Below are 60,948 nucleotides of genomic sequence, written 5' to 3'. Positions count from 1 at the left end.
ACATGAGTCTGGGAAACCCCTAGTCAAGCAATGCACTGGAGTGCCTGAAGCTCATTTTTGCAAGGGCAGTTCTGTCTGAGAGTGCAGCTAAGCACTGGTTCAGTGCTGAACTGCTTATTTTCTGGGAATGCAGCATTAAGCATAGGATCCATCACTGGCCACAAGCACACCACACAGCACCATTTCAGAAGAGAAAGAACCTGAAAGACCAAGGAGCTGGGCAGCAACACACTCTGACTGCTGCATGATTCCCACATGGACATCAGCAGCACCACTAGCAGGAGCAGGGGCACAGCAGCCTGAGTGCTGAACATTGCCTCAGTTAAAGGTCTCGGTTCACCTTACCAGGGACCTGGAATTGCTGGGGAACTCCTGGAGAAAAGCTGGGTTCCAGCCACCACATAGCACCCTCAAAGTGCCAACATGGACCAAGTAATTCCACAGGACAATTCTCAGCTACTCCTCCCTGGATCCATACTAACAACTCCCATAAAAGCCAGTGCCCAGCTTCCCCTTCCCTCCCACAAGTACTGCATATCAATTTCATTTTCTTCTTTCTGCTTCCTTCCCATATTCTGCCCCAGCTTCCATATCTCCTAATTAGTAATTTCTACTGGTGGATAGTCCCGTTATCTATCAACACCAACCTTTTGAAAAGTAAAAGCTCCATACAGCTATATTACAAGCAACCAGAGATCCTACATTGCATCCATGCAAAACCTAGGGAGCAGTAACTGCTGCTCTCATGACACACATCCCAAGAGCTGATCCACAAACTGGAAACAGCTGCCTATCTGCATGTCAGCAGGCTTGGGGCTGCACTGCACTGACCTGTGCCTCTGCTCTGGCCAAATCACTCAGCTCAACAGATTATCCACAACAGCCACACAGCTGGCAAGTCTTACCAAGTGATGGCACAGCACCAGGGTGACAGGCTGCATGGGAGATGAAGCCAGGTAAATATGTAACAGCTGACACTGGGGATAACTTGGAAAGAAAGTCTACCTCAGCACCACAGTGATGAGAAGCTGCTGAAGCTCTAGAAAAAAAGTCCTTCTGACTTGCCTAAAACCCCCTAAATCTTCCTTCTCTGCTGAAGCCTAAAATAAAGAAGAACAGGAAAGTGGGTTCCTTATAGCAGAAAGCAAGAGACAAAATTCCCCTCAGAAGAAGTGCAGTATTTTCCACACTGGTGACTGTCTTATCATGGAAAGACATCTGAGACACTTCATTAGTCACTGCCTGCAGTGTGCCTCCTTAAACATGTTCCCAAAGCAGTAGAGACCAAAAATAAAATGAGAAAAGAGGAATCTCTATCTGCTCAAAAATGTGGAATTAACTGGAGTGGCAGTTGAGATACCATGCAAAACATTTTCTTTGTATATTTTACAAGATTTTCATCTGCAAATAACTCCTTTAGAACAGGAGCCAGGTCCAGAACTGCACTACTAAAAAGGCCCAGAAGTCGTTTTCTTCAAACAGGTGTCTTCACCAGTCCAAATCCTGAAAACAATTGAAAGCTGCCAGTTCTCATTGGAGCTTCTCTGACAAGTTTGGAGATGTGTTGGTAAAGAAGCACACATGCTGAAAGCTGTGTGCTGGATGTGAGTACTCAAGCTCCTACCAACTGTGCCCCTAAAGGGGACTGCAAGTCTTCACTGGCAGGGTCAACAGAGACCACTGGGAGGAGCCAGAAGAATGGAGAAAGGAGAGATGGAAGAAGGTACTGCAGTGCCTAAAATATTTCTTTGCAAATCTGACTTGTATTTAATTAAAATGTTAAGAACCAATAAGCTACAGGACAGGTATTGCCCTTTCAAATCTCTCCTAGACCCTAGTATGCACATACAGCATCAACCCCTACATGAGATAAACAAAAATGCAAAGTGAAGTATGGAAAAAGGCTCAGTATCTTTTCTGAGCTCTGACAAAGGGCCAAATCACTATGTGAGAGTCTTCTCACATGGCATTCTGGCATGTGGTTCTTATCATCAGCATTCTGCGGTTCTTATCTGTCACACTTCAAAATCAAGGAATAAAATTGGATCTGCCCTTCCAGCTCTGGCAAAAAATGCATGCGAGAACCAGAATTGTTCAGGCTGGAAAAGACCCTTAAGATCATCAAGTCCAACTATAAACCAAAGACTGCCAAGTCCACCACTAAACCATGTCTTTAAAAACCACATCTACATTCTTATAAATACCTCCAGGGATAGTGACTCTTAACATTTCCTAAGCAGCCTGTTCCAATGCTTGACAACCTTTTTGATGAAGAAATTTTCCTAATACCCAATGTAAATCTCCCATGATGTAACTTGAGGTTTGTTTCTTCTTGTCCTGTCACCTGTTACTTGGGAGAGGAGACTGACCCCCAGCTCACTATGATCTCCTTTCAGGTTGTTGTAGAGACCAAAAAGGTCTCCCTTGAGCCTCCTTTTCTCCAGGCTAAACAACCCCAGCTCCTTCCTGTGAGGTGCTCCTCACAGGACTTGTGCTCCAGACACTTCACCAGCTCCATTGCCCTTCTTTGGATACATTCGAGCACCTCAATGTCTTTCCTGTTGTGAGGGGTCCATATCCCACACAGGACTCAAGGTGTGGCCTCACCCCTGCAAAGCACAGGGAGACAATCCCTGCTCTGGTCCTGCTGGTCACACTATTTCTGACACAAGCCAGAACACCACTGATCTTCTTGCCCACCTGGGCACACGCTGGCTCACGTTCAGCACACCCAGGCTCTTTTCTGGGAGGCAGCTTTCCAGCCATTCTGCCCGCAGCCTGTAGCACTGCCTGGGGTTGTGGTGACCAAAATGAAGCACTTGGCACTTGACCTTGTCAAACCTCGCACCACTGCCCTCAGCCCATCAGTCCAGCCTGTTCAGATCCCCCTTGCAGCGCCTTCCTAACCTCCAGCAAATCAACACTCCCCCCAACCTGGCGTCACCTGCAAACAGAGGGAAGGGGTCTCCAAGCCAGTCAGGCCTAGCAGGGCAGCAACATCGTTTGGCAAGGGGAAAGCAAGGTTCATTCACCTGTCCTGGCAATGACCCACGGCCAGCTCTTGCTCGAACGTCCCTCCCTGTGACTGACGGAAGGAGACCTCGAGCCGAGCCAGCCTGCAGAGCACGCTGGCGGAGCTGAGGGGCAGCTGCCCGCCCGCCCCCTGCTTCCCCGTGCGGCAGCGCAGCGGCACGGTCTCTGTCCGTGCCCGCAGGCCGTGCCCGGCAGCTGCAGCTCCCGGGCCGCCCGCAGCAGCCCGGGCCGGGCCGGGCCAGGCCAGGCCAGCCGGGCCGTGCTCCCGGGCCTCCGCCTGCGCCCTCTGCCGGCCACGCTCGCAGGCGGCACCGGCCGCCCCCGCCGCCCGGTCCCGGGACGGCGCCGCTGCCTTTGGACACTGGGACGGGAGGGGGGCTGCCTCATTTCGGGCGCCACGAGTGTACCCACGCCCTGGACACGGCACAGCAGTGACCTGCTAACGCCACCGCCTCCAGCCAAGCTTCCCTGCCTCCTCTCACTTCTCCCAGGCCAGGAGCGCTCCGCCGGCAGACAAATTCCTTCTGCCCGGACTCCCCTTTCAAAAGGGCAGCAGCCTCGGTTGTATCAGAGCAAAGGGCTCTGTTCTCGCAGCTGCTGCAGGTTCCTGGCTTTTTCAAATCTCACTGTAGGTTCTCATCAAGCCCCAAACCAGTGTGATTTGCTAAACCGCAAGTGCTGGAGTTCACCTAAGAACAAACATTCTCCCATCGGACCAAGTGTGTTCACTTTTGTATGACAGCCTCCACCAGCACAAAGACTAAACCTCTGCTTAGGTACCTACAATGCCCTCAGTGCTCTGCAGCCTCAAAACAGGATCCAAGGGCAACAAACATTGCAAAGAGGGCAAGAGAAACAGTGATGAATCATTTTTGTGGTAAGCTGACACCCATTAATTGATCGGCTACAAATTTCTGGGTGGTGGGAACCTGTACAGGTGCACAGCACTCCCCACAGCTGGCAAGTCATGGTGTCTGCAGGACAGCAAGCTGTGAGACACATTATCAGCCTCAACACAAAAGGATTTGCCGTTTTCCTCACCACCCTTCTCCCACGGGGCAGCCTGTAATTCCCAGATGCAGCTAAGAGCAGTCAGTTAGCTGGAAATGACTAGTTGCGGTTTCAGGCTGTGAAAGATGGCTCTCACTGGTAACCCTTCCCTCCCTCTCTCTGTTAATAATCCTCCTCCCTCCAGTTACCAGAAAATACAGCAGTGCTGCCTTCTGCCTGCCCCTCTCTCCTCCCTCCAGGCTACTCCTTTGGAGAATTGGCTCCACAGCTGGATTGTAAAATAATCCAGCTGTTCCTATGACAACATGCTGGCAGTGGGCAGAGATGACGCCAGCACGCAGTGTTGGCCCATTCACTACCAACACCCAACTCTGTTTTGGTTTGGGAAGCATTTGTTTTTCTATGCGGGCAGCTCTGCCAAGTACATTTCTGAAGGCTGGAGGGGCAGGAGGAGCCACAATCCCAGAGATGCCAAGAAAGTTGCTGGCTCTGTGATTTACCCTTGTTTTGGTTTGGCTCTTTTTTTTTTTTTTTTTTTTTTTTTTTTGCCCCAGCTCCATCTGATGCGAGGATAAAAACCCCTCTAGCAATCTTGCAGCTGCACACAAGCTTTGCAAAACTTGATCCAGAGCCTGATTTTAAAAGCCCAGTGCAAGACTTTGCGTGCCAGGCTTGCACAGGAAAAAAAAAATAAAAGCCTTGGGTAGAATCAATAAGGGCCACACAGTCTTTATTTTAATATCTTGCCTGTCAGCAGAAGGTTTGCAGGGTAGAGGGAAGCAAAGGAAAAGCTTGCTCCATGTAAGGCATTATCCAAACACCTGGATGGACTCACCCAGGCTCTCCAGCTCTGACAGGAGCTAGCTCATGTACCAAGGGATTTGGGCAGAGGCCATTAGCAGGAGCAGAAGGACCTTCCTGTCAGGTTCAGCAAACAGAGGAGGCTCCTTAGGTACTGCAGCTCTTAAACCTGCTCAGCAAAGCCAGCTCCTTCAGAGTCACTGGGTAATTCTACATACATAGCTTGGCAACTCCAATGACAGGGATCCCAAAGGGAAGGTCAGGAATATGCCTGACATTCCTCAGGAGAGGAAGGCAATTTCTCAAGGACTATTAGCTTCACAAGGAAACTCAGCACAGCAAAATGCCCCTGCTCCCAGCATCAACAAAACAAGAGGCAGCATTTGTTACTGCCTGTACTTTTCACTATGCCTCCATTTTTATTCTGAAGGACTTGAGAACAGAGTAGAGTGCAAGATAGGTGAGACTCTGTAGCTGAATAAGTGCTCAGGTAATTACTCACCACTGCAAGTGTAACAGTGACAATTTCTATTGCAGGCCTGCGACCACTGCAATGGTTTGTCTGGCTGCAATGACCAGAGCTCACACTGCTCTGCCATCAACATGCAGAATGTCAGCAGATAGGAGTGAAGAAAGACGGTCCTCACAATAAAATAATTGAAGTGGTTCTGTTGTTTTTGAAGGGGGACCTCCATGGGCCTCTCTGGAGACAGGACACAAACAGCCAATCAACCCAAATAAGTGCAACAAAAGGATTGTATCTCAAACTACTCAGGGTTAGTTCTCTGATCTGGCACGGTGAGCAGCTGGACATAGCAGATTGCTAGCTACAAGGGAAGTCAAGAGATCAGATTAGCTTAAACCTATACATGTTTCCTAGATGAGAGCAAGAAAAGAAAAACAACTAGAAGCATAACTATTTCTGGAACTGCCTTCTAAATTGCAGGCACAACAGCCTCCTGTGAACCCTTCAGCCTCAGTGCCACCTGAGCACAGTAATTACAGCAAGACACCCCTTCCAGGATCTAGTCCCTGTCAGCTGTTCACTATTGGGCTTTCTCACTGGCCCAAGACAGGCTTAACCCATAATCTCTCTAAGTTCTTCCTGCAGAAGACAGCTTAAAGAGTCAAAACCCAGTAAAATAAACAAAAGCAAGGCTCTTCCCCTGACTAGCACAGCCTGTGCTGTCCAAGCCCCTTGTGTGGTGTGCTTTAGTCTTCAGCACTTCCCACAAATGCCAGATCCCACTTCACAGTCTCTCTGACTTTTTACTATTTCCTTGGGCAAAATCTGATAAGAGGTTGCCAGGCCCCTGGTCTGTATGGTGTTTACAGGAACAGACCACTCTATCCAAAGCTTCATTAGATAAACTAGACTCAATATCGGCACACGTACAGATTTGAGAGGATGAAGAACAAAATTTCATCAAAAGGTATTTCAATTATCAGACTGCACAGCAGATACACAGCAAGGCAAAGAACTCTGATGTTGTCATCTTACTTCAAAGGTTTTGTACCTTCTTGATGATTTCGCACGGGCAGCTCCTCCCAGCACTAACTCCTTCTTCTCTGTACAGCCAACACACTCAATCTAACTCCTTGACCAGCCAACCTACTCTTTTACAATACCCATCCTAATTGGATCTAGCTGTGGTCTATTAAGGGCAGGCCTGTTCCTAATTCTTGATAATTAGCACAGCTGTAACTCCTTAAGGGTGAGATTACCTTCATCACTATCTCTATTTTTCTACATTCCATGCATCCACACTCTGAGAGCAAGTCTGGTCATGTATCAACAACCTGTCCATTTCATGAAAAGTCTACCTGCGTACTTGGTCCTGCCCCAGGTCCCTTGTGAGGCTTGGTAGTCGTGGGAAAACAGATTGGTGAGAGGAAGGAGAGCAGCCTGAGAGCAGTGTCACTGCAGATGGGAGATGGGATCAGGTGAGTGACTAGGAAAAGGATTTTGTTGTGAGAACTAGAGGGTCCTGGCAAAGCAGACTGCTTCACTGGAGAGGGAGCATCAGCTCTTTGGTTCTCAGTGAGCCAATAAATGACTTCTGTTAAACTCACATTGCCACCTACCCCAACAACTAAGCTTAGAGACAAATTAATGAGGCACATATTTGCCTCATGAATGATGAGGTGGGTTGGAAGCTGTCTGGATCACAACACTCAAAATCAGTCAGCGGTACAAAGCCCAAGTGACAGCCAGTGGAGTCTAGTGGCATCTCTTAAGGGTCAGTATCTGTGATGTCCTTAGTAGCATCCTGAATGGTGTGACAAAGCTTATAAACAGCGAATTAGTGCACAACACCATATCAGGGGTAGTGTCTGACATGCTTAGGGAGCAGTGCTACCACTTGGAGGTGGCTGATAGCAATTTCATGAAAGAAATAATCAAATGCAACTCCCTCATCTGGGAGAGAATAACTCCATAAATAGTACTGGGTGCCACCTGGCTGAGGAGCCGCTTCACTGAAAGAGTGTTTGGCATTTGCAGAAAGTTTGGGAAACCAGCAAGGAAACACTAACTCTTCAATACATGTCCCCAAGGTCCTGACTATTTACCATAAGACTGATCAAACAGTAGATCAAGTCACCCAGAAATGTAGTAGAAACCCCATTCCCAGGGATATCCTAAATCCAACTGGACAACACAGTGAGCCACACACTCTCGTTGGACCTGCTTTCAGCCGGTGGCTGAAGAAGGGACCTCTGGGGTCAGAACATCCTGATTCAATGCTCCTCAACTGCGACTACTCTCCTCTGCTTTTCTCCCCCAGTGCTCATCTTCCCGGAGACCAGCAGGGAGCAGTGAAAGGCGAGGAATGAAGACTTACCCACCAGACCAGCAGCATTCCTGAGCGACTGCAGACGTATGCCGGGACCGCCCAGCTCTGAAGTTCTGAATGCCAGCCCAGGGAAGCGGGAAAGGGCCCCGGCCAGCCACCGGCCAAGAAGGGACATTGGGGGATGCGCCCCCCGGGCACGGGCACAGCGGGGAGCAGGGAGCGGGGACACCAGAGCCGAGGGAGCGCGGGTGGCGACTCTCTCGGGGACCTGGCCAAGGGAAGCAGAGTCCGGGGGTGTTTCCTATAGCCGGAGGGTCGGGCGGAGGGGGCTGCCCTGCTGGCTGCACCCACGGGTGCCAGCCCACGAGCCTGATCTCCAGAATTCCGGTGATCTTCCCGATATTGCTGCTGTCAGCGTTGGACGGTGCCTGTTGCTTCAGGCTCTGGGGCTGCAAGGTTCGTATTGCCTAACTGTCCTCTTTGATCTCAAGATATAAACACATGCTTAACAAAAACCGAAATTTAAATTCTTGCATAACCACATGACTCCAGGCACTGGGATGATGAAATTCCAAGAAGCATCAAGACTCTTCCACTGACAATGGACCTGCCAAAACCCAGGAGACACTGGCCATTTTACTGGTCACCTTTGCTGCAGGTCAGGATAATGCTCACATCCATTGTGCAAATAAGCACCAAGGCCACAAAGACATTTGCATGCTGCTGTCAATTCCAGTATAAATTACAGCATGTTGATTTAAACTATAGAACTTTACCCACAAATGACACCTACGGAAAATCAGACACAGGACAAAAAGAAACCCCAGCATATGGATGTCTTGGGACCCCAAAAATATGGTTTTAGAGGTGGCTGAGCTTAGAAATGCTGCCTCAGGTTTAATTCTGGGGTGAATGACTATGACTGGGGTGGTTGCAAGCATTCCCATCCAAGTCTCTCCACCCTACTCTCCTGTCCTAGGCTAACACACCTGTTCCAGGGAAGGCACAAGAAGAATGGGAACATCAGTCCTTGTCACTGGGCATCAGGGAGCTCTGCACAAGCCCCTTTCCTCAGTCACTTGAATAGCTAATAGCTCTGGGCATGGGCAAGGGTACAGCACAGGCTGTCACCCAGGAGAGCTAGCAACACACTGTAGACAGCAAAGACAGTATTTTAAATTGCTAGTTAGATCTGCCAGAGCATGACATTCAGATCTTAGAGATGCTCATACATATACATAGAGATACTTCATCCCTCTGGGGTAGTTCCTTGCCACAAACCCTGTGTGTTACCACTCAGCTGCTTTCACACACCTCACCAGGGCAATAGCCAGCTCTCTGTGATACAACTGATCCAGCCATTCACACACTCACTGCATCAGCAAAAGTTGGAAGGGGTCTCTGAAGGCCACCCTTCCCATCCCTGTTACAGGGATCAGTTAGGGTCAGTTACAGAGGGTGGCTCAGGGCCTCAGCCAGCCCAGTTTTGATTGCCTCCAAGGCTGGAGGTTCTACAACCTCTCCAGGCAACCTGCTCCAGCATTTACCATTTTCATGGTAAAACATAAGGATTTTAGCGCATGTTCCGAAGACTGAACACTCCAAACTGAACTTAGGCAAATCACTTAGATCCTGGATATGCTGTTCCACAGGAGTTTATACAGTTCTGTCAGCTACAGCACTTGACTGGTTCCGCAGTAACTTTGGTCAGGGATTCAGTGCAGCCTAACTCTCCCACATAAACACATGCATTGTGCCAGTGTAACTTCCTGAGCCATTTCATTGAGAGGTTGGGTAAGTAACTGTGTACAAGGCAGGAATAAAACAGAATGACATGAATCAAGAGCTCCTGAAACTGTAGCTTCTCTGCAATAATGTAATATTGGCCTTTGCAAGGGAGGCAATTTTCCAAAATTTGGAGAATGAGTTCTCTAAGGACTAACGACCCTTCAGTATCTACTCATTCAGGCTGCAAGCTATGCTGCTTACACCTGTAGGACAAACACTGCAACACAAAATCCACTGGGGAGAGGAGAAGGGAACAAACCACACGTTTGTGTATTAGTCACTTTTGAGGTTAATGGGAAAGTGTTCAGATGCTGCTTTAAATGCTTCATGGTAAGCTGCAAACTAGAACAGAACACTTCAATCATTAGTGCCCATAAGGAGCTCCAAGATCCTTAGGTGGAAATCATTATATAATAACTACTTCATTCTCTTAAACACAGATGATTATTTCAGTGCATAATGTATCTTAAAAGGAAATACAAACCTTTGCTTAGAAGTCAGAGCCGGTCCTTACCACATTCTGTGCCTGTTCACCTGCAGGGCACAAGCTGTCATGCAATATCCAGTAATTAAGCTATATTTATTATAAGATTGGAAGCTGTGAGGTCATTCCCTGTGCTACTACACGTGCCTTAAGTTGCCTATGATAATCATTCTCACATGCACCCAACTGATGTTTAGGCCTTCAGCCACAGTTACTCTCTGATTATACAACAGCAAGTGACAAAGTGGCATTGAGTGGAAAAATATTGCAAACTTTGTTCATAAAGTGATTTGTGCTTGGTTTGACTGCATGGAGTGACACTCTATTCCATATATCCAGCAAATGGAATAGGTTGGCACTTTTACTGCAAACACAGAAGTATCACTGTTCCAGAACCATCTCATTGGTTCCAGAACCATCCTTACCTACTCTATAAGGAATAAGCAAATAAGTTCAATTTATTTTTGGCATGAGACTACTTGCACAGTAAAATCTTTCTCAAATATACATACTAAAAGATATTAAAAAAAAAAAAAACCTCAATTCTGAAGTGCTAAAGCTTTCTTGGCAAATCTTGACTTATATTAATGACATAACTATATGACAGGTTTATGAAGAAGAAAAATTTTTCTAAAAAATAAAAACAAAAAAATATAAAAAAAAAAAAAAAAAAAAAAAAACTCAATTCTGAAGTGCTAAAATTGGCAAATCTTGACTTATATTAATGACATAACTATATGACAGGTTTATGAAGAAGCCATGTTAATACTATTCTGGTGTAATGAGCAATAGTCTTGCAATCCTGTAGTGCCTTTCTGCAATAAGGAGTAAAACAGCAACAAAAAGAATTTCATTAGGTCTTGACTAAATGTGTCAGGACTAAGATCCAGCAAAGTATTTGCCCTTGGAACGTAAAGGTATGTAGAATATGGATAAAACTTTTCTCAAATAGATGTTCCTCATCAGGATCATCCCTTCTGAGGGATGAGGCATAGGTAGCTCATGTGACTATTATTTTGTGGTTCTTAAAACGTGGAAACCATCCCATCAGCTTGCCATGCCCCTTGACTTAGCTCCCAGACAGAAACAAAGATCTTGAAAATATGCATCCACATGTTTCCGTGTGTGTTATTTCACCATGTTTCCCACCAATTACAGCTACGTGTCTGCCATTCAGTGAAAAGCATCCGTTTGTGTTTCCCTTAAATCCTCCTCCATATTTAGGATGATTTGGAGATAATTTATCAAACACTGCAGTCATCGGGATTCCTTTCGGAGCACTGAACATGTTACACAACCCTTAGAACAAGGTAAATCCTCTAACCTGCCAGAGCTTGTTAATAGCCTGGAACAGGCAGTATCTACAACGCCAAGTGAAGCTTGGCAGGAGCTGCTCTGTGGTGGAAGGGCTGGGCAGTCACTCACCACGTCCACACCACACAGCACCTGGCTGGTGGTCACCTCCGAACTACACGTGGTCTTAAAAAAGTATTATTTCAGGAGTGTTATTTCAAACAGGCAGATTTTAATAAAAGAGACCTTGTGCCATAGCCCAGAGGCATGATTTACAACATGAAGCTAAAGGACTTGTCATATGCCACAGCACAGAGGCGTGTTTGACAGAATGAAACCTGCTGGGATCTTTCTGGATCACTCAGAAGAGTGGAGGGGGTCCAGTCTCAGAGTCCAGCTCATTGGACACATGCTACCCTCTGAGCTACACCCAGCCATCATCTTGGAGATTGCTGGCTGACACATGCCAAGACTGTTTCAGAAACCAGAATCATTACTGTGTAGCAGAGCACAATGGAAAAGCAGGAGTCAAATGCCCAGGCTTGATTCCTACCCTCTTTGATTCAGCAGTACAGGCATAGCCAAGGGACCCGGGCTTGTGGCACCTGGAAATTGCTGACAAATAGCAGCAAAAAACCACAGCCGTGGCAGGGGGAGGAGTGGGGGTGGAGAGAAGAGAATGAAGAGGATGGGATGATCTGAGAGGCCCACGGATAGTTAAGGCTTTAAAGAGCTGAATTCTTTGAAAGTCTTGGAGTGAAATCCTTATCTGTGCCGAAACCCCATTCCTGTCTTTGTACTCAGTTCTTATGTAATGACAGCAAATTACTTTGTTTTATCTTCCCTGGTGTCCTCGAGGTTAGTGACACATCACCATTAGGTTACGTTACTATTTTAATTCAACTGCCATACCACATGCCTAAATGCTGCAACAGAGCTTGTCCTTCTCCTGTCTGCTACTGGCAACTGTTATTTTTCCTACAATTAGAATTCAAATGCTTCATAGCAGGAATTTCATCACTCTCATGCTGAAGCATCCAATATACTTCAAAGCCATGTCAAAATAATGTTTTATTTAAAAACCCAAATACCCTCACAATAACTGAATTCCATGTACCTTTCAGATTATATGCTTTAAGACTAACACTGCTACTGTATTTTATGGCCTTTGCAATACCATTACCTATTCAGGGGAAATATTTAATTTTGCAAACAGAACCAGATAAGTACTATAAGTTGGTTTCTCTTCCCTTCTTCCTGAGCATGAGAAGATTCAAGATGGGCTATTTAAAAAGCACTCAATCCTTAACAAGTGGAAGATGCAATGCAATCAGAATTAAAATTACTCCTTTAACGTTGCAGCTGGTTGTCCACAGCCAAGAGACCAAGTTACAAAACATTTGTACAAAAACAGAGCTCAAATCTAATCAGTGAAGAAGAGCTGAAAATCTGTTGTTGTGCAGACTAAAGATGCCAGGGGGTGGCAGGGGACAGGACACCACTCCACAGAACAAGAGCTCCTTAATTGGAAATTATAAAGATACATTGTCCACATGCTGGTTACAGCCTTCTTTTGTTTTCCCATGATATCCTGTTGATATAATATCCAGGTCCCTTGTGAACATCCGCTGTTTCCAAAGGAGAAGAATGGGTGGTGTTGGTTTCACTTCAGCACCTCACTGGGTCACCAGCCTACCTCTGCCTGGAAAGGCTCCCGGATGCAGCTCCAAAGAACAACCTTATCAGCAAAAGATCTGAGCAGATAAGGAGCACGGACATATGAGATCACATCTTCTGGTAATTTAAACAAATTCAAACACCACTACAATACGGAAGCACAGGAAAGAGCGAAAGTTCAGCTAAACCCCTACAAACCCACATAGAAATAGTCATGTTTGATGAAATCAAGCACAGCTTTTGCCCTCCCTGTTATCAGCCACAGTCTTCTGACACTACCTGGTAGCAACCACTTGAAGAAAGTAGTAAGGACAGAGTCAGTGGTCAGTGTGTAGTGCTGCCTCAGCACAGTATTCCCTTAGGTCACAGAAATTTCAAAATCAGGACTTGCACAGCCAAAGGGTATATTTGTGTATTTAATAGTCCTCACAAGCTTTTATTTGTGTTCATTTGAGTTTTCATCTCAAAAAAAAAACCGAAAAAAAACCCACCAAAAAAACTCCACCCCTTGTTGTACCCACAAAATCAGGCAAAAAAGTTTTCTACGAGTACCCACGACACAGAATGAACAACCTTGTCAAATCTGGTTTTATTCCACATTTCCCCAAGTTTTGTTTCTTGTACATCATTCTTACACTGAAAGAAACCTCCCCTAACTTGTGTCTGTGAAGCTGAAGAGTCCTAGTTAACTCACCTGCTTCTGACCTAGAAGCTGTCCCAGACTTCCTAACATTTATCTGCTTGTCTGAACCTCTTATGATGCTCTCTGTCCTTCTAAAGATCAGAACTGTACACAACATTCAAAGCACTGGCACACCATGGATTTACCCCGTGCCATAATGACACTCTCTGCTTTTAGTCTCTTGCTCTTATTCCTTATCTACTAACACTCGATTTGCTCATTTACCAAGCCTTGAACTGAGGTTTTCACAGAACTATTGTTATGCCAGGATCTTGTTCCCAAGTGATAAATCAGCTTCTAGGCTGTTTCTGTATGATTGAAATTGATTGTCTATCTCCCATTTAAAACACTTTACATGTATGTACATCAAATTGTACCACCCATTCACTTTGTATTGTGATGTTTTACTACCTTTGCTCTCAGTCCACAGGCTCCAATTGAGACCCTTGTGGAACTTGGCATGTTGACTCAATCCACTGAGAAATATTTTGGTTCCATTTACAGAGACCTGTCTTAAATGCAATGTCATCTATCCACATGAAACTTCTCTTATTCTACAGTTCCTTCAGAAGGTTTTGCTCACAGATTTTGTTGAATACTTTTTAGAAACCCAAGTAGGAAATACCAGCTGAATGTCTCTCGTTCACATGCTTTGCTGAGTCCTCCCAGGACTCCAAACAATGTGTGAGGCCAGGAGTTCTCATCAGAAAAGCTCTGCCATCTCTCATGGTACCCCATGTTCTCCCTGCACCCACTAGCTCACCTCTTTAAGGTTTTCACTAACTTGGCTGGTACAGAGAACAGGCTCATTGCTCAGCAGCTCTACAGAACTTTTCAGGCTGTTGGGTTTTGGTTTTTTTTTTTTTTGGTTTTTTTGGGTTTTTTTTGTTTTTTAATTGGCATATTAACTATCTTCCCTGATTCTGTTATCAAAGCCATTCTAAATGCAATGTTACACAAAAACCATTAGTAAGCAGCTCAGCTATCTCAGTCTTGACTTCTCTTAAAAATCTTGGATTAATATAATGCAGTCCAATTGTTCAATGCTTTTTATTTTAGCCATTTGTTTCACTACCTTTTCTACAGACCTTCAGCTTGAAACACATCCTCTGACTGATCTTTCACAATATCAAGTATAAGTACAGGAATATTCTTAGGTTCCTCTGTAATGAGCACAGAGCAAAATATTAATTTAATTTTTCTCCAGAACCTTATCTCCTCTGAATAATCCATTTTTATTTTGACTGTCCACTGGCTCTGATAACTCTTTTGGCAAGCTTTCTGTTCTATTTTGACGGAAAGTAGTAGAGTCAGCTTTTTGTAACAAATAGTAACAAAAAGTAAAAAAGGACAAATGTCAGGAGAACCAGCAGAGCGGGTGCCTGGTCACCCCGCGCGCTGCAGCCAGGCTCATAGGGCTGCTCTTGTGCTGCAACTGCAGGGGGAAAAAAAAGGTAATTATTTTCTTCCACCTACTGGAGATAAAATGTCAATTATGGGGGGTTGGGGTGGTTTGTTTCGTTTTGTTTTCCCACCATCACGGATCAATTCTTGATGACTACGGAGATTTCCAGGTGGAGGGGTGATGCCACGGCAGCCTGGGCAGGGACAGCGAGAGCTACGAACGTGTGAGTTCCCTGGGGCTCAACACCCAGCGGCTTGAAACCCCCGTTCCTCCTCCTGCCGCCTCGCCCCGCAAAGGAACCGAGAGCGCCGGAGGAGGCGCAACGGAGACCGGGCTGCCCGCTCAGCCCAGAGGGGGCTCCACCTGCGAGGAGCCGGGTGGGGCAAGGCAGGGAGCGGTGTCCCGGTGCCCGTCCCGGTGCCCGTCCTGCCCTCGGGTCCCTTCCCGCCGCCCCGCGCCGCACGGGAAGCGCGGCGCCGCCGCCTTGCCATATATGGGCACGGCCGGAAGCGCGCGCGTCACGGCGCTGGCTCGCGGCGTCCCCGCGGGGAGCGGGACGTCACGTCACGTCCCCGGCGCGCCCGCGCGCGGCGCCCCGGCAACCAAACAGTAAACACGGGCGCGCGCAGGCGCAGCGCGGCGGGGCCGGGCCGCGCGGGGCCGGCCCGAGGCGGGAGCCTGGCGCCCGGCTGAGGTAGCGGCAGCGGCCGCAGGCCGGGTGCGGGCGGCATGCACAGGAGCGTCGGGACTGCGGCTGCTGTCTGCACCCGAGCAGCCCCAGATGCGCAGCACCCTCCTGTAGCCGGGCGGCAGGTGCTGCTGGGCCGGGCAGCCCTGCTTTATTCCACCATAAACGCGTTTAAGGACCTTCACGTTGTTTTACAGCTCTGCTTTCTGTAGTTCGTGACAACAATTTCACCGTGCCTTGCGTTGCGTTGCAGTTGCATTTCTAAGAATTAATTACACGACTGCCCTCAGAGGGATCAGGAGCACAGGAGTCAGAAATAACAAGAGCGTTCCCTACGTGTCTTATCTCGTTCCATTGTTGTGTTTCACAAAGCTTTGTGCTCGTATCTGTGTGATGGATCAGATACAGCTTGTAATTGAAGCACATGCTTATAACACATTGCAGGCAGAGATTGCTGCTTTATTCCTCAGTTGAAGACAGTGGCAAGATTCCCCCTGTTTTAGGAGCAACTTCACTACATAATTCTCTAATGTTAGGAAGCAGATAAATCACGTTCATAACACAGCATAAATTTTATGTAGCACATCCTGAATTCTGGGTTGTTTGTAGCTGAAGGCAAGGAGTAAGGCTGGAGCCTGGGCTTAGACACAAAGTGTCTCATGTAGTGCCTCCCCTGAATCTGACATCTTTGCATAACAAATGCAAAAGCTGACACTCGGACTTGGCACTTGCTATCACTTCTGTTAAAAAGAGAAGCCTTGGTTAGGGTGCAGGACTGCTGTCTCTGAATTTAGCTCTAGAGGGAACTGTGTGGTATTTTTGGACTTTGTGGACCCCTGTTTCTTTCTGCCTCTGCTGAATGTCTGGTGATTTCAGCAGCATGCATGGGCTCCCAGGGACCTGAATTGTTCAGCTCTGAACTTGATGGTGTTTCGGCAAGACAGCACATTGTCATTCCAGATTTGCTGACTTCACAGGGTTACCTGTCACATAAGGCTGACTCTTGTAGCATCACCCACAACCTCCATGACTGCTTCATGGTTCAGTGCTTCTGTGCATTTGCTGCACCTGGGTGTTGCCCGTATAAACTCAAGTGGCAGTGTGAAAGTAGCTGCTTCTTAGTAGCAAGTGGGATTAGTCTTCATCACTTGTCAGCTCTGCCTACAGATTAATGTTGAAAGATGAGAAACTGCGCTTGTAATATTTGCTTTTACACGGGGCAGGCCTTGTTGAGCAAGTCATGGAGCTGCAATACTCACTACTGAGATGAGACAGATCCTGTGTGTGTTCTGATTAGGGAAGGGGTAGAAAAAAGCAGAGCCTGCTGCAGTGACCAGGAAATGTGAATTTACAGAAATCTGACCCTGAATGCCAGCCTACAGAGATTCCCTGAGACAAGATGGCCTTCAGCTGGACACACATGCCAGCACAGCTGACATCTTTGCTTTCACCTTGAGACAGGAGTTCTCAAATTGGAGTGACAGGGCTGGAGGCTGTCAGGGAGGCCTTGCCACCCTCAGGGGACCCTTCATGTGTAGCCATCAGGGAGAGATGCAAGCAGGGAGAACCTGGCGCAGCTGCTGTTCTGCCAGCAGAGCACATTTCACTGCACAAGCAGCAGGGGTTACAGAGGGTAGCAGCCTTCCTCAACTGACTCAGCAGGAGCTACCGCATTTTCAGAGACCCCAAGGAGGCAGCACATTCCTAGAACGTGTGTGCCATTTGCTATAACTCATTCATTCAAGGGCTGGGCTGGCTTTAATAGAAACTGAAGAGCCAGTGGTTTGCCTTTATCCCACTCACCACAAAGTGAGGAGTGCACAGGCCTCTCTCATCCCCTTATGTCCAAAAAAGATAGGCCACAGCTACTCCTAGAGGAACCAGACCACATCCAGGGAACAAGGAAGTTGAGCTGTTAGGCACATGGAAATGACCGTGTGGGCCCCAGCCTAGAGATGCCCTTTCACCACCTTTCCACAGCAAGACCTTGAGCTAGCTGGTGAAAGGCCACAGCAGGTGACACACAGACACTGAAGGGGACCAGACCCAGACAGATCAGCTGGGAAAGGCCGTAGGGAGTGACCCAGGTGCCTACCGGAATGGGTGTAACCACAGCCTGCCCTGACTAGCACCAGGACAAGGACAGGGCTGGCCTAAATGGTATTACCACCCTTAGTCTCAGGCAGATTGCAGGTGTCTACAGTTTACAAGGCCCAGACAAAATTAGAGGCTAGAGAACCCCTCTGAGGTCACAGGGAAGCAAGTGCAAAAGGTAACACAAGGACAGCTCAAGCAGTCAACTTAAATGCTTTTATTGACAATGTCTCTGAACAATAATAAGCAAACAATGCTTAAGTTTCATCCAAATTCACTTTCCACATGTCAAAAAAGACCTCAAGGTAGAAAAAAATAAAATAAAAATATAAATATCTGAGAATCCGTCTTAATAAATAAATTAAAAACACAATAAAAACGTTTTCATGGAAAACTTATGTCAGAACATTCAGACCACCTCAACAATGCATGATCAGTAAAGTTACAATGAACATCAATGTAGAACTACAGTACATGGATATAGCTATTTATCTACCTACTAGAAAATAAAATAGAGTCTCTTTCCCCCCACATAAGATGGGTCATTGCTAAGTCATCAGAACACGATATTGCCAGGAACACAGTAGTTATTGTTAATCAGCTGCACTAGATACGAGTTGGAGATACCCAGCACCAGGTTAAATTCCAATCATTTAAAACCAAGAGATTAATTAGTTAATGCTAGTGATACTAAGGAGGGGAGGGAGTCACCTACCCAGCCATGTGGGACATGCTACAGACTACCAGCTCTCATGGATGGGCCACTGGGGACAAGACAAACTCCATGCGATTTGCTACATCTCTGGAAGAGGTAAGAGACCTCTGTGCATGACGCTCTGCCAGGCCCCGGGGCACCAGGCCAGACAGGGGGTGGCGGTGGCAGGGCCCTCCCCAGGCCTGGGGAGCCCCATGGGGCACAGCTGCAAGTCCGTGGGGGTGCGTGGGCAGGGGAGGGGGCCCAGCAGGTCAGTCAGTGCTGGAGCCCTTCACAAAGCCAGGAGGGTGGGGGAGCTGAGGGAGTCGGACGAGGGCTCGTTGCTGCTGCTGCCCTTCCGGTGCGCGGCAGCGCAGCTGGGGAAGGCCTCTGCCTCGGGGTAGGTGAAGACGAAGGTGGAAGTGTAGGTGCTGGGACACGGGGTGCAGGTCACCACAGGGGTGCAGAGGGGCTCCAGCTCGCCGCTGGTCCCGGCAGTCAGCGACTCCCAGTCCGACGGGTAGAAGGAGGAGGCGCCAGGCAGGTCCATGTCGGGCACAGAGCGGGAGGCCTCCCGCGGCCCCGTGGAGAAGAGCAGCTCGTCGAAGGGCTCAGCCTTCAGCTCCAGCCCGCTGCTGCTGGTCTCCTTGGGCGGCACGGCCGGCGGCGCTTCAGGCATTAGCGGCAGAGCAAAGGCAGCCTCCTCGGTCATGGGGGGGCTGGGGGTGCCCAGGTCCAGCGCGGTAGCGGCGCTGGCAGCTGCCAGCTCCTCGGAGAAGCACAACTCCTCGGGCATCTTGCAGGCGGGCCGGTGGGCCGCCAGGATAAACTCCAGCTTCTCCTTCTCCTTCAGCAGGTTAGCAATCTCCGCCTGCAGCGCGGACTTCTCCTCCTCCAGCTGGTCGGTCTCCTGCAGAGAGAGCAGGCTGTCAGCCAGGGCCGGCATCACTCCCAGCTGGAGTCCCCTTCCTCCTGTCGTCCCCGCCCCCGGTACTCCCTCTTCCCCCGCCACCTCCCGGGCAGCACTTACCGCCTGCAGCGTGTCGGTGAGCTCCCGCCGCCGGTTGCGGCACTTGGCCGCTGCCATCTTGTTCCGTTCCCGGCGGATCCTTCTCTTTTCCTCCTCCTCCGGGGACAGCTGCGGGCAGAGAGAGACCGCTCAGTCCCGCTGCCAGCCCGGCGCCCCCCCTGCCAGGGCAACCCGCCGGCGGCTCGTCCCCCCAGCAACTCCCATCCGCACTCACCTGTTCGACTTTGCCCCGGCGGCCGATGCTCTGTCCGCGGCCGCCCGGCGCCTTCAGCACTGCGGGGCGGGAGTAGGTGGTGGGGGCGGCTGCCGAGACGCCGTAGGGGTGCCCGCGGCTCTGGGAGGGGGCCACTGAAGAGATGAGAGTGGGCTGCACCAACCACTGCAGGTCGGGGCTGGTGGAGATAGCCGTCACCGTAGGCACAAAGCTGGCGCTGGAGGCGGCCAGGTCGGTGCAGAAGTCCTGTAGGTCAGAGGAAGGGGGGCTGCCGTCAGCGGAGCGCCCGGGCCGCTCCCCGCCGTCCCCGGGGCCGCGGCGCCGCGCTGCCAGCGCCGGCTCCACACGAGAGCGGCCTGTTATAAATATCTCTGACGTCCGCGCTGACGCAGACGCTGCTCCGGAGTCTCCTCAATGAACTCGCGTTTTATCAATGAAGCCGCTTTACACACCCGCCGCAGAGCGCGGTCCGGGCTACGGCACCCCCCGACCGCCCCGCCTTGGCACCGGGGCCGCTCCCCATGCCAGTCCCCGGCCTGACCTCCTCCGCGGACACTGTCAGCCCCGCGCCACCCGCTCCCGTCCCGTCCCCTCCTGAGCGCTCCTGCCCCGGCCAAGAGCGCAGCCGACACGCTCGGCAACTCACCTGCGGGTTGACAGGCGAGCCCATGCTCGAGAATGAGTCCGCCGGGGAGGGGTAATAGGTGAGGCTGTCCCCAGCCGGGGAAGCGCTGCTGCAGCGGGAGGACGGCGCCTCGTATTCTCCGGCGAAGCCCTGATACATCATGTCGGCTCGGTGCGTGCAAGCCGAAAGTGAGAGGTGATGCGACGGTGGCGAAGCGCCCTTGGGGATGAAGCGAGGAGGGGTCGGCTGCGTGCGTCCCTGTGCCCGGTCCGCGCCGCGCGTCTCACCGCTCCACCGCCGGGGCTGCCTGAGCTGCTGGAGTACCGCGCCGTGCCTCCCTTTTATACCCTCCCGCCGACGTCACAGGGGACGCGCCACCCGCGCCTATGGGGGGGCCGCCCGCCCCGCGCCTGCCCCGCGCCTCCCCGGGGCCGCCCCGCGCGCCATCTGCCACCGCCCCCCCCGGGAGAGACCCGCGGCATGGGGCGGGGGGTGGCAGCAGGGGCGGGGGGTGCCCCAGGGCAGAGCAGGAGGGAGCGGCCATAGAGCTTTCCCCCCCACGCGGAGTGGTACAGCCGGGCTCGGGAACCCACTGACGCAGATATCCTTATATGGGATACATCCTGTGCGAGGGGGCGTGACTGACGGGAAGCGCTCCAGGCTGCAGCCAAGTGCGGCGGGCGGGCGGGCGGCGCGCGGGACAGGATGGCACGGCACGGCTCGGGACGGAACGCGACGGCCCCTCCCCCCCTCGCCTGGCGAGACCCTGCGAGGGCTCTGGGGCAGCGACACTGCCATGGGGGCTGCCGTCCCGCCGCAGGTGACCCCCTCCCGGGGGTGCCGTCCCGCCGCAAGTGAACCCCTCCCCTCAGCGGGGCCCCGCACCGTCCTGCAGCCTTGGAGCAAGGTGCTCCAAGGAAGGCGGAGGAGAAGGGGCCCGGCGGGCCAGGGGTGCGCTTTGCACTGCAAGTCAAGCCCCGTCAGCACTGAGCGGGGTCTGCCCGTAGCTGGGTACGGGTACTCGGCGGGCCCCACGCAGGGAAAGCTCAACAACACCCGTCCCTGCAGCGAGGAATGCGTTATGCTTATGTGTCACTACTGACTTCTCTGTTATGTATGTTTAAAATTGTCGAGAGTGAGGGTAATGGCACAGGGCGATGGGAAGCCCTGCCAGGGAAGCCTGAGGGGCTGCAGCCCTCTGAGGAGGTTGGGAGAGCTTGGGAGCAGCGCTCGGGATGGGGGGGGCTGGGATAGCCGCCAAGAGCATGGGCAAGAGGCCACCGGGAAACCACCGACGAGGAGAGAGAGGGGCGAGGCTCGTCCTTTCCTCCAGTTTGGGTTTTGTTTTGATCCCTGTTGCAGCGAAGCCCGGAGACACCCACCCACGACGGGGATGTCAGGCAGCCCTGGCTCAGGTCAGGCTAAGGTGGGAGCCAGACCGCAGACTCGCCTTGCACGGGAGCCAAGAGATCGCGGCTATAGATAGTAACAGGGAAGCTGCAGCAGGGAGCGTGTTTACAGCAACAAACAGAGCCTGCAGCGCAGTCTCCAGGCAGGAGCGTCACCCAGCCAGGCTGGGATCCTGCTGGCAGCCTCTCCCTCTGTTTGAGCTCATGGGCTAAATGCAGCGCTTGATGCTGCTGCTGTTGCTGTTGCTGCGCGAGCAACCTCCGTTCTTAGAGATCTGGGCCACGGGGGCGGGAGAACTGGGCCAGCTGCTATTTCTGAACTGCCCGTCAGAGCAGAGGGGACAGCCAAGGACTGCCGCAGCTCACGGCCCCTGCCGCTCCCTGGGAAAGGACCTGCGGGGGCCCGTGCTGCTCTCATCAGCTCAGTGCTGGCCCGTCCATCCCGGGGCAGGCATCTGTCACCCCAGGTTCCTGTGCTGCCACGGCTTCTTTGCCCTGGCCAGCATTCCCCTCATGCCGGTTACTGAAACAGTGGGGTAAGCACGGTCTCTGTGGCAGCCCCTGGCTGCAGGTGAGGAGGCTTTCAGCACTGCCCAGAGGAGGGATGTGCCAGCAAATTAGCAAAGCCACAACCCTGCCATCCCTGCCAGCGGTGAGCAACAGGCCAAACCTCTGCAGCCACGTCCCCAGCAGGGCCTAGGTAGACACATCGGTGCCCAGCATGGGCAAGAGCCTCTGACACAGTTTCCAGTCTCAGACATTTGCCAGGCACATTTCAGAAAAACATGGTTTAGCCCTCCTCTCTAGAAACTGCCCCAGGGTTCCTCTACCCAAACTACCTTCCCCAAAAGAAGTGTCTGGAAATCAGGGGGGGAATCCACTTCACCAAAGCCCACAATATTTTTGTGGTGCCCATGCAAACCACCACTGTTGCCATCTCCACTGGTGACCAAGCATGATCTGTTTGTACCAAACGGAAAGTGCACGGATGCTGAACATTTCTAACACGTGGAGGCAACGAAACAGAGAAAGCGAAAACACATGACGTGGGTTTGTTGTTTGCTCCAAACACAGGGTGCACACGTTTTACCACAGTATGTGTGAGAACAAAAAAAGGAAGCAGGCGGTACTGCAGGGACAAAACAGAGTCAGAGCATGAACCCTCCTGCCTGGGTGAGAGGGTTGCCCTCACCAGCATGCCAGGCTGGTGGAGGTTCCTCACCTCCCCTGCCAGCTGGGAATGGGAAGAGGCATTAGACCCTCATAAATTAGTGTGATCTGTGGAGTGGACCATGAGTTCAGTGAACACTACAACATTATTAAACCTGTACAATCAGTGCCAGAAGGGTTTTGCCAGGCTCTGGTGGTGCTTGACTGAGCCTCATCTGCAGAGACACACCCCTCTAGCTTCTAGCTATTCTCTTGCTTCAGGCAAGCCCATTGCACATCTGGGTTCCCGTGCTGGTGAGGAGGAGGTGGCTGCTGACTGTCACCAGCAGGGAGATGGCTCTTCCCAGATGCCTGGCCAGACAGAAGAGACCATTCCCACTGCAGTTCTTGGGCATCACAATGGTGCTGGCAGGGCAGAAGGACAGCATCCATCCAATGAGGATCTCGTCCTGCATACCAAGAGAACCCCTCCACCTTCCTGGCTTCCACTTTTCCTCCTATCAAGCAGGGAGATGGGAAAGCTTTCAGCTCTGAGGCTTACAACAGAACAGGGAGCTCCTAAGCCTCAGAGTGCAGCACTGGAATTTGGCCCCACTTTCACACCCCTCCTTCATCTGAGCTTGCAACTCAGGCTGGCCTTGGAAAACCACAGCAGAAAAGCATCTGAGGTGTGTGGGCCAGTGCAACTGCACAGCCAAAGCCCACTACAGGGGCAAGAGACAGCAGTGCCTAAATTTGGCCATGCACCAGGGCAAAGTTCATGCCAGCAACATGGCCCTTTGGTAGTCACATGGCCATCTCAACCCACTCTCTGTCAGCAGCACTGACTGTAGCATAGTTCCATATTCCCTCTCTAGACACAGAATGTGATGGACATCTGCTTCCAGCTAACCAGGAACTGTTGGGGTCACTGGGGAGGAGACCAGACAGCTAGGGTTCAGCAGCAGAACTGGCATGCATGGGGCACTGCTGTGACACCAAGAAATAGCTCCCCTGAAACCTGCCCATACCATCAGAGGATCCACACAATAACCTGAGCACCTGTTGCAGTATAGATTTTATGGGCAGGATCCAGGGGCATTTGTGAAATTCTCCCCCCACACACCTGCACACCCACTACTCCTGGTGTCCCACAATACATTCACTCCCAGCACAGCACAAGGGATGGCATCCCTCCCCTTGGCCCCAGAGAGGCTTTTAAAGCCAGGCAGAGGCTGCAGGGCTTAGAAGAAAACAGGATGGAAAATCAGAAAAGGGGATTGAAAAACCAGTGATGGGAGCCTGCCCTCTCTGTTGATGTGGCTGGGGAGCAAAGAGTGAAGGAAGGGCTCATAGTATGGTTATCCGAGTGTCCTGAACTGTCCCCAAGACTCACTGCAGCTGTTGTCCTCCCACCTAGCCTGGGAGCCTCCAGGAGGGCAGGGTTCCCACCTCTGCTGGTCTTAAAGGTACAGTGCATACCCAAAGCAAAGTATAAATAGTAATTAATAATCACAGCAGCTGGGTGTGTGACAGGGACATCCTAAAGAATAAACACCACGAGCAGAGACATCCCGGCATCTCGTGGTCGCACAGCCGCGTGCCACGGGCCGCCAATTATTGCGGATGATGCTGTTGTGCCATCCCACTTATTCTCAGCGCTCTTTGCCTGCACCATGCTGGATATGAACTCGCCAGGCACAGCTGGACCTTGCTGCACACACTGTAGAGCCCATGCTCTCAGCCAGCAGGTGTGAAAGAGCTTCACTCATCGAAGCGCTTCCTCCGCACCCTCTTGTCCTAAGGCCAGGCCGGCAGCCATCACCCCACGAGCCAGGGTTCATAACCCTGAGTAATTTGAGCACAAGTTCTCCAGATAAAACTCCAAAACTCCTGCTGCCGCCGCCACCAATGTGTCGTGTGTGCTATGGCAGCGCGACAAAGCTGGAACACCATGGCCAAGCTGGCCTCTTACCAGCTCCAGCACTATAGGCCCATCCCAGGGCATTGTGCATGCTCACAGTTTTAGTTCCAGGGCACTGATCACTTGGGAGGAGAGGAGAGGAAAACGTGCTCGGTGAAAGGCAGCATGTTCAAACCCAGTGACAGACAGGATGATGCAGGACTTTTCTGATTATCAGACAAGATCCAAACAAGGCAAGCACAGCTGTCATTTATTTCCTTGATAGAACCCCACGAGATGCCTGCAATGAAAACCCACACAATCAAGAGAAAGCTTGGCCTTCCTGTTGTGTCCAAGAGCTTTCTGGAGGTGGGAGCTGCATGGTCACGTTGCACAAGCTACCTCTTTCCTGTGTGGCTGGGCAGCGATACTGATGCTTGTGCTGGGGGCTGGGTAAAGGGACTGGGGCTGGGTACAGGGGTCCTGCTCCTCTATTGGTGTAGTGGCTCTTGAGTAAAATGGGTCAAAGGTAGCAAAGAAGGAAGTGCTGAGAAGAAGGAGGAAAATACCACTGTGCTTAGCTAAGGAGGTTTTGTAACAGATGGAGAACAAAGCAGCTGAAGTGAAGGGACAGGATGTTGAAGATTGTTTAACACAGGACAGAAAGAAACCTTCTAATTGTTGTGACTGGGGAGTGCTCTGGGGAAAGAAAGGCTGAATGCAACTCAGGACAAAGGATCGCAAAGGACAGTCTGGGAGGAAGAAAGATACTCTGAGCCTTTGTCACTGCCAGAGAAACAACCCTGCTTCACTGGAGATAGTCCCCAGGTCACCTTTCTCCTGTGCCATTCAGTGTCAGACACCAGCATGCCAGGTGGGCTGGCTGCCTGAGGGACAGTCATGAACACAAGTAAGGTCTCCCTTTTTGAGCCCTCAGCTCTTGTAGTGATGGGGCTGTCACAGGGACTCACAGAGACTCAGCCTGCCCTGGCCCACCAGCAAGTCACATTCAGTTGGTGCTGTTGAAAGGAAATGGCAAGACTTGAAAGCACCCTTCTCCAACTGAGGTGTTTGCACCCTTCTCCAACTGAGCTGTGCCTGTGGCTGGACAGCCAGGCTGCACTCAAGGCAGAGCCAAAGGGAGCAGTCAGCTCAGTGCAAAGATGCTGCCACTGCAGGAACAGAGACCCCAGCAATGGAGAAAGAGAATAAATAATAAGGCATGGCTACACAGTGAGTTGGCTTTCTCTGCCCTAGGAACAAACAGTGGGAATACCCCAGGAAGTTGAGGTTCCTTAGATGGTATTTAAGAAATGTAACAAATACAAAATTCAGTATTATTAAATCGTCTGGGGTTAACAGTGCCATGAATATGTAAACACATAAACAGTGCGGAGCACTGCCAGCCCAGCCCCGAGGCTTTGATCCTCCCCATGCATCCAGATCTGCCAAGCAATTTGGTTTGGCAGGGGGTAGCTGCTGGAAGAGGAAACATCTTTTGTGTTAACTCGTTCCTAAGTATCTGCACAGCCAGAGAGACCTGTGCAGAGAGACCTGGGAGTAGGACATTTACAGATCATCTGTGTGCTCTGCTCCACCTCTGCACAGTGAACAGGGTCTGGAGGAGAGTCTCTTCTGCTCACTGCTAGCAGCTCATAGCTCATCCCAAGCTGAGAAAAGCTCTTGCCATCATCCAGGCCCATACCAGCCTCTGAAGAGATTGTCCATTTTCTTCCCTGTCAAGGTTAAACATGTAGACAATAAACACATCACAGAGTCTAGGCCTGGAAACTCAAGGACCTTTCACAGAAGAGGTACAGCAGTCCAATTTGTTTGACTTGGTGATTGCACATGGAGGACGTGTCCTCTGTACTTTCCTCCCAGGAGCCTGGCTGCCAGGGGCACAACTGCCAAGCCAGTGGGGTCAGCTTAACTTGCTTTGTCACTGTTTGCTTTAAGATCTCAATAGGGCTCAGCAGGCTGCAAAACTGGTACCTCTCACCCATGTGAGATACCACTTGACGGTGCTGGCCTCCCTGGGCACCGAGTACCAGTGAGGATGTGGGCACCAGCCTGGAGAGAAAGGTGCTGTGCTTCAGCAGAGCCCCAGAAAGGTAACCTGGAGGGGTCCCCATCCCCAGTTCCTCTAGACAGGGGTTCCCTCCTGCCTTCTCCAGGCAAACCCAGCATTTCCCAGGGAGCTGGAGAGACACTGGAGTATGGAGCTGTGAGTTTGGGCTCATGCAGCTGAAATGGGGCACCATGCACTTGGCCCCACCCAGCACACACCACCCTCTCAGGGCCCACTGTCCCCCTCTTGCCATGTGGCACAGCTGTGCAGGACTCCTCCAGGCTGCCAGGCCCACCTGGACTAGACACTGGAGATTTGGGGTGCTTGCTCATGTCAACATCCCAGCCAGGCTTCCAGATCTCCCCACCCTGATAGCCCGCAGGTTCAGAGTGGCAGCAGTGGGCTTGGGATTGTATGAGCAAGTACGTAGGGCAGTGGACACACTCAATGTGTTTGCACCTTAACCCCAGGAAAGTGTAGAATCTAGAAAAACCAGTAAAATATTGTAAAAATCTGTGGTGCCAACCTGGCAACCCCAGAGAGACACAAATCACTGCGATGTGCTGGGGTCTGGCACTGGCCAGCAGGCGGTGAGCATTTGTATTGTGCATCATTTGTTTGGTTTTCTCTCCTTTCCCTTTTACTATCATTATTATTACTATTATTCGCCATTATTACTGCATGTAACTTTGTTCTCAATTATTATACTGTTCTTATCTCAACCTACAAGTTTTACCTCCTCCCCATTTCACCAGGATGGCAGGGCGAGAGGGGAGTTGGGCGAGAAGCCGTGGCGCTAGCATTCCATCCTGGCTGGAGCCCCGGCAGTGCTGTGCCCCGCCGCCGTGCCCGCGCTCCGGTTCCACGGCGCCCCGGCCCCCCCGCCGGCGTCCTGCCCACGCGGCTGCCGGCGGGGCACCTTGGCCCGGCCGGGCCCGGGCAGCCCCGCGGGCAGCCAGGATTCCCCGCGGGCAGAAGGCAGCGGTGTGCGCTGTGGGTCAGCAGCAGCCCCACAGCCGGCAGCCCCATGGGCGGCTTGTGGCTGCTGGGCGCCCCTCCTCCGTGCGCGTAACGTGAGCAGGGAGATGGGCCCAGGGTTAAAAATAATGCCGCTGAGAAGGTGGGTTTATTTTTAACTGGAACAGTGGTGCAGCCTCTGCACTGAGGAGTGTGGCTGGCAGTCCGACAGCCCAGCTGCAGGAAGAGCCCGGAGCTGGGATGGATGGATGGATGGACGGACGGATGGATGGATGGATGGATGGATGGATGGATGGATGGATGGGCAGGCCACAGAGGCCACTATGCAGGCTCTGCTCTGAGAGAAGTGCACATGAGCTCTTGCCCTGCTGCAGGTCCTGGCTGAGCAACCCCAGCATATGTGAACAGGTCTGCTGTGCCCATCATCTAGCTTGCTGAGTGGAGTGTGGATGTAAAGTGAATGTCCACCAAACCTGAGAAATCTAGCCTTGAAACAAGTGGAAAAAACTAAGAAGTAAACCACAGATGTTGCAGTGTTTTCTGGTCCATCTCTTGAAGAGTGGCCTGATCCCTCAACATCCTTTACCAGCAGCATCCTCTTATAAGCCTGCTCTGCCAAAATTGCCCAGCAGACCACCCAGTGCCATCCACGCTCCTGTCACCAGCAGCAAGGGTGCCCAGCAGAGGCCGGACAGACCAAATGCTCTCCGTGCATTCCGGGGCAGCAGGGGCTGCTCCAAAGAGCCCTGTTCCTGGTGCATTGTTTCCTCCCCGGCAGCCGGCCTTTGGGTGTTCCTTTGGGCGTCTTTCTCTCTGAGATCAGCTTCCTCCCTCACAATGTGTGGCGGCCAGAGCCCTGCTAGGTGAAACACCCGACGGAGAGAGCGGCTGACGGAGGGATCCACCCACCGGCATCCCCGGTTTCCCCGTGCCAGGGCCGGCTGGGTGGCTCCTTGAAATCCCAAAAGCTGTCTTTGCACCGGGGGTTGCGCAGGAGCTGCTGGCAGACGGGAGAGGAGGGAAGCTCGGGGCCGCCCCGGCCGCTGAGCCGGGTGCCTGCGGGGTGGGAACTCCCAGCGCCCGCTCCCGCCGCCGCCATCTGCTGAGGCCAGCAAACTGGAAACCAGCTGCTTGCCCAACCCTCGCCAGCAGCCGGGCCGTTGTCATTGCTGTTGGCTTTACATCAGCTCTGTTTAGTTTGGCAGGCTGAGGGTAGCAGGTTCAATCCGGGCGATTTTACGAGGGCTGGTTCCTGTCCCACGCCCCTCGGTGGGGAACACGGCGTACGCTGAGGATACCCTCGCCCTGCAGCCCCAGGGCAGGAAAGGGTGCGGCTGAAATTAGTGTTTGCTTCTCAAGGGCAAGCCTGAAGTGCCGGTGTTTGGGAAGGCAATCAGCGGGCCTGGGAAGGTAATCAGCGGGCGTGAGAAAAGGCTTTCCGCACGGTCACGGCAGCATTCCGCATTCCGGGGGTACCCGGTCACCTGCTCCCGGAGACCTGGCCGTGTGGGAGAGTGTAGGTGGATGGTCAAAGGCAGGGATCACGCCTGAGGTTTGGAGCCGCAATGCAGAGCATGTCCAAAGTCACCCAGCGGGGCCGGAGGGATGTCCCACCAGGACAGGTAACCTCCCACAGCCTTTGCCCCAGGCAGTGCCTGCTACTGACACCCGCGCAGGGGGGATGTTCTGATGCATCCAGGCAGCTGGTGTCTGTGGTATGAGGGCTTCTCCTCCATGTTTCACGTTGACACAAGAAAGGAGAAATGTCACTAATTACTCCAATTATTCTTGCTGCTTCCCTTGTGCCAAAACAGGCTCTGGCCCCATGCCATCCCAGGGCACAGGCAGCAGTGCTCCTAGCACAGGCACTCACAGCTCCTGGGCTGCAGGGAGTCACAGAGCCCAATTAGCCCAGTGTCCTCCTCATTTGCTCATGTCTCTTCTCAATCAACTGGCTATTTTCAGTGCCCTATCCTGCCAGCCAGGGCTGCGATTGGGTTGCCACCCTGTCTACTACTCCCTGCAGGAAGGGAGGGAGCAGTGGGGCAGAGGACAGGGAAGGATCAGCAGAGCACAGGACAGAGTTCAACATCCAGAAGCGTGTCTGCCCAACCCTGCTCCTGCTGACCCATCCCAAATCTGTCCTGCCCTGTGTCACACAGACCCAGCTGAGTGATGCTGTGGAACAAGAGCAAGCAGCTGGACACCAGAGATTGGGGTGGGGGGGCAACGTAGCCCTGTAGTGCTCCTAGTCCCCTCCTGCTCAAGTCACGTATTTAATTTCTTTGCACTAGACAAAGGAACATGTAGACAAGTGGCAAACCAGTTCAGAGAGCTGACCTGGATGGAAACAGAACACTTCATTTCAGCAGGTTGAAGGTCAGCTCAGGCTGCTTGCTGCTCAGCCTTGCCATGGGCTGAACTGTCGGGGTACCGTTGCCACTCGGGGACCCCATTCCCACTCCTTGCCAGGTCCAGTTCTCAGCTGTGGGGTGGGAAGTTTCCCTCTTGTGCTATTCCCTTTGTCAATCTGTCCTCTGCCATTTTATCATGGTGAACTGATTGAGAGCAGAGTCAGGAGTCAGCCAGTGCATGGAGAAGGCTCCCATGGTCCCATGCCAGGATGAATAGGAAAAGCCAGCCCACGGCAGCTCGGCGTGCATTGCTGCAGAGCTGCAGCTTGGGTGGATGGGCACTCGCCTGTGCTGGCACGACACAGGGTGTGGTGCTGGCAGCTGCCCCACTCCCTCTATATCAGCTGATTCAAACCTGGGAGGCACAGCCAGCAACTTCCGAGCCAAGCCGGGATGCCTGGTGCTGGTCAGGAGCCTCGCAATGAGCTGTGCTGGAAGACGACTAACCCCACAAAGACAAAAGATGGTGGCTCCTCTGCCAGAACAGCTCCCGGATCTGGTTTGCCAGGCAGTTGTGTACAGTGTTGCGCTGGCACAACAGGGAGGATCTGAGTGAGGGCTGTGCAGTTGGTATTGCTTACACCACTTCAAACAGCCTCAGCACCAAAAAAGTGTAAGCCTCTGGCCACAGAGGCAACTTCAAGCTGACAGGCCTCCAGTTATTCAGCAAAGTCTCTGAGTCCAAGCTTGGCACACATCTTTACTGAATTGCTGCACTAGGAAAGGAGAGCTGGAGCTGAGCTCCTGCAGGAGGACTTGTCCTTTTCACACAATATTTGAATATATTTGCACTTCTCTGCAGAACTGAGAGCAGGCTAGTTGGCTGCTCTCCCATTTCATTATATTCCAAGTCTGTAATATTTTCACTCCCTGAAGTATTTTAGTTTCTTCATGCATTTCTTGTTTGCTCTGGTGCCAGATCTGGCAGGTTTAGTGACCTCTACCCCCGGGCAGCATTCCACATCAGTATTGGAGGGGGCTGTGCTACTGCATTACTGTGCCATAGCATTACTCCTCTCCTTTGTCCGCACCCCACGTGTAGGGGCTTACAGAGCTGCTGCGCTCGCCACACAAATACTCTCCCTGCACGCACACTCGCATAATCCTTGGGATGCTCCCCCGTATCCTACACTCCTCCTCTCGGCTCTGATGATCCTCTCCCTCCCTAGCAAGAAGGAGCACTCTGGAGTGAACTACTCACTGCGATCGTGACTGTTGTGAAACAGTTTATCTTCCTACGGGAGCGGCAGCCCTTGCCTGTCAGCCTGTGCCTGGCGCTCACAACGCCTCCAGCACTCACAACCCCGCTTCCTTCTCCCTGACGTGCACATATGCACGCTCCTGCACGCACACCCGGCCCTCCTCCGGCATGCCTTTTGCGCCCGCCGCTTTCCCCGGGGATCGTGCCAGCATCGGGGATGCGGTGGTGTGCTGAGGGGGCTGGGGCTCCTGGCGCCAGTGCGGGATGCATGAGGAATACAGATATGGGTCCTGTTGGGAACATCCCAAGGATGTAGTTCTCCCACCACAGCCAGCTGCAGATTGGGTGGGTGGGTGGTGGTTGCACATGGACCACAGCCCCCCTTGTCCTGCGGGCTATCCCTCACCCAGCAGTGCTTCCTTGGGAGCAGCCAGACAGAAGGTATGGGCATTCAGGCAGGCACATGCCCGGAGGGGGAGGGAGTCGGATGCCGTGGCCACCGCAGAGGCTCGGCGGTGTTCCCAGGAGGTGACTCTTTAGGAAGTGGGTGCGTCCTGCCGGTGCCACGGCGGGAGGCCCAGCGGGAACTGCGTGGGAGCGAGGAGAGCCACGGAGCAGGCTGGGTCCTAGCCTGACCCCTGGTCATTAGGGAGAAGGCGGCTTTGACATGAGTCAGCAGGAGAGCTGAGCACAGGGTAAGCAGTACCCAGAGCCTGGAGAAGCAGGGAGGTGCCAATCAACATCGTGACGCGTCCTAATTACTTTAACTTGTGCTATTAAATTTGCTTGCTTGTACAAGAAACAAAAGCAAGAGACATTCCCCAAAACTCCCTCCAGGCAGTGGGCTCTAGCGCTTTGCCCAGATGTTGGCAGGCTCTTCTTATGTCAGACACAGAAAGGAGTCCTGGTCATGCCGCCTCTTGCCAAAAATTCCCAAGCCGGCAAGCCCAAAGCTTGCTGCCCTGCCTCGCTAGCCTGGGACCAAGCACCGGAGCATCGCTGACGAATACACCACCCGCGAGGGCCAGGCGTGGAGCAGCCGCAGCCCACAGGGGCGAGAAGCCCTGCCTAATGCCCCCGCCGCCTGTAGTTGGGCGATGGCCTTGTGCGGAGGCCGGGTGCTGCGGTCAGCCAGCGCGGCACAGGATCCCAGCGGCTGCTCACCACGTAGTGCCTGTCGTGCGGGAGGGCAGCCCGGGGAGCGGCCCCTGGGGTTGCACAGCGGCTCGGCCACTGTCTGTGTCAGACAGAGGCACCCCAGAGTACCAGGAACCACAGGTAGCTAGGGCAAGAGCTCCCCACATCTCCTGCATCCGATGGTAGCAAGCTGCCCAGCACCCAGTGCCGGTGCTTGCCTGGCTCTGCCAGGCGCCTCTGTGGGCCCGTGGGCCTCCTGCACACCCGCACAGCTTCCACCGGCAGAGCAGCCTCCTCCTGCTGTGGCTGCTGCTGCTGCCACCTAATGGAGCCGCTCCTCTTGCCCGGGTGAGACGAGAGCGGCAGTGCTCTGCGGCGGCCGGCCAAAGCTTGCCCACCCCGCCGCCCGCTTGTGCCCGTGCCCGCGCCCGCTGTGCTTCTGGCGGAGCACGTATGATGTGCTGGCGCTGGAACGGGTGAAACCCCTGGGTGTATGTCACACCGCACGGCAAGGAGGAGAGCCGGGCTCTCCCTATAGATGGTCGTCCCTGAATCTCGTTGGCACGCTCCCTGTCTCCGCAGGCACACACACACGGCACACACGGCACACCTGGCCCACGCAGCTGCACGGAGGTCTCGGCTGCCGGCAGCGAGCGTCCGAGCCTCTGGTTTGTAGCGGCTGAAAGCAAAGCAGCTCCCAAGCGACGCGGGTCATGGCAAGATGCTTTATATAACCCACCGCCACAGAGAAAACCAAAATAGCTGCCTCCCTGCTGCTCAGTTCGTCTCTTCCATCAAACACGGATAAAATTAGAGCAGGCCGTGACGTGCACCTACGTCTGCGCAGGGACTCCAGGGAGACGGAGGGAGCCGGCTCAGGGCTCTGCCATTAGTGGCACAGCCTGCCAGAGCTTTCAAGTAAGATCTGTCAGCAAGGCTGGTGTGTGGCCGCAGGGGACAGATGTGTGGAAGAGGAGGCGGCAGGGGGGAGCACGGCTGCCGAAGGCTCACGGGGATGGCTCCATGCCTCATCGCTGCCCTTTGGGAATGCAGGCTGAGAACTCACACGCAAGCTGGGCTTCAGCACTGCGCTGACCCTCGCTTTTCTAGCATGGACACCGCCGTGGGTGGAGCAGGGCCTCTGGAGGCTCTGGATTCACCGTGTCTGAGGCCAAACTCCCGAGCATAGGAATACTTCTGCCAGAGCTTTCTAGCAAACTTGTTTCTGTGGGCTGGAACGTGGAGCTACTGCTGTCCCCTGGGAGGTGACCTGCAGAGCTGACCAGCTCCCCTTGTCTGCTGACTTTGCAACCTGGTAAAGCCATAGCCTGTGTAGTACTGAAAGGAGGTGAAAAGCTGACTCCGAAAACACTGTGTTGAGGCTCAGACCCTTTAAGAAAGAAAAAAGAGCAGGAAAATAAAGCCAGGGGAAAAAGCCTAGAAAGAAGCTGGAAAACAGTCACTCACACTCCTGTACAGACACATAGATTAGGTCTGAGACTTTCCCTGCTGACATGAGAAATCTCAATTGCTCAAAGCTCCTGATTACTAGGTAAAAGTAATAGTGTCATTGTCCAAAGCACACACAGATGAAAGTGTCTAACTTCTCTTTTGAATGTATTGGCTTTGATATTTTTTTGCCTGGTTTACTAGTCTGAACAGAGGAGAGGAGCCAGGGATGTGGTCATCTCTGTGACATTGCTCTTCTCTGTGACTTTGGGCAGAACTTTACCTGATGTCTTTGTGTCTGTATGGGGGCTTTGGTGTTCCATGCTGAATTCTGGGACTAATATTCCTCCATCCTCATTCAGCTGACATGTAAGACTTGTGAAGGGAAACAAGTTAATATAATGTCATACACCAAACATAAGAACTCTGGAGAAAATTGCTGTGTTTTTCTTTATTTGTGGAAAAACAACAACAACAACAACAACAAAGAAAAAAAAATAAAAAGGACAAAAACTGTTTTCCTACCCTGAGGGCCATGTGTCTGCTTGAGAAGGTAATATATGCTGTGTCCCCTGGACCTCTGCCACCTTCTCCCTCCACCTCTGTCATATGACAGTGCTGAATACGTCTCCTTTTGGAGAGGTAGCTCGGATCCCAGACAAATCCTGGAGACAGGAATCACTGATATATATATAGCAGCATGGCAAGTGGGGCAGCCACAGGAGCAGTTCCTCATGCTGGGCTCAAAAAAACCCCCAAACCCCAGACCACTCAGAGCAAATGAAGCCTGTTCATCTTCCCCATGAGTTCCTGGCGGTGAAAGCTCAACAGGAATGAAGTGTCTGGATAAGAGGAGGAATATCTGTGTCACATGGTAATGTCCTTCCTCACTCAGTCCTGCCCTCAGCCTGGCAAGGCCAGCTGGTAGTTGCTTGCATATCCTTGGGGACATTGTTCACTGAGTATCCATTGATGACTGTTATCTCACTGGTTTCTGAGGAATTGCCTTGCTGCAATCCAAACGTTAACCATATGGTGCAGAACACCTGGTGTGTCCCTTGTGTCTTCTGTTATCTTTTTCTTCTTTGGCCCATGACAATGCAATGGGACATAGAGTGCCTGAGGTGGCACAGACTGGTGTTGAGTATTCAGTGAGGCAGTTCAGAAAGTGTGTCTGGGAATCAAAGGACTGTACAGCAAAGTCCAGCTTCCCTGGATTGGTACCAAGGTCTGTGTGACTTCCCCAGCAACAAACTCCTCAATGCACAACTCAGTGCAGCCTCATGCCCCTGCGAAGCTAATCTCAGTGGGTCCTGCCCCGTGCTGCCCATGACAATCACCCCACAGGCAGGCAGAGCTCCTGGTGCTTCCTGCCACTAGGCAGGGGGGAATTCATCTTCTGGCTGCCCAGGTTGCCAGATTCTTTGATTCCACTGAAATTGTGTATTTGTAGCAGAAAGCCTCTGAGAGAGCAGAGTAGACGGAAGTGGAAAGGGCCAGCAAGGATGGGACAGGCCAGGAGGGGCCACAAAACCTGTCCTTTCCCCACAAGCCACAAGTCAGCCCTGCTCAGGCCAGGCTGGCTGTTGCTGAAGAGTTATGAGACACCAAAGGCAGGTGAGGCAGCCAGGGACCAGCTGCTGGGAAAGTGGAGAGAGGGTCACACATCTCTGTGGCCCAGAATATTGTAAGCCTTTTGTGCTTCCACTGCACTCACACCTTGTCTGTGCTTTCTCCTACAAATCAGCTCTTGAGGATTGGAAGATGTAACACATGCACATGAAATATCAGGGTGTATTTGTTGCAGGAAAAGGCAGGAGAGCATTGTGATATGGTCTGGGATTTCCCTGAGGCTGTTGGAGGACTGGTTTTACTAGCGGGATCTCTGCTGGGATGAGATGAATGGGAAGCAGGATTAATTTGCAATCCCTCTTACGTCAACACTTGACAGAAGACTTAATGACTGGGATTTCCCTCTGATTATCCTGGGGGAAATGGAGATCATTCTACAGCTCTCACCCAGTGTCAGGCAAAGAGCCATTCTCAGGCTGAGTCTCTTTAGATGTCAGGAATAAAAATTGTTTCCTGTGAGCAGCAGCAATGAGTATCCTGGCACAACTGTGGTCTGAAAAGGATACTTATAACAGGAGCATCTTTTTCCTCAAACCTTCAGCATATTCCTCTTTCATAACTGTTCTGTAGCTCAAAATAACCTGTCCTGACAGCTGGTATTACTTCCATAAAGAGGAAGCTGAGGCCCTCAGTGAGGTCAAAGGGAAGAGCACCCTGTCTAGACCAACATCCCTGGGGATTTCAGCCCCTGACTCCTGGAAAACCCCCTGGTCCAGAATTGCCCTGGTGAGTCAGAGCCACTTGCACAAAGCCAGCACTGAGACAAACTCCAGAGCTATCCCACCAATCTGACACCTCTGGGGAAGGCCTCTGCAGGGCAAAGGAAATTTTCACTTTGCTCTGACCACTTGATCCTCCTCAGTCTTCATAGCCATGCTGTAGCATGGATGAGAACCTGTGAATACACATCCTATCCATCTTCACTGTGTGTTTTTCCATTCCCTCCAGCTAGAATGCACTCCTTGTGCAGCTCTCCAAAAGGCCTGCCAACTGATACTCTCTGTACCAGACACTGCAATGGCCAGCCAGGTCTTTGGTGCTCACTGAGACAGGCACCCTGGCAAGGCTCCATGGCCCACCGGCCTTGGGTACAATGCTTAGTGGCTGGTTCAACAGTGAGCAAAGCAGTATCTCCAAAGTACCTCTTCCTGGGTTTTGGAGTGCCTCCTGCACCCCCACCCAGCCCAGCAGCTCACTGTGCCTTTGCAGAAGGAACTCCTCAATGCAGAAGTTGCCCATCTGTGCCAAGTGGCCACGGAGGCTGTGGTTTGGGTGAGCCATCCTGCCCCCAGAAATCTTGCTGTACAGGAGTTATTAATGTTCCTATTGCCCACGTGCCATGCTGACTAGCTTCCAGAGATAAGTGCTCTGCTCATGTGCCTGTGGAGAGAGGGGACTTCCCAGGCCTAATTCAATGCTTCCCATTCCTACTTTCTTACACACCAATCTCTGCCGAGGCTATGAATATGTCCTGCTGAATCAGTGTTCATCCAGCCAACTTCCTTTTTTCACAAGGGGAAATATTTATAATCTAACAGTCAAGCCACCACTCAGTGCAGCTGGTGGAAGACATCCAATAAACATCCCATCTAACTGCTGCCTTTGCTGCCAAGCCTCCTCCCAAGAACTGGTGACTTGAGCAGCAATCAGCTGCGCTGCTGTGGATATACAAGAGCTAATATTCATCATGCTGTTTGCTAGATGCTGGCTATTCTGATGAGTTGCAGGAAGCAATGTTCTTCATGTTAATCTTCAAATAATCATCAAGGTTGCTCTGAGTTGAAAAAAAATATGTCAGTCTGCAAGAATTCATTAAGCGTTCTCTTCAGTGGGGAACTTGGCTTGATACCCTCTATTAAATCTAGCATGACGATGTCTTTGAAACAGATAGTGTTGCTGTGCATAGATGTCCTCTTTTTATTCTTACCAGGTGATATGAGGATAATATAATTCAGAAATCATGGCTCCATAGCTACAGCTGAGATTAGTTTTGTGTTTCAAATTAGAAATTCGAGCTCTCTATTGTCTTGGTGTTTCCTCCCCAGTGTTCTTGCACTTACTCTCTATCTATAAGAAGGAAAGATCTAAGAACAGACAGATAAAAATGCTAAATATCTGAAAAGTTAAAAAATAATTAAAATTAGGCATTGAAGAAATACAGCCTCCAGTAACAAAACGTTCTGACATTTAATCATCACTGTCGTAGAATACTAAAAAGACTTCAGGCTTCCTACACAATAAAAGCTTCTTGCTATCACATGCAAAGCCTACACAAGTGTTTACATTTTTAATTCCTGAGTATTTTTCACATTACTTTTGACAGGTGAAAGTCTCTCTGGATGGTTACATTAAGAATTCAGTTCAGAATTTTTCTTTTAAAAATACCACTGAAGTCACAGCTTGTCTTAACTGGGAATCATTTGAGAGAGTTGCCCTTAGACACACTGACACTCAAGCCTTTCCTGGTACCTAACCTGGTACTTTTCCTTATCTATTTCCCTCAGTTGCTGTCTCCTCGCAGTTTAGGCAGACATCTTTCTTGAGAGTGAAATCGACTATGTTCCCATCAGGTACAACTGGAGGATAGGTTCTGTGACAAGCTTGCAGTTATCAAAATCTGAAACTGATTCTAAGGAAATACCTTTGCCAATACATTGGCCAGCAGCTCTGGAAAGCATCTGATTAAATAGTTCAGCAATATTTAAAAAGCATTGAAATCTATATGGCTGGCAGAAAGATCCAGATTTTTAAAAATGAGTGCATGTTTTACAAAGGATTGTGAGTCTTCTTCTGAGGGCCTCCGCTTAGGTCTAACTCATAGTTGTTTGGTGCTGGAGTAAACATATCCTGTCCTTCTGCTGTGGACTTCTCCATTGTCCTATGCCATATCCATCTGTAGCCTTTATCAGAGAGAGACAGTGGAGGAGCTGGTCTGAGTGGTCTGGAAGCTGGCCTGGGGGTTCCCATCAGTTGGTAGGGACGAGGTGAGTGAGGACTCGAGCTGAGCTGCAGGGAGTTGCACCTGGCCAGCCACCTGTTATTTAAGCTGCTGCACACTGTGTAAGGACAGCTGTCTGACTGACAGCACAGCCAGACTCGTGCACAGCATCAATACACAAGGTAACTGCTGATTAGACCTTGATTTCAGCATAAATTCAGATTGATGAAACCTGGAGTGAGATTTATCTAACCGGATTTAGGTGTCTGGTTCAGGATGAGGAGACTTCTCTAGAATAACTTATTTCTCCCCTGTGCTTGGAAAGGGAATGCAGCCCCCGTGGCCCATGAGATGCAGAGATAAGCATTTAATCAGATGGAACTCAGCTACAGTCTTTTAAGAAAAAGTAACTATAATGTTATGCCCCAAACACCAAATGTACTCTCTTGTGCGTTGTTTTGAGCCTGCACTGTGATTCACAACTGAAAGAAAAATAATAGTATGACTTAACACTGGAGAATTTGCCTATTGAGACAAGACAATATCCCAAGCTTCTATTTTTTTACAGTTGTGGCTTAGGTAACAAAACCTCTTTCGCAGAGATTCTTGGAAGCCTGTGCAAACAGTACCCTCCCTGAGCAGAGGCATGTTTATTACAAAGGTCAGAGGAGGACAGGGCTGGGGCTTGAGAGGAGGCAACAAGACAGCTGCTTCTTGCAGAGGCTGGGTGTTTCTAGGTGAACTCTGTATTGGTGTTTGCTGGAAAAGTTAATCCCAACACTGTTGCTGGTGAGCAGGACAGGCAGCAGGCCTCTGCTGGACATGGTTCATGCTGCTGGGGCTGTGGGAGAAGGAGGGCTTTGCCTGGAGCCATCCATTGGGAATGGAAAGGGATATGGGCTTCCCTTGAGCTCCAGGAGGGCAGTAGGTGAAAGTTGCTGGGAAGTGAAGTGGGAGGTTTCCAAAAGATGGGAGGGCTGTCAGGCTACTACTTAAAAGCTGAAAACCTGTCTGGCAGCAGGAAAAGCTCTGAGGAGAGATGAGAGAAGAATCATGAATGCTCGCATCCTCAAAGTGGTTTGTTTGTGATTGAATCTGAGCTGTCTTTGGTGAAGGATGTTTTGTTTCCCTAAATGAACTCATAATTTAGATTGAGTCCCATACACTTGATTTCAAGCAATTCACATCCATGCAGGATTTTGAAGTACTTGGTAGGAGTAACTTTAGTCACTTGGTGAAATGGAAGCAGATACATATAAACGGTAACAATAGTTTGTCTCCTCAAAGGATTCAACTCTAAATGATTCTTGATATCTAAAGTTGTTTTGTTCCATGCCTCTTACCCAAATGCTATATGTTTTAGCTATATGGTCAGCACACAGTACTTGTCATCTCTGGATCAGATTACAGGAGAGACAAAGCAGTGCAATGCTGGTTTATGGCTGTTTAGACACTGATTTATTTTTAGTTGGTTGAATAGCATTTCTATCTGGAGTGTGATCACGATGATGACTGTGAGAGTTATATCCCAGCAGTGAGTTCAAATATAGCCCCTTAAAAGGAGTGGCCTTGCACTTTCTAGAAGGGGTGGATGGATAATTTTGCATGGTTAGTAAAAACACTGATTAGCATCGTAAAGCATTTGTAATTTTTATAGCATTTTCCCAGTAGCTTGTAGTGGATTGCCAGGTGCAAGGCAGAATGCAAAAGGATTAGAACATAAAAGTAAGTCTAGAATAGTTTTTAAGAGGAACATTGTTTCAACTTTTTATTGTTCAAAAGAAGAAAATGCAAAAATGCCACAGCAGCTGACGCAGAAGCAGTAAAAAAAAGGTCTAATTATGTAATTCATACACATTCATACACATTGTTTCATGGAGAAAGCAAATTAGTGTTGCTTTCTGCCATTTACCACAAATAAAAGATACATTTTGGTGTGGCAGGAATTGACTACTGCTAACACTCTGTGAACTTTGTCAGTTGGGAAAAAATTAGAAATTTGGTGGGAAAAGGTGTATTTTCTTCATTGGCCTTTGCTGTCTCAGACTGTTGAGACATCCAAAGGTTTCCATTGCTCTTTTGCTAAAACAGAACTGAAAGCTGAATAATTCATTGCTCTCTTCATCACTTTCAAGACAGCGATAAAACCGCATTAGGGATATTTGGAAAGATAAAAGATATCTTTTATCACATGAACAAAATGGTTTGAATTTTGTCAGTGTGTCGGGGTTGGCAGCTGATATTAATGCTTCCTTTGGGGATACACCCGTGTGTCTATGGGCTGGTGGTAGGGAGAACAAACACCTGCCTCCAGCTGACTGCCGAGCTCCCACAACGCCTAACGCAGCAGATTAAGCTAAAATAGGTCATCGCTTCATCTGGAGAGTTGTGTAACAAGTTATCAATCCCTCCTTCACCTCTGTTCAGGGTTTTTGAATTACAGGAAGCATTTAATTTTGTTAGCCTCCACTATGTGGAAACATTAAGGCATGTCCCTGCAAGACTGTTATTTCCTAACCTGCAGCTGAAAGGATCTTCAAATGCTTTCCCTCTGCTCTAAGTTACGTTGCACACTCAAGGGAAATTGCCCCACTGCACGTTTAAGTGCTTTTAAAAAAAAGCTGGGGATTGTGAAGAGACTCACAGCAGCTCTGTAGCATTTTATTTCATAACGCACTGAGGCACTAAAGGATCTCTGAGGGGGGTTTATAATTGGATCTGAACTTGCCTGTGTGGCAGTTTCTAGAATAATGCATCCACAGGAGGAGACTACAACAGAAAGCAGGGGATAGATTTGTTGGTCATAAATGTAACTCATCTAAAAATGTACCGTGACAAAATGGCCACAACAGAAAAAAGGGATTGTAGTCAGTGATATGTTTGCTTTTTGATGGTTGAGTTCACTCTTTGATTTTAGAAAACAAGGCTACTTTAACATGAATGAGCCACTTCCTCTGGAAAATAAGGCAATATTGAATGCTTTAAACATGTTAGAAGGCTGGATACATATCATTGGTTTGAGGAATGTTCTGCATGAAGAAATTTGTCATGCTCTGCCAGTTTTATCAGGAATTTTATGGTACAACATTTCATATCTTCATATTCTAGCAATCTGTGTTTCTTAAAGTTTGTGAAATAATAGCTCTTTCTGCCTTAAGTGCTGCAATGGAAAGAATGTTTTCATTTGCAAATATACTTTGACATATTGCAGAAAGAGCCAAATATTTATTTTATTATGGTTACATTTCCAAATAATTTAATTGTCCAAGTAAGGGAAGGTTTGTGAACTGATAAGAGAATTAAAAATGTATTGAAATGTCTGTCAAGTGACCGAAAATCGCACTTCAAATAATAAACTGGAGCTTAAAGTAAGGGCAAAAGTCTACTGCTAGGAGTTTTTTGTTGTTTTGGGGATTTTTTTTGAGATTTTTTTTTTTTTGGGAAAGTTCTTTTTATTTCCTTGCAAGCAATGAGGTCACTCCACCACTGTACATTTGGGTTTAGTGCCTCTTTCTGCAGGAGACCTTCATATTTTCTCAGTAAGTATGAGCACAAGCAGGCAAAAAGCTTTGAAATGTTCTTTAAAATGCTCCACAGGTGAACATCCAAGCATGGAATTTGCCACTAAAGCCTCTTTAAATTGAAGTTCATACCAACTCCTTGTTATTGCTTGTCATTAAAGACGTTTTGACCAGAGAGAGAACACAGCGGGTGATGTTTAAGGAATAAAAGTGGAACAATTATAATTTTTTATACTCAATTTTTTTACTCAAACCATTCAAGCTAACAGAAACCAGAAAGATATTTTGCTTTCTAGCAATGTTACTATCCATTTCTTTCTTCCTGCTTTTCCTTACATCTTAGCACACCCGAAATATTTGCAGCTGACTGCAACCGTGGTGGTCATAACCACACACCTGGGCAGTTTCCCTCCTCCCTGCTCGCAGGTTATGCCGCAGAACAAGTCACTGCTCCCGCCTGTGCGTGTTCCTCCTGGCAATGGAGGGGACGTGGTGCCAGGGGAAGCAGCAGCCCAAAGCTGGTCAGTGGTTACTTAATGCTGTCTGACTAAAGAGTAAAATGTATCAAGAGCGGGAAAAAAGAGTATACGTTGGAAGAAGAGAGAAAAAAGTAATGCTCTGTCTTCAAAAATCAGCATCATTTTATTTGCTGTTAAAAACTTGGATACTGCTATTGAATGGTATTTGCAAGGCATTGATGCAAAGAAACGAGACATTCAACAAAACTGAATTTTCTTGTGTAAAGAAGTCAAGAGGGAAGTTACTCCTGAAAAAAATGAAAAACCCCACACAATAAACAGCAAGCGTCTCTCCCAGTGAAGGAAGCTCCAGCCGCCAGGCAGCCTCACGGAGACCCCGGCTGCTTGTGCATCCCCGCAATGCTCCTGTGCCTCAGAGCACCGCTCGGTTTTGCTCTAATTTTCCAATTCTTTAATGAGAGAAACCTTTATTACTCTCTCCCCTCCGTTATTAGTGGATTAACTCCATTACTCATTTGTTTCATAACGAAACAGCCCCCTACGAGGGTCACGCCTCGGCGCCCCGGCCCGCAGCCCTCACGCCGCGCCCCGTCAGGCGCCCCGGCCCCGCCCCGCGCTGACGCAGCGGCGGCGGCGGTCACGTGCGGCGGAGGCAGGCCCGGCCCGCCGCACTCGGAGCCGCCGCCATGCCGCTGCCGCCGCTGCCCGGCCGCCCCCGCCTCGGGCGGGCCCCGCTCCTGCCGCTGCTCCTGCTGCTCCTGCTGGTGGGCCCGGCGCGGCCCATCTCCTTCCAGCTGCCGGGCAAGGCGCGGAAGTGCCTGCGGGAGGAGATCCACCGCGACACGCTGGTCACGGGCGAGTACGAGATCAGCGCCCCGCCGGGCTCCTCCACCGGACCCTCCGCCAACCTCAAGGTGCGGCCCCGCCGGCCGGGGGGGCGGGGGTGGCCGGGGCGGGCGGCGCGGCCCCGCCTCCCCTCGCCGGCCGTGCGGGGCGGGGAAGGAAGGAAGGAAGGAAGGAAGGGGTGACGTGTTCCACGCGTGACACCGGCCCACGCGTGAGCCGACAGCCGCCCGGCCCCGGCCTGCGCCGCGGGACTCGCCCTGTGCGAGGGGCCGCCAGCCCGCCCAGGAGCTCCGGGGGCTGGGCAGCGAGCGACCAGGGCAGCGTTTTAGCTTGAGCCAAATAGGAGCTTTTTCTCCCCAAAGATCGGTTGCAGCGGCCCGTCCCGCAGTCTGCCATTTAATCCGCACACGATGCGGATTATCCGGCGCCTGGCGAGATGGGCCGCTACGATAAAGCTGTACCGAGGCTGGTGACACCGTGTGAGCAGGAAAGAGCTATGGTGACGTGGCTTTCCGAGGGCTCCCTCCATGCCTAGGGCCTGGCACAACGGGATCCTGGCACAGTGGAATGGGGGCCGAGAAAATTTTGCTGTACCAGATTGTGGTGCCCAAAATGGCTATTCTCATCTTGCTGTGTCGTGGCTTGCATGGATTTTAGGTAGGCAGATATTTGCTGCAGGGAAGAAAATTATACTGAAGGATGTTCAGGAAGTACAGGATTGGCAGAATATTCGTGACTAATACACCCGTGTGACACACAGCCATAAAATTTCAACAGCTTCACTTTAATTCAACAACTCCACTTAAATTCTGTCCACAATCTGCCTTTCCTAGGCTTTCTTCAAAATTCCACCTTAGCTGAATAAGGTCTGTTGCTACTTAGTTCATAGCAAGCTTTCTGCCCCCTTTTTTATTTCTGTCTACATTCCCAAAAGTTTCAATAGTAAGCACACAAACTTAGCAGAATGTTCAGCTCAGGAGTTTCTGAACTTGGTTTTCTTCAGTGTTTTAGACCTCCTGAAATCAGGTTGCCTTTTCAGCATCTGCCTACCAATGCCTGAAGGCCCTGGCACTGACAGTTGTACTTGGTTATGGCTAGGGAAGGCTTCTTCTGGAGTCTTACTTTTTTAAAAACCATGTTCTCTTCTTGCTTCATTTTGTTAGAGGAAACTCTTCTGTGTATAGGCAGAGCCAAGCAGCATTAAGGCTTTAAAATATGGGTGTAGTATTTGCCTGGTAAGGCACGTGTGTTTCAGATGGAGTGCCATGTTCCCATCTGTCATTTACTGCTTTGTAACCAAGCCTCCTGGTTCTCAGGTTGCCCACTCTTAGGCCAGTTGACCCCAGGGTCTCTTCCAAAAGTCACTTTCATTACACAGGACTTATCTAGGGAGGTGATGGTGAACCAGTGAATCCCATGTTTGAGTCTTGCTTGGCTTTGCTGATGAAACTGGTATCTGGGTGGTACTGCTTGTAGAAGTTCTTTTTTTGTTCAAACCATAAAATGAAATAATTTTTAAAAGTCATGTATAGTTTGAAGGGCTACAAAGGAGCAAAAGTAATGTGTGCAATTCCTGCTTTCCTTCTTATTGTTCAGTTGTGCTGTGTCCTCCCAATATGCTGGGCTTGTTATAAGTGCTGAAACCTCTCTGATAGGTGCCTGCTTTCTCTGTGGTCTGTGTGGGAAGGGTCAGTTCTGGGATGATGTCTGCAGGTACTCTCTGTTCTGCACTGATGGTCTGCTCTGGCCCCTTGGACTGGGCCACCGAACAGAGGCGGGAGGAGGCTGGTAGTTAATTCTGCCCAGGCTCAGCTGGGTTCCTGCCGGTGCGCTGGGATTTGTGTGTGTGGTAGCCCAGCGCTAACAGTGGCACCCTGTGTGCTGGAGGAATCCGCGGGCTCTGCCAGCTGGCTGCTGCGGGGGGCGTGGGGCGCCTGGGCTCTCTTTGGCGGCCACGTGCCTCTGCCCCATTGTCGAGCCCGACGGCATCGGGCTGTTTGTCAAGGGCGAACAATGCCCTGTCTGTGGGGGACTGCCTTACCGTAAATAACGTTAGAATAGCATGAAAGATTCCTTTCAGGTCGACTCCCCCACGAGCGTTCTGGCTGGGCTATTAGCAGCTTCTCCGCCCTCGCACACCGGCTGAATGGGCCGTGTATTTGGCTGATTTGGGTAATGCTATTCAGTTTTGATGAAAGCGGATAGCAGAGCTTTTAGTGTCCAGAATGCTGTTCATGAGCTGCAAAGGGCAAAAGTGGATCAAGCTGCATAAAGATTAGCTCTGCTGCCTACAGAGGCATAGGAAAATAGTGCTCAAAATAATAGGGGCATCTGAGAGCTGCTTTTGTGATGGAGAACCTGGTGTGCAGAATATACGGTGTCATGCTGATGGGGCATCTTGGTTAATTGTGACCACTCCACTAAAACAGCGCATGCCATGTCGCGGCCAAATCACTGGCTTTTACATTGTGTTGGCATGGTCAAACGTACACAGTCCTCTACTGCAGATGGGCCTGCTCACTTGGGCCCAGTGCTTCCCGGTGCCTAGTGGCTTCCAGAAAGCAGGTAGCTGGTGGCTTGTGGCAAGGGGATGGCAGCACAGCTGCCTGCACCTGGCCGTGCAGGCGTGCTTTAATCTGCTTGCCACTGGAAAACAGGTACAGCTCTGAGCTGCTGCATGGAGAACAGTGCTCTTCATTGTTCGCAGACGTTTGACAGCATATGGTGCAGGGGCAGCTACAACAAATCCCTTAACAGGCCATTGTGGGATAATCTGTATATAGAGGAAGCTTGTTCCTAAAGTCTTGCCTGCTATGGTTTATACCATAAAGTGTGAGAGTTTATATACTTGATTGTTTTTCTTACCTAATGCAGCAACTCTCATCCATGAGTAAGTCCACACTTGTTTCAAATCCAGTGCCAGAGAGTTAAGTAGGTGCTCTAATAAGAATAAAGAGTGTTTCTATAGAATAGTTCTGGGTGCATAACCCTTCTGCATGGCCTTTGTACATGGAAAAAGGCTGGAATAAAGTAGTATGTCTGACTTACCTTTTCCATGCCACAAATTATTTTGTGTACTTTGGTCTTATTGTTAAAATTATTCCCAAGCTTTTTATTTTCTTCATCTCTTAAGACTTTCAAAGACCCCTAGTAACTTTAGTGTCCATGCTGTTTCAGACATACCTGTTAAAAATTAATGTTGAGGGAAAATGGGAAGCGCTCCAGTGGAATACACACTGTTCGTTTTCATGCAGTGTTGTAACACCTTCCATTTTTTTCACCCCTCTCCCCGGTTGGTGTTTCAGCTGGATGGAGCCTTTAATTGAGCACAGTTATTCTCAAGTTTGCGTCATGAAATGCGTGTCCTTTCTTTTTATACTCTTTGTTGAAGCATTTTTGTAGACCTTCCACAGTTTTTGCCTATTCTTAGTAGTTTTATAGACTTAGTGCAAAGCACTCATTATTCTGTCTGTGTAGTCTGAATCGTCCTCTGAAGTGGCCACTTTTATGGATTTTGGCACCCAAAACTTGTGTAACTCAGGGCCACACTCATGGTTCATTTCTAGAGGAACAGATGTACCCTTCTCCATTTCATCTTCTGGGGAATGTGACTCTTGTCCCATAAGTCTTCTCCCTATCTCTGTTGCTATGGGAATTCATGAATTTTGCTTGCACAATAAAGGCAATGAATGACAGTTTGTTTCAGCTGTAGTTCTTACATGTAGTCTGTATTTGGGATTCACAGAACGAAGATAAATTAGTGGGTTTCAGTTTGGGATTTTTTTTGATTCTTTGGTCAATAGATATTTTTTGTGGGGGGTGTTGTTTTTTGGTTGATTGGTGGTTTTTTGATCTAAGAGTCAAAATTATTTCTTAGTCACTCTGACTTCGTCAGCTCCTGGTGTGTGGATGAGGAGGGGAAGAATTGATGTAGTCACAAAGAGGGAAAGAAACTGTTGAAAGGAGAAAGCAGCAGATCCAAAGGGGATGCTAGGATTACTCTTGCTGCTGAGGCAGCATGAGCTCACGGCAGCAAAATAGTGTTTCTTACCTTCACTGTCCCTCTTACAGATAACTGACTCAGCTGGGCACATCCTGTATGCCAAGGAGGATGCCGCCAAGGGCAAGTTTGCCTTCACCACTGAAGACTATGATATGTTTGAGGCCTGTTTTGAGAGCAAACTTCCTGTGGGTAAGTGAAATGAAAGGTGTGCTGGCTGTTTCTAGCTTCTGATCAAGTTTGTGTAGCTATGTGGATTTGGAATATGAGTAAAGTGGTCCACAGAACACTTTTTGACTTTTAGAGCTGATCTTCAGGAGGTTGTGGCCAGTCTCACTGCAGAACATCTGCTCTGTGTGTTGCATTTGAAGTAATCCTCTGTGGTTGTTGTGTACAGCACTTGGGTTTCCTCTGAAAGGGAAATTGGGCATTTCTCCTGCAGAGGTCACCACAGTTGCAATGAGTGGCAGTACCAGTGAGCAAACCACACTTCTTTTGCCAGTTTCATGCTTCTCCCCATCTTGCAGTTGAGCCAGGGCAGAGCTGGGTGCCATCGTCTCCAGGACCTCTCTTTCACCCCAGCAGGCCATTTCTTCCCCATTTGTTAGAATGTGATCTATGCACAATATGTTCTTGGTAGCTATCCTGCGATAGGTTGACAACTGTTTAATGAGGTTGGATTGTGTGTGTATAGGGAATGTGTCCTTGGTTTGCACCCACAACTGCTCTTGAAGTGGTCAATAAAGGGAAGGGGAAATGAGCAGGGACGTCAGCTTTGCATTTGTGCTGCAAGGATGGTTGCCTAACGAGTGCTGAGGCTTGTTTCCTGTGAGTGTGACGCGTGTATTGCCCGAGCTCAGCTTCAGGACAAACGTGCTGGAAGTGGCCAGTGTGTGGGCTCTAGTCTCATCTGTAGTGGTGTGAGTGCATGCAAGTTTGTAGGTGCTCCATCTTTTCATGGGTACTGTCAGAGTTCTGCTCCTTGGGCCTGGTTTTTCTTAGGTCTTAAAAGATCCCAGAGTGTTTCACAGAGCTTTCACTAGCAGCATTCCTCAAATCAGTTGAAAGGAACTGCTGTTTTGCTATTTCTGCTCCATATATAAGATGTGAATAGTTTGCAAGTTGAAGAGAACTTTAAGAAGGCTATATTCTTTGCTGGGATTGGGAGGGATCTGGCTTGTAACATCTCTTCTGTAGTATTTTACAGATGAAATAGTGACCCCAAATGCTCAGGATTATGTTTTTATGTTACTCCAAAGGTAGGACTTCCAAATGTTCCCTAACACATTGAGACATGCAGGCAGTAGTGACTCATCTGGGAGTCACTCATGCTATTTACTTTCCAACACCTGGGTATTTGAGAAGTCTCCAGACGGTCCTGCAGACCTTTTCATAGCTTCCATGTGATCACACACTGAAGTGGGAGAGGTTTCTTTCTTTAGTTGTGTCTAGACTCTTAGTTCGGTGCTTTTGAGCAGAGGTTTCTTGCCTAGACCGAGCCCCTTACAACTGTTTTGATTGTACCAAATGTTTGTTCCCTGACTCCCTTGTTGCAAGTTTGTTTTAAAGCTTTCAACATGGTTGAGGAGTATGTATTTCTAAAAGCTGTTTCTACCTTGATGACGTGTGGGGCACTGAGCTGCCAAAATATGGAGCTCATCAACTGAGCAACTGGATCCCCTTCTGGAGGCTTTCTTTTTGGACCCAGGTGCCCCAAATTCCACCTGGGGTATCTCCAGATCTCCCATGTCTGTGCTGGAAGTCAAGGAAGTATTAAAGTAAGGGACATGACACTGTGAGTGAGGCTTGATCGTCTGCAGGACTTGGTTAAGGTACGTGGAAAGAAGTAACCGTGTCACAAGGAAGTTTCCCCTGTAAGGTCAGCACGGGAATAGAGGAACTTAGGAAGTCTGTTTAATTCCCATGTTTCTCTTTAAAGATTATGGTCTTTTTCCCAGTCTCATCAAGTAAGTAATCAGGACTTAGGGCAGCAGCCAAGGAGGATGTTTGTGGAGTATTGAAAGAGGCAAACTGTTGGTAGAGGAAACGTAGAGCAGTTGGATCTGAGGGGTGCAAGCAGCTGGGATTTCTCAATCCCTAACCACAGAAATGAGGAAGAGGAAGTGAAAAAGAGATCCTATAGCGAAGGTTCACCTTATCAGAATGGAGGAGTTCTTAGGGTGCTTCTTGAAGCTGTGGGTATTTGCATGATGGGCTTTTTACCCTCTTCTAGGCAGTATGGTCCTGTCTTCCTGACCCAGGCACATTTAATCTCCCACAATATGCTGATTTCAGGTGAACAGCCTGGCCTCACTGCATTCTCCCTTTAGGGTTCTTCTGTGTGCTAATCTTTAACTGTATGCTTCTTCTGTAATCCTTCTCTTCCCAAACTTTCTTAAGAGTGTTAGGACTAATTTTTTCTGGAATTCCTGTGGGAAAACTTTTTGATGTTTAGTTCAACCATCCTGCTTTTCCAGTGACTTTGCAAATTAAGAGCTCCCGTAATTTCCCAGGAAACAGTTCAGTGCTCATGTGAGATGACCTCTTGAAGACCTGAGGAATGTAGGTATCAGGAATGTAGGTATCAGTTTAGTTCATGATCTCTGAATCTTGACTGTTTTTCTCTTTGCTGCTGATCCAGCTTGCTCTGGTGAGCCTTAGCTGCCAGAGAAGCAAGGAGTTTCTGAGGATTTGGTGACTGTGAACGGAGCTGCCTTGGGCTTAGTAAACTTATAGGAGAGCAGCTTGAGTTCCTGCCAGTTCCTGACAATGTTAACCTCTTGCAAAATGTCTGCTCTCTGTCCCTTTGCAGCTGGCAGCTTTAAGGTTTCTGATTTCTTACTGCCTCTTGGCAACTTCTCCCTTCCAGTCTAGCAAATTAATTCTTCTAGCTCTGTTCTTCTGTTCACTGGTCTTTCATCTTTCTCATCTCTTCCTGCAAACTTCAGCTCTCAGTTCAAGTTGCTATAATTTGAGCACCACTAAAAACAAACCTCTCACTGAACTGTGTGCTGTGAATTTTTTTCTACAGCCACTGTTGTCTGTCCTACCTGCCTGTCTCTGTGCATGCCAGTAATGTGTGTGGCATATGCAGTCAAAACTTGTGACTGGGGAAAGGAGTACTGGGGGTTGTATACAGCCTGTCTGTTAAAGAACAGTGTTGGGACTTCAGAGGTTTCTTACAGTAGCCAGTCTTTTATAGGAAAACAACAAAATTCCATCCTAATCATAATTTATCTGTTGGGCTCTTATATAGTGCATTCCCATAAAGAAACTTAGGAAGCGGTTTGTAGCTGATGTGCACCATCTTACCAGTGGATTATTCATTGTCCTGCTAGCAGTAGAAGGTGATTCTACTCTGGTGTTGAAGAGCTGTTCAGGGAGTGGGTAGAAAAAAAAATTGGGGATGTTGTATCAAAGATCTGGAATATATTCCTAGCTTCAACTGGAGTGACCGAGCATAACCTGTGTATTGAATTTGTTTATGGACTGAGGGAATGCCCACCTGGCAGCCTTCTGAGACAAAATGTGAGTATTAGACACGCTCCTGGATAGAGACTCTGAAATTCATGGTTTAAGTAGGTTCAGACCTAGTGTTTTGCTGGCAGCCAGCTGAGGACAGCTGTATGTCCCAACATGCTGGGATTTGGAAATGTGTTACATACAGGCATTTTCTTGGTGGGTGGTAGAGAATGATACTCAGATAAGCTGATGTGCAGCATTTTTGAGAGTATCTGATATGACTATCTTATATTTTTTTTTCCTCTTGTGAATGTTCTCAGATGTGACAGTTTGTAGCAGTTGGAAGAAGCTGTAAGCCACAGGTTTCCCTAGCCTGGGTTATCAGCCTTGAAAGATACCTGCTCTGCTGGTGACTGCAGCCTTATGTGCTGTTAGTGTGGCTCCAGCTGGCAGCTCTCTGAGGCAGTGTTTTCTCAGCTTCAGAAGCCTCTTGCTCTTGGGGTTTGTATTAGCAGTGTGGTTCTTGGGCATCTGAGATGGTTAGTAAAAGGATTGCCTTGGCTTCTGCAGGTGTTCCAGCATGTAAGGGTCAGTAGTCCTCATATGCCATGTTCCTCAGTTGGAGCAGTTTATCAACTGCTCCTTTGAATGTAAAGCCATTTACAGCCCCAGAAACCTTGACAAGTTGCTTGTTCACTTCCTGTGACCGTGGGCCTCCCAGCTGAATATTTGTCCCTCCAGTGACTTGTCTTTCACTAGGCTGTCTCATAGCAGCTGGTGTTCGTGTTCTAATCCTCTGCGGTTTTTACAGTGATTTGCATCTTGCAGACGCTCAGTGCTTTTAGTTACAGCTTGTTCTCATTATATTTGGGAGGCTCTCCTTCAGCCAGGATTTATTGTGAAGTCTCTGTATTTTTAGGCTGGACTGTGCTGCCTCCGCAGTTAGCTGCAGACGTGGAGGGAGGGAGGGGGGAGGGATTTGAGTTCTTCCTCACTGGTGGGAAGAGCTGGTGATTTCCTGGCAGGCTGAATGTTTCACACAAGGAATCCTTTCATTATGCTTCCAGGAACAGGGAGGATGCCGGACCAGCTCGTGACTCTGGATATGAAGCATGGCGTTGAAGCAAAGAACTACGAGGAGGTATGTCCCCTGGCTGCCTGCACTGCAGGCTTCCCTTTCCCAGCACTCACGTGATGCTTTTGTAGATCTGGGCTCGTGATGGGAAGCTGTTTTCCCAGTGGTGATGAAAGCCTGTCTGCAAACTACAATTGCAGTGAAGCTTTGTGTGTTATGGGAGGAAAAAAAAAAAAAAGACAAACATCAACTAGAATTGATTCTGTGCTCTGGGAACTGGAGCCTGATGTGTGAATTTCTTCGCTAGGTCAGCATGACCCAGCTTCTGGGCATAGGCATTTAGAGGCAGCAAGACAACTGAGAGGTGACATTTCCCCAGCTCCTGCAGCAGAGGTCATCTTAAGTTAATATCAGATCCTTTCTTAAAGGTCAAGTTTCAATGTTACTGTTCTTACCTTCCTACCTGTAAGATGTACTGGCTCAGCAGGCCTGAAATGGCGCTTGTGTGTTTCTAAGAACTGGCAGTGTATCAATGTAAAGGTGTTTGGCAGAATAGTAGCTGCTGTGGAGTGGGTATTTGGTTTGAAGGCATGACATTGGAAATAGACATAAAAGCCTAAACATTTCCATCTTAGGAGGACATAGCTTGCTTAGGCCCAAGAGCCAGCTGTGTAGAGTAGCAGTTACTTTGTGGCTGAGACAGTCCTGACTGGTTTGGATGCCAAATCTTTGTGGCAGATGTCATGCTTTTGGCATGATAGAATTTGGCTCCCTAGATTTTGGGATCAGTCATTCCCCAGTACAGAGCCTGTGCCTGAGAAAATGAGAATTATTGTTGGAGAAGGAGTCCCGCAAATGATTGTTGTGTCCACTGTGCATAAGGGCATGGGAGATGCCATAAAGAGGAGAGTGGGTAGCACAGGAGGCTGTGCATGGTGCCAGGTAGAAAATTAACAAAAACCTGAGATGGTAATGCTGCTGTTTTTATATCCTTTCAAACTTTGGGCTGTCTGGTCTTGGGTGATTTAAGTTGGCTGGGAGCACTTCCTATGTGGACTGTAAGGAGGTGCTTGGGGTCAGAGAAGAGCAGAGCAATCATTGCTTAAGTCAGTCTGGAGCTCGTCCTACATGGACAGTAAAAATGTGCTTGGGGTCAGGGAAGAGTGGAGAGCTCATAGGGCCAGCTGTTTGTCAGCCTGTGACTGAGGGATTGCAAGATGTTGAAATTTTATGGGGTGAATCCCTGAGAGTGTAACTGGGAGGATTATGTTTGCTATATTTACAAAATCCCTTTAAAGAGCACCCACAGCATACTCTAGAGTTACTTTACTGTAGTGCTACCTAGAAGCACCATTGCTGTGCAGAAAGGTTCTCTTATGCCTGTGTATCTGCACACTCACTGGTTGGACTGATGAAACTGTCTTGGAATAAATGCATCTCTTATGCTCATTGAGAGAAAAGGTCCGTGGACAAATAACAAGAAAATAAGACTTTAGACTTGCAGTCCCATTTGATACCAAATGCAGATTTTGGCAGCCCTGGCAAGCATCCTTGACTTGTGAGGACCTCTCAAAGTTGTAGACTGTATTGAGCCTTGTTGAACAGATACCTACAAAGGACTCAAACTGACTTGTTATTTGTACAGCTGCTATAGATGTTTAACCACACTGCAAAGCAGTATGGGGTTTTTTTTCACCATCTCTCCTCTCAGTTTGCTGCAGTAGTTGTGAGTTTAGACTTGATTGTTGCGGTAAGGTCTCAGAGGGCAGGAATGTTGCTCAGTTTTCTCTTTTGGAATTGCAGTCTTTTTGAGCCTTTTGCTTGTGATGTTCATGTGTTGTTGGGTACCAGTGACCTGTTGTACAGCCCTAGTCCTTCTTGTTGAATGGCTGCAAGGAGACTTGATTCAGGGAGTTTAATGAGGGTCACTGATACTGCCTAAGTCTGGCTTCATAAACTTTCATAGATCCAGACATTCTTGGAGCAAAGCAGCTGGAATAGTGAGCCAGATTAGAAAATCGAACTGCAAAGTCATATCTTAATTATCTGGGTTTGGGAGGAATAACTTTATCCATTCAAGAAGTAGAAATGAAGACTTATAAAAGTGAAAAGATTTCTGATGGCACTAAGAATGCGTGATGATCTAGGTTTTTTCCCACATTGACTACTCCTTATCAAGTCTTGGCTATAGTGTATCTCTTTCTATGCTAGAAGAGAGTTAGGCTTTGACAAATCTTTAGGTGACCCCTGGGAAGCTCATTGGAGTTGTTATCCTGGTGCTGGTACTCCAGATGTTCTTTCTAGGATGATGATGTTCCACCATCACAGATGCTTGGTGGGCTTTTTTACAAAATCTCTTGGAGCAGCTGTGCATATTGGGTCCATTAGGGGTAAAAGGTTCCAGGACTGCCCAGGGAGGTTGTGATGTTCAAGGAAAGATTGGACATGGTACTTAGTGCCATGGCCTAGTTGTCATGGTGGTGTTAGGTCCTAGGTTGGACTTGATCTGAGATGTCTTTTCCACTCTAATTGATTCTGTGATTCAGATACACATCTTGGAATACATGCAGGACTAAAAGTAGCTATTAGATTGTAGCTACACCTGTTAAGAGCAGCTGAAGGGATGCAGATGGAGCAGATAAGCCTGGTTTTTCCCAATGGAACCCTTGTAGCCTTATGTGAATGAGGAAATGAGCCCTCAAGGAAGATAATGGAGCTGGTCAGTGCAAGGCTAGCATATCAGTACAGCTGCCCAAGACCTTGTGTGTGTTAGAGACCTGCTGCTCTGGCAGTGTCAGCAGAGTCTGGGCTGTAGATATGCAGACTCTGGTGCCAGTTTTTCAGCAAAGGTCTCTGCTGGCAGATATGTGGCCAGGCCTCAAGGTTTTGTCATTACAACCTATTGGCTAGAAAGCAGGAGGGGGTTAACCTACTTCTTCCCACCCCTCCTCTCAAACACACTGCAAACTGACACTGCTGTGCTGGCAGAGCTATATATACAGCTTGCCTCAGCATAAAAACCCTCAGATGATTGTTTGATGGCTTGCTGCTTGCCAGGATATGTGTGTCATGTGGAGACCCTTCAGTGAAGGGCTGATTAGCTAGCACTGGCTTGGTCACGAGCATCTCTTCAGCTCTGGCTCTGATGCCCAGGCAGCTGCATCTGGAAGTGGCAGTTTGGGGATACCTTCGTGCTGGGTGCCCTCGTGCCTGCCTGTCAGCTGAGAGATGGATCGCTGAGAGATGGCCATCATGCAGCTTTTATCTGAATAATCTGTGAGGCTGAGACTGGTGGTGAACTGCAGGTGCTTTGTGTGTTTTCTCTAAATCATTTTTCCTCTGCTGCATTACTTGGGGACACAGCATCTGGCCTCATGGCAGGGCCCTGTCGCTTCTTGATAATAGTGACAAATTCTGTTAAAGAACCGCAGTTACCCACACCCTGGAGAAGTGTCAGGAGCTGCAGTTAGCTTCCTTTGAGTGTCCTTGTGTCACAGCTTTTATGTAACACGTGTGTCAGGTTATAGCCACAGCTGGGGCAGAGACACACGTCTGCACATTCAGCTTAAACAGTTGCTGTTGTGTGCTGTGCTTTAATTGAAGTTTGCAGCGGATTTTTGGGTTCGGATCCCAAGCGTGTGAGCCGTGTGCTGCGGGCTGGGCGTTGCGCACAGAAGCGGTGTCCCGCCTGGCCCGGCGCTCCTGAGGAAGCGGCTGGTTCCCGACGGGAGCGGGCCCGGCAGCGGCCCCGCAGCGCCACCCGCTGGCTCCGGGGTCCCTGCCGGGAGCCTGTGCTGCCCTGCAGCTTCTGTCTGAGGGGTGAAACCCCCGAGCTCTTGTGCGATAATCAAGCCGCTGCTGCTGGGAGCCGGGCTGCCTGGGCCCTCTGGGCATTAGCGAGGGGAGTCTCCGTGCTAATAGCCTGTGTGCCTATGGAACTGTATCGTATACGTATGTGAGTTAGTCACCTGTATCTCAATCTGTGACTTACACTCACTGGAGGTTTAGTCATGTGGCAAGAGCTTCTACCCACTCCTCAGAAGCCAACTGTGAATTAGTTAACATTAAGCCAAATAAGGAAGAAGTGTGCTTGCATGCATGCTGTGCTCCTCCATTGTGTAGGTGGAGTAGTAGGAAAGTGTGTTTCAGAAGACAGGTGGGAGAAGTGATAGTGCTTTATGCAATGGTAGTTTCTGGCTTGTAGAGGTATTTCCCAAGGGGAAGGATGCCCCAGATCTGTAGTGCGTGGGGAGGAGTGGTTCAAACTGGCAGTAAAAACCCATGTGGGAGCTTTTGGTTTTGGTTCAGTGATTTGACTCTCCTGTTTTCTAGATTGCTAAAGTGGAGAAGTTGAAACCCCTGGAAGTAGAATTGAGGCGTTTGGAAGATCTTTCAGAGTCCATCGTTAACGACTTTGCCTATATGAAGAAGCGAGAAGAGGAGATGAGGGACACAAATGGTGAGAGCCTGTGTGTCCCTTCAGAGGGATGGAACTCTAAAACCCCTCATTTCTGTTAAATGTGTTATTAGGGCAGCATTTGGAGATCAAGCAATTATAGTGGTCTCTGCCTGTTCTGTTCCTAGTAAGGGAAAACAGAAGCAGTCACTGAGTCTTGTTGTTCTGTCTCTGGAAATCATTTCTTCCTGTTTCCATTCCTAATGGGAATTACTCTGTTCCATTCTGTGTTGCCCATTAACCACAGCTTCACCTTGTTCCCTCTTGTTATCCTTTTTGTTGTTCTGTCTGCTTTTATTCTCAAGTGCTGCTGGTTCTCAGGTGCCCTTGCCTTCACACTGTCTTGCTCTTGCATGGGGGAGGAGAAGTAGTCCTGGAAATTTTGCCATCTTGGGGTGCATCCTGTGATGCCAGACTCAGGTGCAATGGTTTGTTGTCTGTTTCAGAGTCGACAAACACGCGGGTTCTGTACTTCAGCATCTTCTCCATGTGCTGTCTCATCGGACTGGCCACCTGGCAGGTTTTCTATCTGCGTCGCTTCTTCAAGGCCAAGAAGCTGATTGAGTAAAGGAGCAAATCTTCTTCCCCCTCCTCTCAGGCCCAGCTGGACACTGCTGGGACCTAGCCATGGCCTCCTGGAGCCATCTCACAGATGATATCCACTGACTGAAGCTTTTCTGGAGGAACTTGGACCCTAAAGGGGGAGGGGAGCCTGAACATCGGAGGCAATGGGGGACTTGTGAAATCCTGTTGGATGTTGAGGGTGGGGGAGGTCATGATGGGTTTGGGTATTCCTGGGGCAGCGATTAAATAAAAAAAGATGTTTCCATGACAGCTGCAGCAAGTTTTTTGCGCTGTCTATTCTCCTTCTATAATCATGGCTTGATGATGTCTCCCATCTGTCTGTGACTGCAGTGTTACTCAGAACCACCTGACCCTGCTGCGCTCTTTAGGTGGCATGCAGGTCACACTGGGGCAGAGCAGGGGGATTCCCTGTCCTCACCAGCTGGGATCTAAGCCTCGAGCAAATGGAGATGAGTGCAAAGCAATAGGATTCATCATTCCAGCAGGGCCTGAGAATAGAGGGTCTTCCAAGGTTTGGTCCCTGTCGTGGACCTCTGTGTTTCTCCCTGTGGGAGCTGGTGTCTTTGTGCTGACAGGTCAGAGCACTGAGCATATGGTGATTCAGCCTGGAGGAAGGGGAGCCTTCTAAGGCAGGCTTGGAAGTGTGTTTGAACTTGGAAAGAAGCCTGCTTTGCTCAAATAAGCTCTCCAGCCTTGGTCCCACCCTTCCCCCACGTTTGTCTTGGATTTGCCTCTCTTGTTTTGAAATGGTGCAGCAGCTTTCCTGAAAACCTTGGTCAGGAACAGCCTTTTGTGCAGGAGGCCTCGGTCAGATACAGTCACAGAGCAGATGGGAGCAGGTCATGCTAGGAAACTTGCTCTTACACTGAGCAGGAGACTTCTCATCTATCCAGGCAGCTGGCTGAATGTCATTTTATGAGACCTCAAAGCAGAGTGAGCTGATGCTCACAGGAGGCATGAGGGCCTGTGCCCTGCATTGAGGTCTGAGGGTATAATGATTCTGTGCAGGGTAGCAGAGGAGTTGGAAGAAGGATGAACTGCAAAAAGGCAGTACAGGCTGGGAATAGGCTTATTCTATATCTAAGGGAGCAGTCTGTACTGTGCCCTCAACAGACCTGTTATTTTCCTGTGTAGTACTAGATAGTAAGAGCCAGCAGCTTCTCACCATTTCTCAGCTGTCCAGATGGCACTATGTTAAAAAAGCCAGGCTGGGAAAAAGCAGGCAGGTTAACTTCCTGGACTTGTTGCAGTTTTTAGGCAGTGATTACAGTTCTGTCATCTTGTCTGCATTCCTTCAGAGCAAGTGGTTCAGCAGCACAGCATTCTGGTGTCCTGTGTCTAGATACTTCTGGGTGGGGATGGGGTGGTCATGGCCCTGGGCCCAGCCTAGCAGTTTCAAGAAAGCATAGTTTTATAATTTCTGACCTGAGTCTGATCTATTACTAGGAAGGAAACAGTTGTCCAGGGTGAGGCAGTGGAAAAGAGCATGTGAAGATGATCTCCTGTAATCTAAATACATTAGTCCTTTGCCATTCCCCAGTTCCTGGAGTTGTTAGTTCCACTGCAAGTACTTTGATTGCTTTTAATTTGTTTGTTTTTTGATAAGGCCATATTGGGTTCCTAAGTCCACTCCTCTGCCCTTGCATCCATTTTATCCTTGTATGTTTTTGAAAGCTGTTACAGTGCAGAGCAGCAGCAGTGCCACAGGACTGAATTACAGAAGTCATTTGAAGATAGTTTTAGCTCCTACAGTTTGAAGCCTGTAGATCTGTTAAAGGTTTTGCTTTTGTTTTTATATAACTTGAAAAGACAGTACAAGAAAGGGTCTTTTCTGGTCTTGTCTGTTTTGATATCCTCTCCCCATCCTTATCTCAGTACAAAGTTATCTTAAAAATGATGGTGAGGCCTTAAGTTCCCCAGGTGACTGTTACACTCTCATTGTTCTGGTGTTATGTTTTGATCTTCACTGTACTGGAGTAGTTACTGGGGAGCAGGTGTGGGGCACTGGTGTGGATTTACCTGTAATGACTGGTTGGGAGACTTTTGTCAGCTTTCTCAAATAAAAATTTTTTTGGGGAAAAACAACCCACCTCACCTTGTTGCTGTGAGTCTTGTCCTCTTCGTGCATGTTCCTACAGGCTGCTGTTCCCTGAAAGTTGACCTGTCTCAGGAAGTAGCAAGTAAACAAAGTCCCCACAAACCTTAGGCTTCTCTAGTAACAATTAATTTTAGCCTTGGGAAGGGTGCACAGGCTTCTCTGTGGAGTGGGACCAGCACAGCAGTTGAGGTGTCCCAATACATGTTACCATTTTTTGCCTTTCTCCCTCCCCACTTCCTAATTATATTGCTCTATGGGGAGGAATTTCGAGGCTGGTAGTGAAACAAGGGCTCGTGCTCCGAGGTTCAAGATCCAATTTTTCACCACCAGCTCTCATGTAAAGTTTTTTTCATTAAGACAAACAGAAGTACCTTCAGTTTTGTACTTTAGAGGAGATTGAAAACTGTTGCAAAGATGAGTTGGTACTATGTGAGTGGCAGATAATGAAGAAAGTGGTTAAGTATTTACTGAAATGCTTCAGATCTCTGCTGACCCTGCAAGCCTTTTGTTAAGCAGTAGCCAAGTGAAATATGCCACATAACAAGACTGGGGACATATAAATGCTAGATAACTAGTTAGTACTATCAGGGAGAATTTCAGGAAAGGAAATTCCCAGATCCTTAGATAAGGATTAGCCTCTGCAGGTTCTTTCCCCAGATGAATATTTTGAGTATGTGAAATCATACAGCTGCTTGCATGCGGTAGGTTGGTAGTGGGTCTTGGTTGTGTTACAGCACTGGGGATGCAGGGCTGGTGTCTTCATTCCATTTCACTTCTGGGAAATAGCCTAAAGTTGAGCTGTTGCAGATGCTTGGGTCTGAGCCCATCTTTGTGACAGATGCATCACTGGTAGATGTATGATTGCCTGTAGCAAACTGCATCAGACGTTTCCAGCCTCTTCCACCCACTTGTCAATGTGACTAACGATTTAATTATCACAGTACTTAACTCAGCACGTGAGCATTCCTAAGTAAGGTTTATCTTGGTGTATTCTGCAGCGTGGGCTGCACCCAGTACAGGGTGCCCACTGCAGCTGCTGTTTGCCTACATGTGGGAGGGGATGAGCATTTTACTCATTTTTTAGAAGCTGCTCAGGTATGTGAGAAGTAACCCAAGTGTACAACATCTGTGTTACCTTCTGGCAGATGAGAGACATTTGACTCAAACTAGTTTGGCAACTGGTTGTCAAGATCATGAAGGGATTCCTGCCCATAAATTTTGGTGGGTCCTGAGGCAGAGGTTTGGGAAAGTAGCGTGGCCTCTCCTTACCTCTGTCAATTCACGTGGTATATTTCTGTCTCCCATATCTTTAGTTGTGTCCATGTGCTGTACTTGTCTTTCAGATGCCTGAGATGACCATGATTTTAGTGAACAAAGTCTTTGGGAAATGAATTCTTAAGTTGAAGGTGGCTTATTGGGAAAGAGAGACCACAAACCTGAAATGGATAAATCTTTCAGAGAAGAAAAAAAAAAGGTTGGTCTGGTAAAGACTACAGGAGTTCAGTGTTGGCAGGTTTTTTCTGCTGCCCTTATCCACCTGGAAAATTTGTCAGACTTGTGCTTGTTTTTTCTTCCTCCAAATCACTGCATGTGATGGTGTGGTAGCTTGGCAGACCAGAGGCAGGTAACCTTTCTCTGAGGAGGCTGGAAAGAGCAGAGGGTTTAGAAAAACTGTGAGCTGGCATTTCTTGGACCTTTCTGTTAACCTGAAACAAGTGACCCCAAGCCTTTGCCACTGCACTAAAACATTTGTATTTGCTCAGTAGTGTTTGTAGGAATCCTATTTTGCTTTGCACTAGAAGGACTGTCAGGAGCTACTGCGACTCCATCA

General features: G+C 49.5%; 2 protein-coding genes across 2 annotated transcripts; one reads left to right on the top strand and one right to left on the bottom strand.

The window, feature by feature from the left end:
- Positions 1 to 17,953: 17,953 nt before the first annotated feature.
- On the bottom strand, positions 17,954 to 20,755 carry FOS (Fos proto-oncogene, AP-1 transcription factor subunit). The gene is made up of 4 exons (XM_041471941.1): positions 20,336 to 20,755; positions 19,690 to 19,935; positions 19,476 to 19,583; positions 17,954 to 19,355 (listed from the first exon to the last, which is right to left on the bottom strand). Exons 1-4 carry the CDS (start codon positions 20,474 to 20,476, stop codon positions 18,738 to 18,740), a joined length of 1,113 nt encoding a protein of 370 aa, XP_041327875.1. The 5' UTR covers positions 20,477 to 20,755; the 3' UTR covers positions 17,954 to 18,737.
- Positions 20,756 to 43,233: 22,478 nt separating this feature from the next.
- Positions 43,234 to 59,104, top strand: TMED10 (transmembrane p24 trafficking protein 10). Its single transcript, XM_041471864.1, has 5 exons — positions 43,234 to 43,509; positions 47,513 to 47,633; positions 51,971 to 52,044; positions 56,311 to 56,437; positions 56,881 to 59,104. The coding sequence occupies exons 1-5, from the start codon at positions 43,282 to 43,284 to the stop codon at positions 57,000 to 57,002; spliced, it is 672 nt and encodes a 223-aa protein (XP_041327798.1). The 5' UTR covers positions 43,234 to 43,281; the 3' UTR covers positions 57,003 to 59,104.
- Positions 59,105 to 60,948: the final 1,844 nt, after the last annotated feature.

Source organism: Pyrgilauda ruficollis, unplaced genomic scaffold (genome assembly GCF_017590135.1).
Source record: "Pyrgilauda ruficollis isolate IOZ18807 unplaced genomic scaffold, ASM1759013v1 scaffold28, whole genome shotgun sequence".
In the NCBI taxonomy this organism is placed as follows: Eukaryota; Metazoa; Chordata; class Aves; order Passeriformes; family Passeridae; genus Pyrgilauda; species Pyrgilauda ruficollis.
This window is presented reverse-complemented; position numbering and strand designations above follow the sequence as displayed.

What these genes read in the sequence shown, in the direction of transcription:
- FOS (XM_041471941.1), bottom strand. Translation starts at nt 20,476, where the DNA reads ATGATGTATCAGGGCTTCGCCGGAGAATACGAGGCGCCGTCCTCCCGC. An exon ending in GCTCGCCTGTCAACCCGCAG is followed by an intron (nt 19,936 to 20,335) that starts GTGAGTTGCCGA and finishes TCTGACCTACAG; the next exon opens with GACTTCTGCACCGACCTGGC. An exon ending in TCACCGACACGCTGCAGGCG is followed by an intron (nt 19,356 to 19,475) that starts GTAAGTGCTGCC and finishes CTCTCTCTGCAG; the next exon opens with GAGACCGACCAGCTGGAGGA.
- TMED10 (XM_041471864.1), top strand. Translation starts at nt 43,282, where the DNA reads ATGCCGCTGCCGCCGCTGCCCGGCCGCCCCCGCCTCGGGCGGGCCCCG. An exon ending in AAGCAAAGAACTACGAGGAG is followed by an intron (nt 52,045 to 56,310) that starts GTATGTCCCCTG and finishes CCTGTTTTCTAG; the next exon opens with ATTGCTAAAGTGGAGAAGTT. An exon ending in GGAGATGAGGGACACAAATG is followed by an intron (nt 56,438 to 56,880) that starts GTGAGAGCCTGT and finishes TGTCTGTTTCAG; the next exon opens with AGTCGACAAACACGCGGGTT.